This window comes from Oenanthe melanoleuca, chromosome 1, assembly GCF_029582105.1.
Source record: "Oenanthe melanoleuca isolate GR-GAL-2019-014 chromosome 1, OMel1.0, whole genome shotgun sequence".
Lineage (NCBI taxonomy): Eukaryota > Metazoa > Chordata > Aves > Passeriformes > Muscicapidae > Oenanthe > Oenanthe melanoleuca.
Genome location: NC_079333.1, coordinates 45,797,565 through 45,853,179, shown reverse-complemented (window position 1 = coordinate 45,853,179; position 55,615 = coordinate 45,797,565). Strand labels below are relative to the sequence as shown.

General features: G+C 45.3%; 2 protein-coding genes across 2 annotated transcripts; both read left to right on the top strand.

The window, feature by feature from the left end:
• Window positions 1–609: 609 nt before the first annotated feature.
• FLT3 (fms related receptor tyrosine kinase 3) lies at window positions 610–41,820 on the top strand. The gene is made up of 24 exons (XM_056497652.1): window positions 610–1,335; window positions 13,235–13,359; window positions 14,465–14,667; window positions 15,447–15,562; window positions 17,747–17,864; window positions 19,736–19,872; window positions 20,474–20,613; window positions 20,690–20,843; window positions 24,230–24,395; window positions 28,249–28,355; window positions 29,537–29,648; window positions 31,214–31,392; window positions 32,644–32,756; window positions 32,855–32,987; window positions 33,077–33,181; window positions 34,764–34,874; window positions 35,609–35,762; window positions 36,099–36,229; window positions 36,607–36,728; window positions 37,085–37,207; window positions 37,845–37,956; window positions 38,040–38,139; window positions 39,467–39,572; window positions 40,243–41,820. Exons 1-24 carry the CDS (start codon window positions 1,281–1,283, stop codon window positions 40,375–40,377), a joined length of 3,057 nt encoding a protein of 1,018 aa, XP_056353627.1. The 5' UTR covers window positions 610–1,280; the 3' UTR covers window positions 40,378–41,820.
• A 7,663-nt stretch (window positions 41,821–49,483) lies between these two features.
• On the top strand, window positions 49,484–53,264 carry CDX2 (caudal type homeobox 2). The gene is made up of 3 exons (XM_056497666.1): window positions 49,484–50,253; window positions 52,397–52,542; window positions 52,739–53,264. Exons 1-3 carry the CDS (start codon window positions 49,755–49,757, stop codon window positions 52,904–52,906), a joined length of 813 nt encoding a protein of 270 aa, XP_056353641.1. The 5' UTR covers window positions 49,484–49,754; the 3' UTR covers window positions 52,907–53,264.
• Window positions 53,265–55,615: the final 2,351 nt, after the last annotated feature.

Here is a 55,615-nt window from a genome sequence, read left to right as displayed (position 1 = left end):
AAATAATCTAGATATCTCTGAGATGTTTCTGAGAATACTGTGCCAACACTGAGTTTATTTGCTTTGGGATTCCTTTTATCCAGGTTCTGAACAATTGCAGAATGGATTGCAGAATGAACTAGACTTCAGCAAGTAAAAATAACTGAATGAATAATAAAATAAAACTTTATATATAAAAGGCAACAGCCAAGCAAATAATACAAATCCCCTGGTCTATCCTGGGGGATCATAGGGGAGATGCTCCAGCTTAATCCTTGGAACTGGATCCGCTTTCTGCCCAGTGACTGTGATGCATAGCTGTGCAAGGCAGGGAGATCTGTCTGCCCCTCTGCAATGTCCTGTTCTAGTTCACATCAGTGGGGCTTGCTGGCACTAGCAAGTAGAGCTACACGTGGGCCACTTCCACCTCTTACACACCAGCAGCCTGGAGCCGATGAGGAGGCAGCTCCTGAAGCACTGTGCTCCAAGGAAGGTGGCAAGCAGGGGCAGGCTGGGGGCAGAGGGGTCTGCCTCTACAGGCTCACATCTGAGCCTGGAGGCCTTTGTTTTTATCCTCTAGACAAGTAATCTGTGCAGCAACCTCAGAGCAGCTGTAGCTCACTTTGAACCTTCCTGCAAGCAGTGCTAGTTCCCTGTTCTCCCTGCTATAAGCACAGCCACATACCACAAGCCCACTCTGTGCCCGGGTGGCAGCCCAGGATCTCGGAGTGACCGCAGCAGGTCCTCTGTCACCAGCAGAGCAAGTGCTCACCAAGCACAGGAAACCTCCCTTGGCCCACCACAACAGATGTGGCTGGGTATTCCCATGGTGTCACACAAACTTCATTTGGATTTTTTTTTTTTTTTTTTGAGCTCCTTAGCTTGGCAAACACTTGCTCTTCCCCTCATCAGGACTTGTAGAAATTATGCTTTCTGCCAGCGCATGAAAGCAGAAATTGTAACTGCTTCAAAAATAAGTTGAAGTGAGACAGCAAAAAGTCTTCTGCACCAAATTTACATGAGAAAACATATGTTTGTGTAAGCAAAGGACTCGAGACTGAGCAGCTGAAGTGGAGGCAGCTGCTCAGTTTGGTGGAGGCACCCTCTGATGGAAGATGCTCCCTGACCCCCAGAGAGGCCCCTCTTCTCCACGTCCCACAGCCGTTTCCTTGCGGCTCAGGTCTCGAGCCTCTCTTTTGAAGAAGTGGTTTCACTGTGGGCAGTGACATGCACCCTTAAGGCAACCACCTGCAGGCTCAGTTTCACTTGTGGGACCAGGGGGCTGCAGGGCACCACCAGCCATGACAGCAAGCTGGCCCCATGGCTGCTCCACTGGAGCTCCATTTCAGCTCACAGGTGAGCTCTTATCACACTCCTCACCCCCTTTCCTCTCCATTTCCCACTCTCTCTGCATTCCTTCACATCTTTCTTTCTCCTTTGATTTCTTTTTCTCTTGAATCTTTTATTTTGTCTCACCTTTCTTCTCTCTTCTGGAGATGCTCTTCTTCCTCCCATCACCCTAGTCTCTCCCAGCCCAACCTGGCTTTGCTCTTACTGCATCTGACACATTTTATGCTCAAGGCGAGAAGTATTTAAATTACTGATTCTTTTTGTTCTCTTTCTTCTGGTGAAAAAGTATTTCCTGCTGTTAATGCTAGCTTGACCTGAACACTTTAAATAATATACCTGCAAGTTCCCACATAAATAATCTGTTAATCAGATACCTTAGTAGAGCAAAATATAATGATGTACCATCTTATCAGGTTTTGTTGTTGTTGTTGTTTAATGATCTAAACAAAAGAAGGCACGATATTAATATACAGAAAGTACCTTTGTTTGCTGTTAGAGTGAAGAGTTTTGGAATTTAAAGCTTGATTTCCTCTACTGAAAATCAGCCTAGCAATTAACTGTTAAGAAAAAAGGAAATAGCATTTGCTTCCATCTCAAATGCCTGAAACTGTTTTTCTATAAAATTAATGGCTCATTCCTATCAAAAATGATCTTGCTGATTCAAAATCCAGGACTGAGTGCATGTTTTTCTCCTGATTGATCCTTCTCTCTGGTGCATACCTGTGATAGTTTTTTAACAACCTGTGGTCCATTTTCAGCTCCATATACAGAGATAATAATATCTACTTCAAAGAGCAATTGTTAGATATTATTCATTCATGGTTGAAAGTCTACGTGAGCTATTTGAATAGAAGGTGGAGTAAAAATGAAAATGAATATTTTATGATCTCATGCTTTGCATGACTGCTGATACAAACCCTGTCAAAGAGAGATTTCTGTGTTTTCTTTTTGACTGAGCCTTGCTACTTTTGCAGGCTGCATTACAAAATAAATACAAATTATTAGTATCTCTGATGTGATGGTGCCCAAAGACCCCTGTCACTGTGGCTAAGAGACAGTTCTTCAGAGAGAGCAAAAGGTGTGAGAGGCCCAAGATGTGATTATCCTCTAGGAGGACTGGTGTTCTTTCTGTTAGGATATTATTTAGTCAAGGCAAGGTGTACAGGGAGGCAGTGTTCCTTCTCATAAGGCTGACTATTATAGGGGAAAAAAAATGCAAATGCTTTTGGACATACAAAACAGCTAGGATCTGAAGCATCAGACACAGAGCTGACAGCAAAAATCCTGAGAACTGCGAATTCCATAAGTGTCTGTAACAGATCACTCTTAAATACAATTTTTTAATGTAAATAATGTTAAGCATTTAATGAATCATATATACTTTCTTAAAAATGCCTGTGTTCCCTTTAAGAATCTGTTGTCTAGAGATAAGACTGAGTAATAAATTGTGCAGACAACAGATGGTATTGGTATGATGAACCAGTGTCATCAGAAATGGCAGCACTTAACCAGCAAAGGAAAGCTCAAGTGTAATAACACCTGGAGGAAAATCTCCACAATATCTTTGGATTTAAGGCAGCAGGTCAGTCTTAAAATTACAGGCTCAGAACTAGAAAAGTTTAAAGTAAGAAAAAGCATCTTACCTGTGTTATTTGCTGGAAAGAAATGCTCCCCAGCAGCAAGAAATTTAATCCCAAGAACTTCAGAAAACAATATATACAGTACAATATATATGTAAATACAGCTACATACATTAAAACACTATTCCAGTTTCTCATCTTACATTCTTCTGGTCATCCCAAACAAGAGTTTGTGGCTAAAATATTATCTAGTATAAAATTAGCCTTGTATTAGTGGAGGAGGTAGGAGCATGGATGGGGCCTGGGAGCAGAGGCAGTAGTAGTTTCATGTTTTACAAACTGGAGAATTTTGTAAAAAGAAACTTTCAGTGACCTTTCTCATCAGAGGAAGTTTTCCACTGACAACCACTCCTGCTCCCTTTTTTTAAATTTCACCCCTTTCTTACTGAGACATGCTCATGAAACCCAGTTTCAGGGCACTTGAGAGAAATGAAGATGTGAGAAGCTGCCTAAGATCTCCCTGTGGCTGGCAAATGAAAGGAAATTGTACATGAGCAAGGACTGCAAACTCAGATCTCAACAAAATCCAGGTTAGATGGTGTGTCTGACTGCACAAAAATTGTAAGGCAATACTGTTGAAAATTCCCTCACAGAACATACAAGTTTCCATTACATTCCTATGGCAGAGATCCTGGAAAATATGAGATGGGCCAGCACACTTCTTTTGAAGGAGACCCAGAAATGTGTGTGACCTAGCCACCTGCAGGATCTGTTCAACTCCCAGCAATACACTGATTTCTCTCCAACAAAACAGCTGATAAACATTCCAGAGCAAGTTCAGGCACTGAGCCCTGCTGCTGGCAGTAAGGTGAAATCAATGAGCACCCCAGGGGGAATCAAGTTTCATCTTGTCTCTTTCCCAAAACATGCAAAAACTTGGGTGCAAGCTGGATGTGAATGTTGGATAGGGCCAGTACATGGTCTGCTCACTCAGGGAAACTGTTGGGCCCAGCAGACCACATATTCATGGTCATCCATCACCATATATTTCACAGATCAGAGGATAAGGTATCACTTCTGAAGGTTTCTGATGGTGAAAGGACTGTGCAGGAAAATGGTTCTTTTCCAATGGAAGTAAATGCAACTTAAAACTATGGGTGTTTTGTTTCTTTTGAGGTTTGGAGCCATTTGCTTTTCCCATTATTTTCTCCAGAAAATTCCTCTGGTTATGTATATTCCAAGCTGCTGAGAAGCAGGAGGATGCCCAGAGTGCAGCCCGACTTCCAGGGCTGCCCCACATCTCTGCCGGTGTTGGGTGGGTGCTGCTGCTGTGGCAGCTCAGCAGAGGCAGGTTTGTCAGCAGAGCAGAGCTGTGGGCATCCTGTCCTGCTGCAGCATCCACTTCAGGAGCCCCTCCTATAATGACCTCCAAAATAATACAGCATGGAGCACCTCTTGCTAACAGGCTTCTGAAAACTTATCTCTCAAAATACCTGAAACTTCATGAAACTCACATTTCAGCTGAGAAGCTGGTTTAGATCACTGGGTTGATTTAGATTTTCTGAAACTCTTCCTTTAAAACTGCTAAAAAAAATGAGCAGGGCAAACAGACAGAAAAGATAGCTTATTGCCTGGATATTTAGCTCTGTTACTGTTGTAAAAGTAAGACAGTATTTACTCCTTTGGCCATAGATAAGATTTCTAGTGTGTGAGATACAAGGGCTAGTTTGAAATGTGATTTATTGTTACAACATGCTCTATAAGGAATATGTTGGATTTTACATTTGTATAACTTCTTTGGAATTGCAATTATTTTTAATCCTAACCTCCTAATGAGACAAATAAGAATAACTAGTATTTATTTTGATTTTTTTTACCATATTTAGTTCCAGATAGCAACTATGATTTTTTTTATACCTTAGATTTATTTTTGTCTTTTCTTATACTGCAGCAAAATTATTCTCTCACACCCTTTCTGTACATTCTTCCTCCACACACGTCTCAGGCCTTCTGTGTTCCCTTCTCATTCCATCTTCCAGGAAAGTAAGGACAATATAATCTGTTCAGTTATAGAAACTGGTTTTATTTAAAAGGGAAGTTTTACCATACTGGGATGGCAAGGAGTATCAGTTCTTTATCTGCCATCTCCTGTTTTCATTTCTGTTTCAGGCAGATCTTTTTCTTCTCCTTGGATATGTGTGAGGACTCTTACACCTTTACCTTTAGATACTTAAGTTAAAGTAGCTTTTGCTTGCAAGAAGTTAATAATTCCACTAATGTCAGTAGAAGTGCTAGAGTGTGTCAGGTAATGAGACTGCAGTACTTAAATACAGAGCAGTTAAAAAAAAAAAAAAGAGAAGAGTTAAAGCAAACTTACTTATGTCATTAGATGAGATGGATCTGTTTACCTTCTTCAGGGCTGTCTATCCAGCTTCTTAATAGCACAAACATGCCATTCCCATGAGCAAACATCCTCTAGAGAACAGTCAAGGATAAGGACAGCCCAATGCCACTTTCTGATTTGTGGGAGGCCTCTGTGGTGGCATCACATCAGTGCTTCTTTGCCCACAAATTTGTGCAGTTGTTCACACAATCATAGCAGGGTTGAGGAAGGGATCCCTGGAGGTCATTTGGCCCAACCCCACTGCTCAAGCAGAGCCACCTAAAACCAGCTGCTTAGGATCCTTCCCCAGTAGCATTTCTACCTCTGAGGGTAGAGATCACCACTCCTCTGGGCAATGTGTGTCCATGTTTGGTCACCCACATGATGGAAACGTCTGTGCTCATTGCCTCTGTGTCACTGGACACAACCAAGAAGAGCCTGGCTCCATCCTCTTTGCACCTTCAGGTGTTTGTACTCGGAGCCTTCTCTTCCCTGTGCTGAACAGCCCCAGTTCTCTCAGCCTTTCTTCATGGGAGGGATGTTCCTGTCCCATTATCATCTTTGTGGCACTCCACAGCACTGTCTCCTGTATGCCCATGTCTCTCTGACACTGAGGAACCCACACCTTGGCACAGGACTCCAGGAGTGTCCTTGACAGTGCTGAGTAGAGGCAAAGGACCTCTGTCTGCTGGCAAAACACCTCCTAGCATGGCTCACTGTCCACCATACTTAGTGGGGTGGAAAGGTAATGTGGGAGCCGAGAAGAAGCTCCCTTGAGAGGACGGAAGATGTGGACAAGAAGCAGAAGAAGAACCAGCCACAACGTAGGCTCTTCCTCCGAGAGGTTGCCATGGTAGCTGAGGTTCACTGTATTTTCAGCCACTTTTCAGCCACTTCCCAAAAAGGGTGTTCTCAGCACTCCCAGTTATTGTTTGCAAAGTGGATCACAAGTGGCTGGAATGGCCCAAAACATGGCTAAAGCAGTAGGGATTTCAGGGAGTCCCTGTGAGCACCAGTCTGAGCAGTCAAACTTGGTTCTTATTCTTCCTGACTTAATGAATGCTGAAATCACAATGCTTATCACTAGGCATCACTGGAAATGGTTTACTCACTGTGACAAGTTCTAGTTTAATATCTATTCTCGAGAAATACTTTTGAGACCACTATAATAAACAGGGGCACAACCTACATGAAGGTGTTCTTCTAAAAAAGTTTTTACTGTATGAGCTGTTCTTAGGAAAAGAAAACCCAAACTTGCTTCTATTTTTTTTTCCAAAATCAGAGAGCCATAGAATCACTTAAGTTGTAAGATCATCAAGTTCAAGAATTAATCCAGCATTGCCAAGTCCACCACTAAATCATGTACCAAAGTGCCACATCTGCACATCTTTTAAATAACTCCAAGGATAGTGACTCAACCACTTCCCTGGACAGCCTGTTCCAATGCATGACTAATCCTTTCTTGAAGAAAATTTTTCCTGATATCCAATCTAAACTTCCCTTGACGTAATTTGAGTCCATTTCCTCTCATCCTCTGATTTGTTACCTAGAAGTGGAGGATTCCCAGCTCACCACACTTTCTTTAAGGTAGTTGTAAAGAGTGATAATGTCCCCCATGAGCCTTCTTTCCTCCCGGCTAAACTCCTCAGCTGCTCCTCATCACACCTGTGTTCCAGATATTTCCCTAACTTTTTGAAGTATTTTTAAGCTTTCTGCCTTTCAATTAAAAAAAAAAAAACAAAAAAAAAAAAACACCACCACCACCAACAACAACAAAAAAACCAACAGAAAATATCTGCTGGAGACTCCATGGAAAAAAAAGTAAGAAAATAAAATCAGTCATCAGCGATTTAACTAATGCATGAGGAACATCTATGTCACATTTCGTTCTGTAAGAATATAAAAAAGCAGGGCACCTCCTGTACAATCATACAGGAGCCAGGATTAGGCGAGTTAGGGGTCGGTGCCGTGCCTGCATCCCGGCGGCAGTCCCGCAGGAGTAGGGATGTGCGGAAGTGTGCGTGATGCGCGGGATGCGCGGGATGTGCGGGATGTGCGGGATGCGCGGGATGCTCTGGATGCGCGGGATGCGCGGGGTGCGCGGGATGCTCGGGAAGCGCGGGAAGCGCGGGAAGCGCGGGATGCTCTGGATGCTCTGGATGCTCTGGATGCTCGAGATGCTCGGGATGCTCGGGATACGCGGGGTGCGCGGGATGCGCGGGGTGCGCGGGATGCTCTGGATGCTCTGGATGCTCGGGATGCGCGGGATGCGCGGGATGCGCGGGGTGCGCTGGGTGCGCGGGATGCTCTGGATGCTCGGGATGCTGGATTTGCTCGGGATGCTCGGGATGCGCGGGATGCTCGGGATACGCGGGGTGCGCGGGATGCCCGGGCCCGCAGCGCCCCCTGCCGCCCGCCCGCCCCGCCGCTGCTGCGCGCCCGCGGCCCCGCGCGGTGCCCGCACGGACACTGTCCCGGGACACGCTGCGCGGAGTGGCCGAAATTGGAGAGGAGCTGGGGGAGCGGGGGTGGGAGTGGTGGCTGATGCAGGTGGGAAAATAATCCTCGCAACGGGCTGGAGGCCATGGCAAACAACAGGCAGGTGAGGGTAGCATGCCAGGATGTTGTGTAGTATCAGTGTAGGACACCACTAATAGTTTTTGACTCGGTTCACAGACCTGAATTGAGCTCTTTCTGAAACCACACTACCTCCTCTGCTCCGGTCCTCTCTGCTGTCTTGCTCAGTCATTGAGGTTTTGTCCCTTCCCTCTAATCCCTCCCCACAGTGCCTTCCCATTCTACAGGCTTCTTCCCACCTCAAATCTCAATCTTGCTTGAACACCACCGTGAATAATTAAATCAATTCACGTGACATTTATTGCCATTAGCTGGTAAGACCAGATAAATGACTGCTCCTGACCCAGACATACCCCAGCCAGCATTACAACAGCTGGTCATAATTAGCATGAGCTGCAGCAGAGCCATCTTGTCACCCACCTTGCTTGTTAAACTTTCTTCTAACATGGTTATTACTCCAAAACATGGAGCAACACCTTTGGCCCTATCATCACATGAGAACGAACTCACAAAGTGCATATTTTTCTGAGCTGGGAGTTACTTAAGCTGAAAGGGTGAAGATGCTGAGGAAGGAAGCTGTGCAAAGAGATGAGGAAGGACAAAAGTTAAGTTTGATGGCAGAGAAATGAGATATGGTTAAATGGTAAGAATTAATTTAAGGTCAGTTCTTTTTGCCTGTCCTGCCTCCCTCTGATTTTTAGCACATTTGTATTGGGTACAATTGTCACTTCAGGATCCACCACTCTGTGGGTGATTTGAGAAAAAGGCTACCACATGCAAAAGTGGGGGTTTTAAAGAGTTCATGAATGAATATTGAGCTCATCCATGCCACTGCTTTGAAGTTTTTTTCCTGGCAAGTCATGACAAACACAACAACAGTTTTCCTGGTCCATCTACCTCCCCCAGTCATGAAGAAAATTTTGGAAAGTTGATCCAGAGAATCACAACCAGAGGACACAGAGAGAAGTCAAATAAGTGCCAAATCATAGTTTTGTTTATGTAAATCTTCTGAACTGTAAAGCAGAGTGGAAGGTTGTTCTATATCTAGAAAAGGCCTGACTGCCATGTAAAATATTAAACACCCAAGCTGAACACAAACACAAGATGCATCCCTTGGTATGAAGAGAAAGGTTTTCATCTTTCACAGTTCTCCAGTTCCCAAGCTATTGTCTTGCTGGTTAACTCAGACTTTCAGCATACTTTGGAGTGATTTTCCCAGTTTTCCACAAGTTAATTTTGTCACCTCCCATTTGAAAATTAAATTTTAGAAGCAACTGCATTCATCACATAGATGAACTAGCTTAAACAGAGCTTCTTGGTTTGTTATCTCTCCAGTAGATTCAGGACTTTCTTGTCGGCACCATAACACAGAAGCTCCTTTTTTGCCTTTTACAGGCATTTCCCCAAGTATGTGCCAACACATCTTGATGAAACCTTGGCTCTGTCTATGGCAACTAGATATTTGTCTGACTGCAGTGAGAACAGGATTTCTCCTAGTGCCTTTATTTATGTATTACCTATAAAAAGATAATGAAGATGGAAAGCAGGCATAAACAAACATTGTTCAGAGGCAGCAATTTATTTTCATTTCAGCTTCACTCTAGTCCAGCAATAGACAATATGATTATGCATGCTACATATTTGATATTCTTTACCCAGTGCTTTCAGTCCCTGCAGTTCCTAATTTGGAGGATGACTGATGTGCAGACTGTAACAGCAGTCCTTGAGCAGGCCAGGTAGAAGCTGAAAGATCAAGAGGATGAATCAGAGCATTACCATTTTCCCAATATTTCTTTTATTGATTTTACTTTTTCTGAAAGGCTCATTCATGCTCTGGTTTTCTATCTTTTCCTCAAGGCCTGCACAAATTTAGGCTACTCAGTATCATGTAAATACTTCTTACTATCATATTACTCATTTGTTTCTCACAGTAAAGCATCTGGAATCAATCATGTCAGGTTCAAGACATCCTTCCTTACCCTAAAAGCCTTCACAGGAGTAAAGGTACACCACAGCAGTGGCAAGCTGCTGCAGTTTACATGAAAAGGAGTCCCATTTTCACTTACACATGAGGGTATCAGGGTGCTCACTACTTCCAGCATAGTCCCACATAAGGTCCTTTACAGATGCAGTTCCAGCTCGTCAGACACTTTGCATGTCTCACTCACAGTCTGGTTGCTACAGCTGTCTAACTTTAGCTGCAAATCTCCTCCCTGTTGGTGTTTAAATACACCCTTCCCTTTTCTGCTGTGGCCTTAGGATTCCCTCTAACAAGGCAGCATGAGCAAAGTGGGGTAATGCCATGTTGGGGTACACTGACTTAGCTTGTACAATCAGAAGTTAAAATTATTCACAAATCAGAAACCTAAAGCAAAGGAATGCTCAGGAAGCCAGAGGAGTTGAGCTTGTGAGGTCATATTTTCAGCTGGTTTCTGCTGGTGTGTTTTAGAAATCAGAGGACAGGTATGTTCCCACCAGCTAAATCCCTGGCCTTGAGCCAGGTGAATGGTCTCTGCTTTGAAAACGTCAAAAGCAGAATCAGCCAACAAACCGACAGAAGTGGAGAAAGCTGAGCAGAGAAGGACTTGGTGAAGGGCCAGGGAGGGAGCTAGAAACCTGAATTGCACTGAGGAAAGGAATTCAGCATGCTTGGTGTAGATACCTGACACATACCTGCCTTTCAGCTGCCCTCTGGCACTCCCTGTGTTGAGAAGTGCCATTATTATTTCTGTAGTCGATGGATGGAGATACATGTCTCCACAAAGAAATCACATTCATCTTTCAGAGGGATGACACCCAGGGTTTTACTCAGACATCTGCAAAAGCAGTCCATTGCCTGTGCATGCTATGGAAAGTGGCACCAAAATGAAGTGTATGTTGGGTGCCTGAATGAGAAAGACAACCTTGATACACTTTGGCAAGAAGATGAGTTTGTCAAAATGTTGCCAGCTCAGACAGTTCTGGAAGATACAAATGGCAAGGAGGAGATGGCAACAACCCTTATCCATTTCTTCCTACTTCCAGTTTTGCTCCTTCATTTCCTGCAGAAAGAGACACATCACATTCATCCTTCAAGTACTTTGTGATGTATTTACCTTTTTTCCTTCTTTTAACTCTGCACCATAAAGCTTTATGTGCAACCATCTCAGGAGCAGAGGGGGGAAAGAAAAGAAAACAAAGCAAAGAGCCAAGGCCTGAGGGCAGAAATATTTCAGGTTGCCAGAAGAAAGATGTTATTTTATGATTCACTGCTTATTTGTGTTGCAGACTGGCTTTAGGGAATTAAGGGAAATCAGACACCTTTCACCCAGCCAGTTGTACAGCCTTACTTCTGTTTGGTGTAGTGGTGGGTACATGGTTACTGTAGCTCCTTCAAGGATAAAAGCTGACTTTTTCAACTGCAGTCCCAGCAGAAAGGCTTATAGGAATCCTTCTGGAGGGATGATGCCTTTGGGGAGTCAGAAGCTTTTCCACTCTGCTCTTTAGGCATAAGGATAAAGGAGTTTTGCTGCATGGGGAATCTGCAACTTCTCTGGGCAGCCTCATCCAGTGCCTCAACACCCTCCCAGTGAGGAGTTTCTTCCCAATATTTAATCTAAACCTGCCCTCTTTCAGTTTAAACATTCTCCCTTGTGCTATCACTACTTGCCCTAGTGAAACATTTCCCTCCAGCTCTCTTCCAGCCCCTTCAGGTGCCTGTAAGGTGCTGAAAGGCTTTCCCAGAGCCTTCTCTCCTCCAGGCCAAACAGCCTCAAATCTCTCAGCCTGTCTCCATAGGAGAAGTCATCCTGACCTCTGATAATCTTTGCTGCCTTCCTCTGGACATGTTCCAATGGCTCCATCCCCTTCTGTATGGCAGAGCTGAACACAGCAGTGCAGGTGGGGTCTCAGCAGAGCAGAGCAGAGCAGAGCAGAGCAGAGCAGAGGGGCAGAATCCCCTCCCCTGACCCTGCCCACGCTGCTTTGGATGCAGCCCAGGATGAAGCTGGCTCTCTGTGCTGGATGTGTACACTGCCAGCTCATGCTGGGCTTCTCATCCACCAACACTCCTGAGTCCTTCTGCCCAGGGCTGCTCTCAATCCATGCTCCACTCAACCTGTGTTTGTGCTGGGGATTGCTCTGACCCAGGTGCAGCACCCTGCACTTGGCCTTGTCCAACATCACAAGGTTCCCACAGGCTCACCCCTCAAGCCAACCCAGGTCCCTCTGGATGGAATCTCTTCTCTCCAGTGTCCTGACTGCAGCACACAGCTCGGTGCTGTCAGCAAACTTGCTGAGAGTGTGCTTGATCCCACTGTCCATGTCATTGACAAAGCTGTTAAACCATATTGGTCCCTATCTGACCCTCAGGAATACCACTCATCACTACTCTCTGCTTGGACATCAAGCCATTGCCCATCCAGCCAACTCCTTATCCACTGATTGATCCCTCTGTTAAATCCATGTCTCTCCAGTTCAGACACTAAGTTTCATGCAGGACAGTGTCCAATTCTTTGCACAAGTCCAGGTGAATTCTGTCAGTCGCTGTTCCTCACACACTAAAGCTGTAACCCCATCACAGAAGGCCACCAGATTTGCCAGGTGCATTTGCCCTTAGTGAAGTCATGCTGGCTGTCACCAGCCACCTCCTTATTTTTCACATAACTTCTTGTTGTTTCCAGGAGGCTCTGCTCCATAACCTTGACAGTCACCAAGTCACTACTGCCTGTAGTGTAGTTCCCCAGGTCTTTTTTCTTCCCCTTTAGAAAGGGGACTTATATTTTCTCATTTCCTATCAGTGGGAATTTCACAGGACTGACAGAGCTTCTCAAATACTCACTTCCTCCTCCTCTCCAGGTCCCATAGACTTGTTCACCTTCAGGTTCCTTAGGTATTTCCAAACCTGTTCTCCTACAACATGCAGTTCTCCATTTTCCCAGTCCTTGCCTTTGCCTTCTGTGGGAAGGAGGGTGCATGACCATCCTCCATCTCACAGTGGGCAAACACTGACCTGCACTGCAGGGTTTGGTGCTTTCCAACACAAGGATGCAAAAGGGAAGTACAAGAGAGCATCTGTGTTTGGTAATCTTGGAGCCTCTGTAACACAGAGCCTTTAGTCTTTAGATTTTCTCTGCAGTATTATGGGACTTAATTGTGAAGTGTGATGTGCCTGTGCTCTTGAAAAGTTCTCCAAATAGAGTTTACACTCAGCTTCAATATATAAATACAGAGTTAGCAAATTCATATGGTTTGTCTGCATATTCAGTTTGGCCTTTTTTTTTTTAAAGATGTAATCTTTCTACTGTTTTGTTTTAATTTAACTGAAATTACTGTCCCATAGCAGATCTAGACTTTATTGCATATGTTTTCTATTTCTGTCTTGCAGTTTTTGTTATGACAGCAGTTGCTTTCACTTCAACAATGACTCAAAATACATCTGAGATCACGTGTGGATTTATCAGCCAGAAGGGTGAAGGTTCAGGAGCACCAGAGACATCAGCATCACCTAAGGTGATATAATAGAGAACAAGTTGCTTATAAAATGTTCCTGTCCATTCCAGAAATACGTTTCCAGGAACTTACAACACCCTAATCCTTTAGAATGTGAGGGCATCACAGTCAAAATCACCAGGGGTATGCCAAATATGACTACAGAAGGTTAGAGGGATATAAATATCTGAAAATTCATACTTTGTGTATAATTAAGTATCAGTTTTCTCTAAAACTGGCTTTTTAATTAACATCTTGATGTTGCCTTTTATCAGCATGCCTGAATATTGCTGGATATTCTGACAAGGCAGAAAATGACTGTTATTTCTAGGTACTTCTCAGGCCAAGAGAAAGGAAAAAGGAGAGAGGCATGAGAAGAATCAACCAAACAATCAAAATGGGGATGCAATGAACTCTGTCCTTTCATAAACTTGCACTGGATAAAATTCACCCTACAAAGCAATGGAGACATGTAGGGCTCCTCTTCAGATGGAGCTACTCACTTGCCACCTTTTGCTGCAGCTAGTCTTAGAGGCTCTTTAATCTCTTGGTGGCTTTCAGAATGACTGTGGAAGATTCTGGTTCTGTTTGCAATTCTCCTTTAGCTGTACACAGGGGTGAGGAAATGAAACATGTGACAGCATCCAGCCCAAATGTTCCTTACCCAGTAAAGCTCCCAAGGAGTTGAAGAGCAGTCTAACCAGATGATGCAGTGATAAGCAGTGAAATGATAAAATAAACCAAACATTCTGACCCTGCCTTTATATTCAAGTTGCAAACAGAAAGGTTTTATTTTAGTTCTGTGTCTCCCTATGATTCTAAATAAAAGGGAACAAAATCAAGTGTAAAGAATAACCTGTATCACTGACTGAAATTATCATGGCTCTGGCTGAGATTGGTCTGTGGTCTGTGCCTGTCTAGAGAACAAAATTGACTGATTCAACAGGAACCCTATAGAGTTGCTTCATGCAGTAGGATTCAACATATTTATTAATAGGCTGGATGGTAGAAATGAAAAGAAAGAACATCCTTTAAAAGCATTTGAATGCAAAAAAAAAAAAAAAAAAAAAAGCAAATAAAGCTAACTGCTAATAAATACCTAACAGTCTGTCCTCCTGTATTGCAGGTTTCTGATATTTTGGAAGATCTTGGGTGTTACTTGAATTCTCAAGGAAAAGAGAACATCTACCAAACAATTAGAAATGTGGAAGTCAAATTATTTGAAGATATTGAATTAAGAATAACAATGAGCATTTCTAATATAATTTCATGCTTTTGGTTCTTTAAAAAGAGCAAAGTCTGCAAACTTTCTTTCGACTCAGAGAATAGGTAAGTCAAGGGATGTTCTAGATCAAAGATCCTTTAAGAGATCTTTTCTTTTAGAATGCAAATGGAATGTTTTCTGTGACTGTGCCTGTGTTTGATTTCATGTTATACACTCTCTTTTTCAATTGCTTAATCCTTAACTGTTGTCACCCAGCAGCACATTGCCAATTGTCATTTAGACCAATGTACATATATGAATCTTAAAACCAAGAACATTTTAAAATAAGCTTGTTCTTTTAATTTGTATAGCATCATGAATGAGAGTCTCCAGGCACTCTCTGACATTGATGAATTTGAGCTTTGCCATGCTCATGTGAGAAAAAATTGTGACTTTGTTGTCAAAGAAACAGAGGCATGAAGAGTTATATGACTTTTAGGATCACAGTGCAGATCAAGAACAACAGCAGCAGCATCCTAACTCTCACAGCCAAACCTGGACTGAAATCTGAGACTGCATAATTGCCTCCTCATGCAAAAAGGAAGCATGTAGGCAGAAGCATTTGGCTGTGGAGCTCCTGAACTGCCTCAAGCTCAGGAAGGCCATCCTTCCCAATGCTCAGCATCAAGCATGTGATACTGTGGCTGTAAGCTCCTATGTGCTGCCTGTGTAGGAAAGCACATGAAGGAGTTATTTCAGGTTGAAGGGCACTATGAAAATAATGGATACCAGTGTCTTTGAAGGGTTTTTGCAAGCACTAAAGAGCTGGCATTTAATTGTGTGTGCTGCACATTACCTTCTTCATGCTAGTGTGACAAATACCACTTTACTTTCTGTTTTATAGATATATTACATCTTTGGCTCTTTCCCAAATAAAAGAAAGACAAGCTGGAAAATACACCCTCTTGGTCAGGAGTGAAACTGGCAATTACACAGTAGTTGTGCCTGTTCTCATCCAAAGTAAGTATGTCTACATGAAAGGGTTGTTCCATCCATGTTTTCAAGGGCAGAGGCTCAAGTTCAGCCAAAGCAATGAAGCTTTCATGTTCTGCACTCCAAGCTTCTTCCCAGATTAGCATAGCACTTGCAGCTCTTCAGAGGCTGAAGTCAGAATCACAAACTATGTGAGAGTCAGCTTTCCCTAGTCAGTAAACCATGCAAATGAACAAATAAAGATGTAAATGTGCAGAAACGTTCTTCTCCCCTGTGAGAAATTCCCCTCTGTGTCAAAAGGGAGAAACTGATGGTGGCTTTTTGTGCTTTCAAGGCTCAAAATGTGTGCTAGATTTGTTTGCTTTCATTTTAACCTGTTTATTCTTGGTGTTGCTGGCTGGGTTATAATCTGGACCAGCTCAGGATGTCCCTTTCATATTCTGGTCACAATTTGACCCACTGCCACTTTTCCACTTGTGCCTACTGCTGGGTGTCACTACTCTCACTGCTTTTCCTTTTACAGTTCTGTGGGTAGCAAGAGGTACCCTGAGGAAAGGGGAGAAAAAAGGTCCCTCTTCTCAGTGCCAGCTTTGGCTTGTTCATTGTCTTTCAAAGCAAAACTCATCAGTTCTGCAGCTGCTCAACACAAGCCAGCCCAAGAAACTGAGGTTTTAGCTGCTGTTAAATGCTCATGAGAGAGCACCTGGGAGGTGCAACTTTCTGAAAGGCTCCCAGTGGGAGGGGATTTGATTGAGTTTTCTCAAGGCTCACACAAGAGACATCTCTAACAGCTGCAACAAAGTGCAAGCTTCTGTTTCTAACTAGGGGTGTCCAAAAACATCTCAAAAAAAAAACCCATAAAGACATGATTTTTTTAACAGCATAGAAAGATTAAATTATTTTGTCTGGAAAGGGACAAATTTAAAGACAAAATTTAAAATTACAAGAAGAAATTTCAAAGGCAAAACCTCAATCCAAACAGCTAAAAGAGTAGGAAACCTTCCAGGTTTAACAAGTGCCATTAGTTGCTTTGATTTTAATAAACTGTGACTAATCAACATTTGTTTTTCCCTCTTTATTTGTTTTTTAATTATTTCTTCCGTTTAACTTTTTTCTCTCTCTCCAGTGTCAGAAAAGTCACCTCTAATCTCTCCTTGTTTAATTTGAAAGCTTACTGCATGCCTCAATTATAATTTTAAGAGCTTCATTGTGGGGAAAAGGTTTCATTAAGAATTGCCATCTCTTTATCAATTAGGCTTTAGAGGTAAAAAGTGTTATTACATGTGCAAGCAAGAATAGTTTGAAGCAATGTCGATAAAGGTCTTTTCCATATCAACTGCTTGGATTGCTTTCTCTTTGCTCCTGTGAATTTAATGTCATAATTGCATCTCTTACAAAAGCCTTCAGGCTAGATGTGAATCCTTCAACTTGGATGTGAATCTCTGTAGCTAAAAAATATTTTTTAGGCCTATCCTATAAGACATAAATGAGTAAAAATTATAAAGCCATGAGTATTACTTTCACCTTGCCCACAATGGAAGCATGTCTGAGGAAAATATCACTTTTGCATGTGGCGGCTGTAACTTCTTTGAGAGATGACTTAAAACTGGACTCAGTGCTTTACATTTTGAGTCAAACCTTTAGCAGTTTTAATACATTAAATTTTTTGTTCCTGGTCCAGGTCTGTGTCTGAGAGGTTCAGGGTGCTGGGAATTGTCTAGGAATCATTTCCCTCTGGGTTACAGAGGCAGGGTAGAGAAGTTTGCTGGTTACCAGATGTCATTATCACCCCTTCTGTCTTCATCATGTGTCTGATCTGACTGAGCAAACCCCATTTTGTGTACAGAATTTGTAGTCTCAACAGATTCTCCACCCAAGGAAGGGCTTAGGATGTGATTTCAAAATCACAGGTGCTGCTGCCCAGTGAAATGAATAGCAACCACAGCAAATTAACACCTTTCAGTATCAGTCTCAGGATTATCTCCTGGCACATAGAGGCAGGCCTTTGGTAAGGGAAGCTGTGCATTTTGCAATCAAGGCTGAAAAGCTCATGAGACCAACCCACAATATGCCTAGTGCTAAATAATTTTCTGTTCCCTCAGAAACTCCTGAAACAAATCACAGCTCTGTAACTTTTTGTACTACAAAATGAGCAAAACACTGTTTCAAAATTATTTCAGCTTTCTTAAACATTTGCATGATTTTTATCAGAAAAACCAGCCAAACCCTATTTCAGGAAAAGGGAAAACTCAGATTCTATCAAGTGCATATCTGAGAGCTACCCCCAGGCCTCTGTGGAATGGATATTCTGCAAAACACCTGAAAAGAGGTATGTGTGTGTTTGTATACATATTGAATCTCTAGACTAAAAGCTTGCCATCTTCTGAAGAAAAAGCAGCAAGGTGAGAAGAAATGACCTCAAGATGTGCTAGGGGAGATTTAGATTGTATATTAAGAAACATTTCTTCACTTAAAGGGTTGGTAAGCACTGGAACAGGCTGCCAAAGGAAGCAGTTGAATCCCCATCTCTGGAAGTGTTCAAAAAACATGCAACATGGCACTTGAAGACCTGGTTTAGTGGTGAACATGGCAGAGTTGGACTCAATAATCTTAGAGGTCCTCTCCAACCTTAATGATTCTATGATTCTACACTTCTTAGTGTGCCTATTGAGCTGGGGAATATTGATTCAGATTTTGATTGATTCAGAATTTTTGGGAGTGGGCTCTGCTGGTTAGCACACCCATGTGCTGGTTGAAAACCTATGTCCATGATCCACTTTTGGAGTGCTGCAATATATTTTTCTTAGAAATTTTGACTGTTGTGCTGTTTTGGAAATCGTCATGTCTTGGCTTTAGAAATGTTATTCCAGATTCACATTTTGATGTCACAAGAGCAAATCAAAGGCATCTTGTTTCTCTCTAGTTTTTCACATTGTTTTTAAATTTGAATATTAAAATCCTAGAACACTTTGGACTGTAAAGGACCTTTAAAGCTCATCTTTAAGTGCACTGCAATATGCAGGTACACCTTCAATGAGATCAGGCTCCTCAGAGCCTTGACTTGAGTGTTTCCAAGCATGGGGCATTTGCCACCTCTCTGACAACCTGTGTCAGTGTTTCTCCATCCTCATAATAAAAAACAAAAGACGACATATTCCTAATGTCTAATCTATATTTATCTTCTTGTAGTTTAGAACCATTACCCCTTGTCCTATTGTGACAGACCCTGATAAAAATTTTATCCTGATCTCACTGATAAGCCCTCTTTAACTCCTGGGAGGCAGAGATAAGGTCTTCCCAGAGCCTTCATTTCTCCAGGATGACCAGTCCCAGCTATCTCCATGGGAGAGCTGCTCCAGCCCTCTGAACCTCTTTGTGGCCTCCTCTGGACTCTCTGCAACACGGTCACAGCTTTCTTATGTTGAAGGTCCCAGAACTGGATGCAATCATCCTCATGAGAGTGGAGTAAGGGGGCAGAATCCTCTCCCTTCACCTGCTGGCCACACTTCTGTTGATGCAGCTCAGAATGCAATTGTTTTTTGGGCTGCAAGTCAATAGCTGAACCATGTCCAGCTTTTCATCTGCCAGCTCTCCCAAACCCTTCTCAGCAGGGCTGCCCAAGGTCTGTTTATCCCCCAGCCTGGATTGATACCAGGGATTGCCCTGACACAGGTGCAGCACCTTGTGCTTGGCTTTGTTGGACCTCAGGAGTTTCCCATAGGCACACCTCCTGAGCTTTTCCAGGTCCCCCTGGATGCCATCCCATCCCCATTATATTTATATTAATATATAATGTTTATTCTATTAACAGAGGCAATAATGCCTTTCTCTGCAGCATGGCAGTTTGGGGTCTGGATCTCCTAAAGGCTGCTGGATTTGCAGCACCTCCCACCACCAGGAAATCAGAGATGTGATGTGGAAGCTCAGCCCATATGATTTTGCTCTTGCCTGGATTTTAATCACATCATTACCTGTCTAAGAACCAGTCTGAGTATATTCAGATCATTTCAGCCACATTTCTGCCTAGACTGTGACATTTTTATTTTCTTATCTTCACCTTTCTTAGTTCCTTTTTATTCAATATGTGAGATCCAGTTTTCCCACTATTGTTTGCATATTCTCATGGTTTGGAAATTTATCAGATTTACTTGCTTGAGGTTAACCAAATGAGCCAATGAATTATTATGCTTGTAATTGCAGCTGCCCTTTCAAAAGGCATGAAGAAAGTGGAGAAATAGATGGCATACAGATGGTGCAACATGAATTATTTCAAACTTACATATGGTGCTGTGCAGTTAATGTCCTGGGCAGAGAGTGCACCAGCCTCTTTACAATAGGTAACTTCCCTCTAAGGTTTACTTGCATGTGAGCTCACTCCTGCTGCTGAAGTTAGTTGCATTACCCATCTGAGCATGATTTCTGGTCTAAGCTACTTGTTTGTAATCACTGGAATAAAGCTAACAGTGAATATGATTGCTCTGTCAAGTGTTTAAAACCTAATTCCAATAGCTCTTTGTGGTCTCCGTAAAAAGCTTCTTGCCTTTCTACATTTGCTATATTTGTACCTGAACTTTTTGTTCATGCTTTTAGGACTGTGTGCATGGAAAAGCTCTCCAAAGTGTTCTCAAACACATATATTTATGTATAATTATTAATAAATCCACTCAGGTTTACTTGCCTGTTTTTTTTAAATAAACCCAACCTGAGATAAGCTCTATGCTGCATGGTGCCCTAGAGCTGTAGGTGTCTTGTGAATCACGACAAAATTTGTTTTGAGACATCTAAATCCATGAAGGTCATTAATTCCATTATTATGGTAATTATCATTACAATATAAAAATTAATATCTATACAGCATTAGAAGAAAAAATGTTGATGTAACTGCACATTTTCCAGGCAAAGTGATGTTGTTTCAGTGTCTCTGTTTTGGTTTTGTAGATTTAAATGAAAGACAAGCAGACCCTTTACCTGAACTCGTACTTAAGGTCGGGGAGCCATTGCTGATCAGATGCAGAGCTGTTCACCATAATTATAAATTCAGAATACAGCTATCTTTTGAAAACAGAGAAGCTGAGCAGGTAAAAAGACAGGGCATATTTAAAAACAGGTTGTATTGGGCACTATCAACTGATGTGGATCTCTGTTGAAAACCAGGGTCGCTACTTTGAAGGATTAGAATATCAAGCAAACTTCTCAGCAATTCGGATCCAGCATGTGTTTGTTCCAGCAGCAGCAAGAAGTGACAGTGGACATTACACCTGTTCTTCCACTGCTCATCCAAATCAAACTGCTTTGGTCACGGTTTTAGGTAATTCCAATCCCTGCTGTTAATTTTGTCTCTCGAATGTTTTGCTTTGTTTTCCATGTGTCTGTTCTTCACTTGCAGATATGCAATGTATATTTAAAGTTCCCTTGCTAAGGAAAAAGTCTGTTTGCTCTTACAAGCAGGCCAGGAGAGCCAACAGATTAATCTGAACTGAGTCATTCTGGTACCTGAATACAATTAACCTTTCCTTCATACTGCTTTTTAAATAATTCCCTTTAAAAGACAGTGCTTTTAGAAGTGAAATGAAATACTGCTGTTTAGAGATGCAGTCTGTGATTGTTTCAATGGGATCTCCTAGAAACATAGGCTGGGATTCATCTCATATGGTGGTGACTCTCAGCCAGTGTGCCACAGAGCCATAATTTTAAAAAGGAAATCCCATTCTACTTAGCAACACTCTGATTTGAAAGTCAGCAGTGTTGAATTTAGTTGAGAGCAGCCTCAACTGCAAACTTTATTTCTCAGATGGGAACAATATACAAATAGGCCTAGGTCTGGAAATAAGGCATAAAAACAAAAGCTGTAGGTAGGACCACACTTCTGGAGTAGGCACAGGGTGTAATTTGGTGACTGGTGTGCCTGGAGCTGGAGGCTCTAGCCCTGAGAACAAGGCTGTCTGAAGCAGTCACCATGCTTGACCTTAGATGTAGTTGCTCTCACATTTTACCATCCCTAGGCTAGGAATGATAGGAAGTGAGAATACTTAACCCAGTCTCCTCAGAAATGACTTTCCAGTGCAATATCCTCTTTTCAGCTTCTGCCCACCGAGTGGGAAGTTCTCTTGTCATTTACAATAAGTGAGTATGATACCTGTGAGTTTTTTCTACACACATCTCCTCAGTAAACAGGAACATAGAGGTGAGGGTGTACTGCAGAGATAGGTCAAGATCCTCTTTTTTATCAGCAGCAGTGCAAAGGTCAGAAATAGTGGCTTGTTTGATCTAGCAGGTGTGAGCATGGGTGACAGTCAGAGAATATTTGAGTGGCTGTCCCTGGAAGGCTGTATTTCTGAGCAAGGCACTTTTTTCACTGCAATGCACCAACCTACCTTCATTGTCTGTGCCCTCTTTAATACCCCTCAAGCCAACAAAACTTCTAAGGGTTCGTTGTCTTTGGTGATGAAAAAATCTATCTGCCTACTTACATGGTGGATTAAAGTGGGTGGTGTTGTCATACCAAGCTAACAGCTCTGCTTCTCTCTACAAGGTTCTACAGGAATATCCTGTGCTTCTGATCCATCCCAGCACTTAGCCTAATGTGTTAATGACAATTACTGTGGGTGTCATGTCATGCTAACAATGCAGATTCCATTTCAGCAGTGGTACAGACACAGATTTCACCCAGGTCTTAGAGTAGCAGTTTCTGAGACAATCAGAGTCCCACATTTAAACCATTACTGTGCATGGTTCAATATCTGTAGCTTCACTGGGAATCATCATGGTGTAACTTATCCAAGAGAAAAGTGATTTGGTTGGCACACTCTCCATTGCCTGGGGAGTCTGGCTGCCATAGCTATATGGGTGGGTGTTCTTTGAATCTCTAATAATGCCTTGCAGCCAGACAGCTTTGATTTGCTCTTTGGTAATTGATACCTCACCAATTTATCCCATTTTGTGTGACTGTCAGGTCAGGCAGGGTGGTTAGGCCACTTCAAAACACAGCAGAGATCATGCCAACAACTGCAGCTGCAAGGCTCTTTGTTTTTGCAGGTCTTACATTCAGTTTCCACCAGTGTTAAATAAAGAATTTTTAGCACTACTGAATCTTACTTTAGGAATATGTAAGTTGTTTTGCAGCACATTTTATTAAAAGCAACAAATGGACAAATATGAGAAATGTGGAGACTTGTTTGGTCTTGAGAGTTTCATCTCACCTCTGTGTCATTGCTAAGTGTAAATAGTCAGAAATACACTTAAGTCTGTCAAAAATTACAAACCAAGCAATAATGTCCCATGTTCTCTCTCCTCCAATAAAGAAACTACTTTTTTTTCTGAGGTGTTTTGCAAAGAGATGGGGTACACTGCTCCAAGGTTCTTATATGTGCTCTGGAGAAAGCCTTTATTCTTGGCTGGTCATGCTGTTAACAGTAAATTCAGAGATGATATTCTGCCTGAAAGGGTGAGAACCAAAAGATGAAAGCTCCATGTATAAAATCTATAAGCCTTTAATATCAAAAAATAGGAGAGTACTCATGAAAGCAATAGCTTCTTGTTTTGAAATGTTTGTGGTTTTTATGGAGTTTCCAGATAGTAAGTAGGCTAAGACAGAAGAAACATACAAAGCAGAATATAGGGTTACAATCAGAAGGAAAACATTCAAAAGGGAAAAACAGGCCCAGCAATATATTGATGGGTAGTTTTTCACCATGTAGCTGATTAAACACCACCACAAGTTTTCAGAGGTTGTACAGTCCTTGGGGATACCCAAACCAAACTGGACATGGCTCTGAGCAACCTCATCTAGCTGGACCAGCTCTGGGCAGGAGTTTGACTACATATCTCTTCCAATGTGTATGATTCAGTGCTCTGTACAGAGTTGATCCTTGCACCACTGGTGTCTTTAGGACAGCCTTCCCACACACATCTCTGCTGTTCAGACTCCTTGGGTAGAATTCGTTCCAAGCCTTGAGACATCTGGCCCCAGCAATGACTTTGGTTCCTTCATCAGTCAGTGCCAAGAAACAGTATTTCCAGAAGCAATCCATCTGAATTAGTCTTGTTCATTCCACTGAGTTTATCAGGGGTCCAAACAAGTAGCTTAGGTAGACCACAGAACTTTTGACATCACCACTAGGTGAAATGAATCCCACCCCAGCAGGGCAAATTCCAGCAGCTCATGGTTCATGGACCTCTTCAAAATACTTTTCCATGTTGCTGTCATCTTGCATTAATTTAGATGGAGAAATACAGGAGCAGCTACCAGACTCATTTGCAAAATCTTCAGCTGATTTCAGGGAGGGAGAAAGAATACTGATTATAATGGTGATGCCACCTGGTTTGGTTCCTGCAGAAAGAAAACCAGGAATTGCAGCTGTTAACACCTGGAATACACACCCAAACCAAACCAACAATTGACATTGTTGGCCCTGTGACTCTGTAGGTTAGACTGAAGAGAAATGTCAGACTATTTGGAGTGCTCTGGTCTGACCAAATATGCAACTTCATTGGGCTCAAATCATTTTTCTGCAACTGAGCACACTGACATTTCAATACTATTTTGAAGCATTATCTTATTTTGATCAACAGGATACTTTTTGTGATGCAATATGTTTTTTGCTTGTAATAACCAAAAAGAAAAGCATGCAGATGTTAAAACGTTTTCATTAAAGTCCAGCCTTTCTAATACATCTTTCTTTTTTTTTTCTCCAGAAAAGGGATTTATAAATATAACTGACTCTAAAGAAGATTTTGAAATTGGTGAGGAAGAGTTTTGCTTTGAAGTTAACTTCACAGCATATCCTCCAGTTAGATGCATGTGGCTATTTTCCAGAAAAGCATTTCCATGTATACAAAGTTACAGTATGGATGGACGCAGGTACTCGAGTAGTTTGTAATAATTTAATATTATGATGTTTCATCTTTGTATCTCATTTGGACAGCTTATTGTCCTTGTTTTGTACTCTCTTGGTATTTTTAAAACATGAATGGGCCACATGGTGAGATTGTGTTAACAAAAGGCACTCAAATATAATTTTGGTTTTCAACAACAGTTCACACAGATAACTTGCAGAATCACTTTATTCTCTGTTTATAATAAACCCTTTGCTAAGTTATGCATCCAGCACCCTTTAGTTTATATGCATTTTGCCATTCCCCTGCTCTCTAACATGATTTCTGAGTCACAGATCTGTTGCAGTTTTCATTCTGGATCACAAGTTCTGCATGTTCCCATTTTGTCATCCTGTTGTTGATGATGTTCCCAGTGTCTTTCTAACAGCTCAGACCAAGTCCAGGGTGCTGTGGTTCCCAGGCCTCTGCTGGGTCTGCTGGCCTGTGTCACAGAAACACAGAAACATGCTGTTCTGCTCGTTACCCAGGTCATGGATTCTTCCACTGCTGCAGCAAAACATGTTTTGAATCAACCTGTTAGTTATCTACCTTTTCTGTTATTTCCTACAATGGACTTCTGGCATGAATCCTGTTTAAGGCTAATGTTTTCTCCATTCCCTAGGCTCTCTAATTTCTTGATAACTTTATCTAATTTCCTTCAGGGTTTCTTTCAGAGTAGTCCCATGGCTTTGCAGGTAACAGCTTTTACTCACCTCAATGAAAGCAAAGCCAAGCTGCTCCTTTCAAGTTTTTACATTAAAAGTGAGCAGGCTGCAGGCAGGAGCTAATGCACTGCTCTGATTTCTTCTCATAGTCTTAAAACCTCTGTCATTATCTGCATAGAGCTGTGCAAAAGCCTTGATTACACTTTTGATGATTTATTTCCATAGTATCTTGGTACCTTTGATTTTATCCACAAGCTCGTCCAGTTATCTTTGCAATAGACTGGCCTTTTCATCTGCATCAGATGCTGTATTGGAGTCAGACCTCAGGGAGGTTCAGAGACAGCTCAGTTCAGGTTAGCAAATTGTCATCTCCTGGCACTGGCCACAGGAACTCTGTCCCTGCTGATAAAGTGAGGGCTGTCAGCACACTCTGATAGCACTGGGTGGGTGTTGGTGACTAATCTGCAGTGCCTGACATGGGCCTGGCAGAACTGCACTTTGTGACAAAACTGACTTTGGAAATGAGGTCTCAGGGGACAGCCATGAGCATTTGCTCATCCTTGTCCAATAGGTACCTCCCTCCAGCTGATAACACAGAGTTGATTTGCTTTGCAGCTGGTGCAGACCTCTCCTCACTGCTTGTACCAGCAGGACTCAGCTTTGCTTGGAATATTGACAATGGGTGTAAATTCAATCCAGATAAGAATGAGGTGCCACAGACTGTGCCAACAATAATAATATTGAGAACTTTTGAAATAGTTTGGGCAGCTGTCATTAGTCAGTAGGGTGCAACTGCTGGCCTGGGATTTATGAGTCACTTCAGAGGCATCAGAGGAGAGGCAGCAGTTGCTGAGTGCTGATCACCACCTGCAGGATGGGAGAAAGGCCAGCTCATGTCCCTGGAGCTGAGTGTCCAGGCTGGCTCAGCCACAGCCACCAAGCACTGCTGGGGCTGCTTCAAACAGATAACTCTGCTGTCTGTGTGACAGTGATGGTGGGCAAACAGGATTTTGTATGTTTATTTTGGGTAGTTGTTCTATGCATTTATTTGCATCCTATTTATTTTATGGAAAAATGAAATAGAGATAAAAACACTTGATTTTGCTGATTATTTCATCTGACAAGTACATTCTTTTGTACAGACATCCCTCACAGTGATCCAGCTTTGGCTGAGCACAAGCACTGGATAGACATGTCTCACCTGAGGACAAAGAGCAGGGGTACATATCTCATTCAGTTTGAAGCACCAGAAGCAGCAAGGGGTAGGGAGGTCAGGAGATTCTGCCTGCAGGCTGCAGCCTTGCAGATTTCAATGTGATTTTAAAGCAGAAAGTTTCTCAAAGCAGCACAGAAAAGGTCATCACATATCTAAATACATCGTGAGTCTCACTTTGTGTATTTTAGTTGATTTCTGTATAATCCTGTCTCCCAGGACTTCTACTTTTTTTCCTTTCATATCCTTTTTCATTTCCTGTTTTTAATTTTTTTAAATTTCTGCCAGTTTCTTGTAAAATTATTCCTTCAGATAAAAATAATATTAAATTTTAATAATGAACTGTGTACTTTTCTTTAGCTTTTCATTTCAAAACCCAGCAATCCATCTCTCCTGTCACTACACTTACAGTGTATTTTCAGACATTCCTTCAGAATTTCTGTTTTCTATTTTGCTTTTGTGGGCTCTCTGTTTCAGTACACTGCTGATTTTCACTTCCCCCAAAGAGCTAGTGACTTTTCATACACACAATGTCCTCTGTTAAATTTATAATACTTAGCTTACCTCCCCTTATATTTTCAGGTATTGAAGATACTGTTTTAATTTTTTTTTCCCAGGATATAATCCTTCCAACCTGGAATTTCAAAAGCAACTCATTATTTTTTGTTTCATCTACGTTTTCTTTCCTTCAATGTCTTTTTTGAGGCAGCTTAAAAGGGTTCTGACTTTAAAAAATCCATGAGCTCAGAGACATAGTTAAGGCCATTTCAGATGAAGACATTCAGAAGTCAATAACTGCATGAAAATGTGGCCTTAGTCAAAAGACAAAATTGCCAGTGGCTTCAAGGGGAGTTTTCCTGGTTTAGAATTTCAAGGTGATACTTGGTGCCTTTGTATGTGCCTTGCTTAAGGAGAAATATCTCGATTTTAGTTCTCTAGACTGATCTCATTACTGCTTTCTCTCACTTTGCATATTGCTGATATAGGATTTTCTTTTCTTCTCTCTTCAAATTCGCTGATGTTCCTGCCTGCCTTTATCACTAAAACAAGAGTTGGAGACCTACAATATGACTACCATTGAGTTGATAGCAAAGACATCTCTCCCCAAATTGTCAGCAGCTACACCTGAGAGAGATTTTCTTAGGTTGCTCTTCCAGTGCTGATGAACTGCATTATCTACTGTTCAAAGCTGACAATTGTCCTGACAGCAATAACCCAGTTGAAAACACAAAAATGATACCATCACTATAAAACAGCATATTTCCTTTTCCCTGCCTCATCTTGTATCCCACAAACCAGTGACTCAACAGGACAGTCAAGCATGAATCTTTAAATCTCTGCAGCCCTCTGTTGTCAGTTTCTGCCCAGAGCCTTGTGAGAGCCCTCTGGCCATCTCCATTGTCACAAGCTGTCTCCTGCATGGTTTGGGTCTTGGTTTTCTGCCATCCACTGGCTCAAAGGCCATAGGGATTAGTAGAAGGCTGATCTTCCTCCTGCAGCTTATGATGGTGATCTCATTCCTGAGTCTATGTGAGATCTTTCCATCTGGAGATGTTTCTTATGCTCATTGTTGTTTCCTAACACAATCTTATCACATCAGCTAGAAACTCCCATCAAAGTTCCTCGGAGAGAAGAAAGTTTGATCTTTTGCTGGTCTTAGCAGATGTACCTGGGTGTGTAGTGTATGAATTAGTAACAAAATCACAGCTTGACAGCCTGCATGCACTCCAGGAACAGTGAGAGAAAAAAGGAAGAATTCAATCAATACTGCAGGGGAAAAATATCTTTTCTCCAACATAGTTAGATTCTGGGATTTATATTCTCTAAGCAAAAATAATTTCCTTTGTATTCCTCTTGAGAAGATGCAGAATTATTTCAAACATATATTAGTCTTGACTGCATTTGAAATGTTTTTCAAATCAATATTTTGTCCTTTTCCCTTTTTTGACTTTGTTCCACAGCATTTCATCGAAGTTCTGCAACCATCAGCACCAGTCTGGGATATATACTTTTTATGCTGAAAATGATGATACAGTTGTAACAAAAAATTTCACTCTGTATGTGAGAAGTAAGTAGCAAAACTATTGCTGAAGATTTGGCAAAATCTGGGATTTTGTCACTGATATAAATAGAGCTGTTATGGTTTTCTCATTGGTATTCCCTATTTCATTTACACAGATTTATTGTTAAAAGTGGAGGATCAAAAAGCAAAAGCATGATTCTCTTCACACTACATCACTCAGCTGAAATCCAAGCACTGGGCCAAAGAAAGACACTGGCTGCTTGTGGGTTGTATTTGTTGTGTCAGTTAAGGATGGAGAACAGAGAAAGGAGGAGAAAGTTACTAATTTTTTTATTCCCTTTAGTCTTCCATAAACAGAATATGAGGAATCAGTTGCATGCTGAGAAAATCAATGCTTCTTAATAAAATTAAAAGCCTAGGAACTCAGTAAAATACAGTAACTTCATTCTATCTCTACAAAGCTGGAACATACGTGACTGGTGCAGAAACCACATAAGATAAAGAGTTGGGAACAAATACTTGTCCCCATTAGGAATTATGTATAATTAAATGTCCTAATGGCATTTATGAGTTAATGTAGTTAGTGTGGAGACCCTCTGGTGAGTAACTTGTATTGTTTGGGCTGCAGTGCCTCATACACCTCTGCCCACAGCTCACACACATGCAGTCTTGACCAATGTTCTCATTTTTTTCAGTTCTGCCACAACTGCAGCATCTCACCCTTGCCCCAGGGCTGGGGGCTTTATTTGTGATATGAAATTTACACAAGGATCTTCTGTGCACATTTTGTAGGAGTTGGACACCCAGAACCTCAGTGCCAGGGCCAGCTGCTTAGTCTGAGTCAGAAAAGCAGAAGTCAAGACTTCTAATTTTGGCTCTGCCATTGTTTTGGTCTGGCTGTGCCCATACAGAGAAGTGGCTGCTCCCCTTGCCTTGCCACACTGCCATCCACAAACCAAGGAAGGAGGAGGACTGTGAGCTACACCCAGCTCTCACTGTGACTGCTCTTAACTTTGAAAACAGAAGCAGACCTTGGTCTCAGCAGATACAGCATTGCCACAGAAGTGTACAGGGTTCTGTCACTTGAAGTGCTGACAGAAATTGTCTTACAGAGTCATGGAATTGATTTGGCTGAAAAAAAACTTTGAGATCATAGAATCCAACCATTAACCCAGCACTCCCAAATGTACCACTGAGTCCTTCAGCCTTGTGTTGTCTTGTTGCAGGAAAGCCTGAGATAAGGATGCAGCTGTTGTTCAAGCAGATCTCGTGTGTTGCTGAAGGTTACCCTGCCTCATCCTGGGTTTGGAGGAACTGTCTTGAACTGAACTCATCCAAGTAAATAGCTTTCTTTCCTTTTATTCATTGCAAAGACTATCTGAGCTATTCCTGATTAAATGAGGACCAGTCTGTAACAAACCTAATGCAAAATGCACACTTAACTGTGTGCATTTAACTGGTTGCCCTACTCCAGGGAACCAGATCACCAAAATTAGGGGAAGTTTTCCTTTTATCTATTGCCATCACATGAAGTCTATAAAGATGTGTATCTCGGGCTCTCTGCACCAAAATAAACCCCACTAAGTTTATATCAATAATTAGGTGGTAGCAAAGTCCAAAACATGTTTTTCTCTTGTCCTACCAAAGTTATAGGGATTTAGGGAATGCATTGGTTAATACAGGCTTAATTAATTGGTTAAGCTTTGGTTAAAAGACCTGCTATGGTGACCTGTTACCAAAGCTACTAAAGTCAGTGAGAGTGGTTCCAGTAAAGTTAGTGAGAGTATTTCCAGTAAAGTTAGTAAGAGTATCTCCATTTCCTCTATTTATTTAGGGCAATGAGTCAGGCTCTAAAATTTAAAAAAATGCTGAAACAGCTTTGACCTGATTTGTGAAATCTGCAGTTTTTATTTTAGATATGGCAAGAGACTAATAGTCCCATGGTGCAGAAGAATACTAAGTCAAATTTTCCTTTGTAAGATTATGGATAAGCTTTAAGTATTTGTTTTAGCTAGACATTAAAAAAAAAAAAAAACCTAGACAATTTTCTTATCCATACCTCTTAAAAGGCTTCCTTATATCAATCTGTTTGTGCAGAAATGGAAGAGGAAAAAAAACACATGCAGCTAGTGGGTTTAAAATGCTCCTTAAATCATCTTTCTTGAAAGAAAATGCCATGACATATCTTTTTCTGAGGAACTTCCAAGTGTAGAAGCTAGTGCTATGAGTAAAGCTGAATAAATTTAATTTATTTCTTATCTCCTCATTTATTTATGTGGAGAGTAAATTAGACAGTAAGTTGATGAATGATAGAAAAGCTGTAAGTCAAAATTATCTATGTGAACCTCCTTTCTCTCAAGTGTAAAGTTCCTTCTTTCTACATGTCAGGCCTTAAATAAGTCATTCATTCTCTCCATCTGGATGGATGGAGGCTCTCCATCATGAGTGAGAGAAATGTCATGGAAAGGAGTTAGAACTTTTACTCTGGTTTCATACTGTATTTATGGTTTTAGCAGTGGCTCATTTGCAGCTGCTCAGTGGTTTGAATTTTTGAGACAAATATTAAACCAGTGGGAATAGAAGAAGTACAGGGTGATTGTGTCAGTTGTGAAATCGGTGGAGGTTCCAGAGTTGAGGGGGTGCAAGTACCCTGCCAAGGCAGTGGTGAGAGTGGGAGTGAGCCCAGTGTGGGAGGTAGCTCAGTCCCTGCTAAACCTGCTGTGTCCATCACCAAAAATGAATTGCTAGGTGGCCAGAGGTCTCACTCTGTCACTGACAAAAGCCAAGCCCCTTCCCTTCTTCTCTTCCAACACAGACATAAGATGTGTTTTGAAATTTCCCACCTCTCCCCTGGCAAATGTCACTGTGAGCTAAAAACCAAACTGGTCTGCTTCCTTTTCCAGCTGCACAGAGGAAATCACAGAGGGGATTCAGAACTTCTTGCCAGAGAGGAGATCCCTGGGGTCGTGGATTTCAAGCAGTACTTTATATGTAAAGGAGACAGCAACAACCTTCTCAGTGGAGTGCTGTGCAAACAATTCTGCTGGTTCAGCTTGTGAAAAGAGTTTCATTAACCTGTCAGGTACCACAAGCCAGTGCTTTAGCACAGGTTTTCTCAACTAAAGCTGGCATGGCAGAACCTACAATACTTTTTTTATCTGGCTAAATGGCTGACCATGCAATGGCATTGCAGGTAAAACATGAGCTCTGTGTGTACACAATATCAGAAATGGTGGGTGAATGGGAGAAAATTCTCTTTTCTCTAGACCCAAAGCAGAGGCCTCCCTCATTAAGAAAAAACCCAGAAACTAATAGGAAGTGCAGGATGGAGCCATGGCAACATTTGAGGCTGTTTTCTTATTTTACCTTGGTTATCCTTGCATGAAATCTGAAGGAATCATCTTTAACAAAGGCACTTTGGTAGCTGGTGCCATGTACTATCTCTTGCTACTTTCCCATAGGTCCCTGTGGTGCTGCCAGAAATGCCCATGGGGCATCTCCTCACCCCATGGAGGTCATTGCACACCCAAACAAGATCATGGCTGAGCCAACAAACCCCCTGAAGGGTCAATCCCTGTCTGGAAAGCAGGAGTACTGGGGAAGAGACCTTCTTGACCTGCTGTAGGCAGGTGATGGAAGGTTATGTCCTGGTTAAGTAGTCTTTCCTCTTGTCAGGAGAATGACAGGTTATTTCCTTGTTGAACTAGAAAATCAGTATGATTATTTGCACTTTGTGCTTGTAATGTATTCCATAAAGCAAAATATTGCAGTCAGAGGGAACATGCTGTAGCACCAGGGATTATTTTGAAACACCCAGGTATTTGCAGTACTGGGATTTCCTTTGTCAGGATGAACAAGCAGTTTTGTGCTTTTGACTACAGTGGACAGAAGCTGTGATCACTGTCAAAGTTTGAGCATTCATGCTGAAATTAGAATAGAAAATAATCACAACACTTATGGTTTTAGAAACAACCAAAATATGAGGGTAGGTCTCATATACATGCTCATCTACCAATCAACACTTTATTCATGTTTATGCTCACAAAGCTCAATCCAAGGATCACAGCAACACCTCAGTGCACTTAGGTTTATTAACAGATGTAGCTCTTTTAAAATTTTTTTTTTAATGAAAACAGATGTCAGAATTACCCAGACCTTAATGCCTAGTGCCCATCTTTCTTTGCATATGGCTGCATCTCACTCCCCATGCAGAGGAGGCTCAGGTGTGAGAGGGCTGCAGGCTGCCAGAACTGACTGTGGGCTCTCCTTGCATTTTTGGCTGTGCACACAAACTCTGATGCAGTGGGTAGTAACTAATATGTGTCTTTTAAAGTTGCAGGAGCTGTTTCTTCCCCCCTGGACAATGCTGCACTCTATGCCTTCACTGGATTTTTTCTCCTCTTGATCACTTTTGTGTTTGCATTTATTTATCTTAAATACAAAAAGGTAAAAGCAAACATAAATACCTGACCATCTTTCTTTTGTTCCTACCAGGCTGTTTCTTCTCTAAGACTGGTTTCATTGTGTGTTTTTTACTTCCAAAGCAATTCAAATATGAAAGCCAGTGGCGAATGATACAGATGATAGGGCCATCAGATAATGAATACATCTACATCGACTTCAGGGAATTTGAGTATGATATAAAATGGGAATTTCCCAGGGAAAATCTGGAATTTGGTGAGCAATCCATAAGGTAAATCTCAATACTGGAGCAGTAATCTGGGCTGTACCAGCAGAGAATAATACTGGCATTTTGTGTCTTGCAGGACAGGTCCTTGGTTGTGGAGCCTTTGGGAAAGTAGTGAATGCAACAGCTTATGGAATTAACAAAGCAGGAGATTCAGTCCAGGTCGCAGTCAAAATGCTAAAAGGTATGACAAACTCTGGTGCCATCCACAAGCAGTGATGTATTCTAGTATCTCCAAAGCAGAAGAGGCATTAGAAATCCCCATTATATAGAAAACTTTCAGCAGTTACACCTCACAAATGCTTGGCTTCAAAATCCTTTCAAAGTGCTTTCAAAACCCTGTTTCATTTTGGAAACAAAAGGTCTTGCTGAAGTGCCTTCATCCCCCAGCACGTTGCATTTTGCCCTGCATACTACAGAAGGTCTGTGTGGGGAAGTATGGAGCTTCAAATGAGGAGAAATGCAAATCCCAGTATTGGTGACTATGATCTTTGGTGTAAGGCCCCTTTTTCTTGCAGTGCTGTCTAGCTGTGGCAAGCCCCTTGCCTGTTGTGTCTGAGCTAGCTTGTTTCCAAAGCTTCCAGCACAATTTCCTGTAGTCCTTTTTCTTGATGATGACACAAAACAGTTTCTTTTCATCCCTCCTTATGAATAAGGCTACTAAACTTCAAATTCTCCTTTCTGCTATGGTCTGGCCTCTCTCCAAGCTGTCTTGACTCCTCATAAAAGCAGTGTCCAGGAGCAAGCCTCCCTGGCAGCAAGCAGAGGAGGGCTGCCTCTACTGTGTCCCAGTTAATCACAACCCTGTTCACAGAATGTTGTAGTAGTTTACACTGGAAAAGATCTCTAGGATCACTGAGTCCAACTGTTAACCATCACTGTCATTCCACCTTGTCCCTGTGACACATCTACATGTCTTATAAATACATTCAGGGCTGGTGACTCCACCACTCCCCTGGGCAGCCTGTTCCAGTGCTTGACAACCCTTAAGGTGAAGACATTTCATTCCAAATAGTCAGTCTAACCCTCCCCTGGCACAAACTGAAGTTGTTTCCTCTCATCCTTTGACTTGTTACATGGGAAAAGAGACCAGTATCCACTTCACCCATCTTTTGATATTTATTGGACTGAGCACACTGACATCAGCACCCTGCCCACCTGTGCCCACACAGCCCCTTCCTGCCAGCACTGCCATCCAGGTTGTCATCCCCCATTTCCACATATGCATCAGCTTTGGGCTTCCTTGGTCCACTCCTTTGTGATTGGCTTTGTGGAAGCTCATCATTTTGGTTCACAGGCCCAATTCACTGAAATTGTGAGCACCAAATGCTCCCTGAGAAACAAGACTAAAGCTGTTACTGGAGCACAGGGTGGCCTCCTCAGCTCTTGCATTGCAGCTGGTTGTGTGCCATATGGCTGCCATTTTTTTCTCCTAACATTTCTCTGCAATGGCTTGATTGCCATTTTTTCTGTTCTTGGGAACACTTCAATATATTGCTGTCATTCCTTGCCAGCCCAAGGATGACAAATGTTGACATTTAATGACTGCTCTCCCAAGCTTTCATGATCCGCACTCACACACAAATTTAGTTTCCACCTTTGACTGAAACTTTTTATACTTTGGAAAGGATTTTTTTAGGATGTTCCCAAATGTACTGCCAGTCAATGAATTTGAAATGAAGATTTACATGTGACAAAGCATCACAACCATTTAAATTTTCATTTCTTTGCCGGAGATTTCCAAATCTGTGTTACTACTTTTACAGAAAAACCTGATGCTTCAGAAAAAGATGCTCTAATGTCTGAGCTGAAAATGATGACTCACATTGGAAGCCATGAAAATATTGTGAACCTACTAGGAGCTTGTACTCTGTCAGGTAAATTGGAATTGTGGAAAAGTACCAATTAAAACCACCAGAATAACAAGAACTAATTTTGCTGTTCTGTACCAGCCCAAAATTAGATGCAGATGAACTGAAAGCAAATTTAAGGCCATACATGTGTACAGAAAAGGGTCATTTCTGATTATGCTGGCAGGAAGTGATACAATAGTCCTTCTGTAGAACAGGATTTCCTGTCATGGTGGTGATGGCACTGGTACGAGCCAGTTTATTAAGTGAAAACGAAAATTTACCTTGTGTCAGGGACTTTTGTATACATGATTATGTTCACATAGGTAATTATAATTTTATTTTTTTTATTCATATGTTTCACCAATAAATGGATAAAAAAGACACCATCCAGAGAATTAGCATGTTCAATCTTTTGCTTGAACCCTGCATGGTTTAGAAAATATGTTGCATCTTTGTAGCCTGTACTGTTCTCCTCATTGCCATTGGGATGGACAAGGATTTTTGTGTTTGTGTAGGAATTTTCAATACAGTTTGAGAGATGCTCCAAAAGGACAAAGTCACACAGACTCCAAGGGACATTATAGTCAGTAAACAAATTCTCATTATGTGCCCATTGGTACAGCTTATCTACCTGGGGATGGAAGATGCTTGGGATGCTTTAATACAGATTAATCCTGAGAGAAAATGAAGCAGCATCAGTGCTTTAATGGGGAAGGTGCTATAAATAGCAGCAGGATTTACATTTCCAACTATTTCAGGACCAATCTACTTGATATTTGAATACTGTTGCTATGGTGACCTTCTGAACTACTTAAGGAACAAAAGAGAAAAGTTTCACTGGACACTGACAGATATTTTTAAACAGCAAAACTTCAGCTTTTACCACAATATCCACCAGGACCAAAACTCTAGGTAAATAATTTAGTAACAGTTTGATGCTTTTTAAAACTGCTATTGCTCTTTAAGCTGCATTCTCACCTGTTCTGTACACTGGTGAAATTATTGAATTCTTGAGAATATGCCTTCACATACTTTAATAAGCAATGCCTTGGGAAGAACTAAGATCTGGATTTTCCTTATGGAGTCTACAGAAGACAAACAATCTCTTGTTTCTCATTCCAGTTTTGAGAAGAGTCATGTCTTTGTCCAGATTTTTAGCAGTAGTAACTGTGCATGTTTTTCACTGCAAAAGAGATTATGTGTAGAAGATTATGTGATAAAACTTTGAAAATGTGTCACCCGCTCCAGGATGGGGACTCACATGCAGTACAGTGTGAACACAACTCTATGCAGAGAGGATGAATTTGAAACCATGCAAAGAAGTCAGAACATGAATGTGACGCTGGGATTAAATGGGATTGAGCTGTTTTCTGAGGAAGGTAAGAGATCAATTGATTATAACATCAGTAATGCTGTTATTATTGTTTTTATTGTATTATTGATATGGCTAGACTAGATTCCATGACAAAAGAGGACTCTTTATATCATGTTTCACTATAGTCCTGGCAGGAATTTTGCTGGAGGAGGATTCAACATTTAAGATCAGAGGCTTACATTTCTGCTCATGCTACACATAGTATTTGAATATGAAAATACTCACCTTTATTTTGTATCTAAGTGAAGGGTAAAAAAGATGGACACTCTCTGTGATGTTACTCTTAGTAGGAGCATGTGAAAGTCCTTACAACAGGCAATGGAATTAACCAGAGAGTGAGGAAGCCCATGGAAAACTCATACTTTTGATTGTTTTTTACAGATAAAATTAAGGTTGCCAGCACACAGGATGAAGAAGAGGATTTTAATGTGCTCACTTTTGAAGACCTTCTTTGCTTCTCTTATCAAGTTGCCAAAGGAATGGAATTTCTTGAGTCCAAATCGGTATGGTGAAGGGTAGCAAATTTTTCAGATAGAAAAGATGCTAAAAGTAGGTCAGTTTATAAAAGGCAGGTTGAAGAACAGAGCCACTCAGTGGCAAGCTTGAACTATACCTCCTTCCCTGGCTTAACAGGGAAGGCTGGATTGCAGTTTTAGGCAGCACCCTGGGTAAGAAGCAGCTGCACAGCACATTTGTGCCTGCTCTGGCCCTGTCCCCTTGCCACCAGCAGCCAGGGACTGTCCAGCTTGGCCATTCACCCAACTGCTTTAGTGGAAGGAGTTGCCAGCTCAGAGAGCAGGGAATTGTCCAGCTCTGACAGCAAGTGCTGCAGAGCATCAATCCTTGCTCTCCCTCTAAGTGCATCCACAGAGACCTCGCTGCCCGGAACATACTGGTGACCCGCGGGAAAGTGGTGAAAATATGTGACTTTGGCCTTGCCAGAGATGTAATGAACGACTCCAACTACATCATCAGGGGCAATGTAAGTTCATGAGGGCTCGGTGGTTTTCATACCTTTGTAAGAATTACAAGGAACTAAGAAAGAAAAGTTTAAATTTTTAATTCCTTGTTGGCTTTGTACATATCTGTATGGGCAGTGCAGAAATCACTGTTTTTCCTTCCCTTGGCAAAAACAAATTCTTTGATTATAATTAAACTAATCAAGCTGATTCTGTAAATGAGATGGTAGCCATTCTCTTTCTGAAGCACCCATTGATGGAAGCACAGGAAGTTGTTTACTGTTGTGGGCAATAATAGTGTAGGACAAGAGCATTTGTGTAGGGGTGTGCCAGATCCTCTGGCTTTATGAAGAAGTACAGTGTGGACATCTCCAACTGGGCCACTATATGCTTGAAGTCAGAGGAAGGAAGATGGCTTTCCCAAAACTGAGCTCATCTCTTCCTTAAATAGCCATCTAAAAGGGATGGGATGCATTGGGCCTATAGAAGTGTCTATTTCTCTCTGCAATGGGAATGTCCAGGGACTGCTGGCAGAGACAGGGCTTTGCACACAGCAAGCATGAATCCATCAGGCAGTGAGCAGCACAGTGAGTCACCCTGAAGGCCAGTGTCACAGCCAGTGTCACAGCATGACCTGGCCTCATCCCCCTGTCTGCACAGGCTCGACTGCCAGTGAAGTGGATGGCTCCTGAGAGCTTATTCGAGAGGACATACACCATGAAGAGTGATGTCTGGTCGTATGGAATACTGCTCTGGGAAATATTCTCTTTGGGTATGTTCTACAGTGGGACTAAAGAGCCCTGCTTGGTTTTGGCAGCTTCTGAATTAACACATATTCTTTGATAATTTCCACAGGTGTAAATCCTTACCCTGGCATTCAGGTTGACACAAATTTCTACAAATTAATACAAAGTGGATTCAAAATGGACCAACCATATTATGCTACAAAAGATGTGTAAGTGTAATCCCAAGTGATGCACAGCCTGACAATCTATACTTATGAGGTCACTCTTTGAATGACCTTTTATTTGTTGTACACTGTATCTTACCCAAAATTAGTTTCAAAATATAAGATCTTCCTCTAAATCTAATAAAGGCTGCCGGATCCTGCAGATTTTGTTCTAAAACAGAAGTGATCAACTCTAAATGTTATGTGTATTTGACAGGACTAATTTATTATATTTATTTAGTTGTGACTTCTTTCCCCAGGGAACTTGTTATTCCCAGACCACAGATTTTTTTTCCTCCTTTTTTCTTCTTCTGCTTTTTCTTTTTTTTCTTTTCTTTCCTTTTATTTTTCTCCCCAGAAGTTATGTTTTTCCATATTGACTAAATTTTTGGTGGGTTCTATCCTAAACTTTATTTTTAAGTCGAGCTTTACCAGGTTTGTTTCAGTTCTGGGTGGCTAGGGACCCTTTTAAATAAAAACCCTGCTAAGGAAGAGTTGGGGGGAAGCTAATTCTGTGCTCTCAGCACATTATTTTCAGCCTGTGCCTCTGTTTGGACTCTGCCTAGAGGTGGGCCTCAGGGAACAAGAGAAGAGAAGGTGACAAAGAACTGTGGAACATGGAGGAAAGGGAAGAGCTTTGGGTTGGCTGAGCTCTTCTGGCAAGCATTTCATAGAGCTCTAGGGACAGAGTGCCTTGCTATGGCACTGAACTGTTCTTATCCTGGCCATAGAAAGGCTCTAGAAATAAATGCACCATATAAATGAAATTACATTAAAAGTATGGGTGAATCTGGCAGATTGACCCACCAAAGATTGCTGGGGGGTGGAGTTTAAATACCAAGGATCCTATTGCCCCAGTAACTTGGAAAGGAATTGAGCAGTCAGGTGCTGCACTGATGCCTGGTGAAGCTGCAGTATTTCCAAGGTGGTGTTTAAATTTCAGAAAGATTTTTGTGACATCAAATTACATTATAAGACTACCTGTTAAAAGTGTACTTAAGACTACATAGTCCACAAGGAGCAGGTTCAGCCCCAAGGACAGCCATTGTCTTCCTAATATTTTCTCTATGGAAGCTAGAAAACAAACATCATGCCATTATGTACCTTACCATCATGATGATTTAACTAAGTACTCTGATTAAGTCACTGTAAGATCATTTCACCCTCTATCCTTATCTTTCTGCTTTTTTTCCTTTGATGCAAGACTGTAATTCTTTATATAAAATCATTCTGGTCCCCACAGTTCCCCATTCAAGTCCTGCAACTCCATGTAGCCACTTACAGAGACTCCAAGAGCTAACATGCTGTCTGTGCCATGTCTTTCCTTCTGCAGCTATTGCATGATGCAGTCCTGTTGGGCTCTTGACTCCAGGAAAAGACCCTCTTTTTCTTGCCTGGTTTCCTCTCTGGCCTCCCAGCTGGCTGAGGCAGAAGGAGCAGTAAGTAAACACAGTAAGATGAACATGTGAACCATGTCTGGGTTTGGGTTTGGGTTTTTGTGGGATTTATGTAGCTCCACAGATCACAATGAGCTGAGGAATAATCTCCTGCTTTCTACTGGAGTACACATCTCTGTTATGGATACATTGCCCATGGATCCATATAAGAGCTTGAGGCACATTTTTCTGCCATCGGAAAGAGTCCTGACCTTCCTGATAAGGATTTTCTTCCTGCCACTGCCTGCACTGGGACTCTGGAAAGCTGAAGTCTCTCAGGCTGTGCTGAGGGAATGGGCTTCCCTTGTGCAGCAGCCAGTGCAGTCAGCTTTGGTGATGCTGATAGCTCCATGGGAGGGGAGCTGAGCATGGGCCAGGGGGTCTCATGAGGGATCACCATGCCATGTCCTCACTGACACAATGTTGTATGTCATTCTCAGAGGTCAAAATCATAAAGGTGATCTGAGAAAGTCTTATTCTATCCATATCAGATGTTTACCTCCTCTTCATGGAGGATAAACAGTTCCTTTCCAAACTACCAATTCCTACTTGGGTATCCACTGTGGAGTAGAGACACTATTTCTCAGTGCCTGCTTCATGGGGAGAAGAGCAGTTTTCCAAGTACAATAAATAATAAGAGAAGATGTCTTTTATTTCCTCTTCCCAATTCTAGGTTTACCATACTATGAAGAAAAACGTTGCCACACACCATTCCAGTATCAAAACTAAGCCTCGTGTAAGCAGGGATGAGGAATCTTTGGTGTCCCCAGTTGTGCTCCAGCATGAAGACCCTCAGGTTGAAAAATAATCTGGGTTGTGGATTTGGTCTCAGTGTTGTCATAAACTCTGTGTAAGGTATTTTTTATCAGCTCAAAGAAAGGAAACTGTTACCAACTGCTGCACTGTTTGCATTTCTTGTGGGCCAGTGTGTATTTATGTGAGTTTTTGAGAAGAAGGTGTAATTCATTTGTTTGAATTCAGCAAACATATCTATAGCAAGACAGGGTTTTTTCCTGCCTCTATCCAACTGAATATCTCTTTTCCTGGTGTTATGTAAATAGTTGCCTAATCAACATATTGAATTCATACTGTTCTTGCCACATTGCTGGCAAACATGAGAGAATCCACATTTTTTTAGTCAATGTTTACAAGAATCGACTCTGCAGCTGAAGAGAGCTGGTGTGATTCCAGAAGTGCTATTCATATCTTCATCTGCAGATGTCAGTGAGGGTTGGGGAAAAAAACCCCACTGGATTCACCAATTTTAGATGCCCATAATTTACAGTTCCATCAGTCTTGTTTCGTAAGGAACTCTTAATTTGATGGAGTGTAACTGTCTTATTCTGGACGTCTTGATGGCTGTGAAGTAGCTGATGGGTGTTCAGTTCAGGTGAGTTCATTTTGTCAAGATTTACTTACTCATGTGGCCTCTACTCAGCCAGGCCACATTCTGCAACTGCTGATGAGAGATAGGCACTTACAGGAAGGATCTCTTTCTACTTAAAATAAGCATCTAAAGTAACCAGGAGGAGTGATATTTGGAGATAACCTTCTACCTCCCTCGTTTGGAAAATCCATGTGGTAATCTCCAGCTGGAAATCTCACTTCAGATGAATTACAGCTAATTCCATTCATGGGGCTTTGTGTATTTTAATAGCAAGTAAAAGATGTTTCATTTTGAAGAAATTATGTTCTGTAATTTAGGAGTGTACTGTCATCACTCCATATTCACAGAATTCAGCCAGAGTGTATGAGCACTGCTGCACTAAAATGAAAGTATGTCTCTTTAACTTTCTCACAGACTCCCAGGACAATACCCAGAGGCTTGATGTATTTTCAATACACTTAAAAAGACAGTTATTTTCTTTATGAGGTTTAGGAATTCCTAAATGCAACTTTCATCATTACTAATAGGACACATTAGTCTTCACCACATGGGATCAAGATGAGAATATATTGTTTAATAGTTTTTTTCCTCTTTTACATTTTACAAGGTGCTAAGTACAGTTAGGATTTTTCAGTGGCATGTCTTATAAAGGAATAACTATTTGGATAGAATATGCTATCACAGAAATTGAGCTGCTCTTTACTAACACTGTCTGAAAACAAGGTTGTAATACAATGATTATGACTTGTATATTTTTGTTTATGTTGTTAATAATTACTGGTGAATCATCATTTTTTAAATCAGATACAGACTGCTGAAGAACAATTTGGAGATACTTAGACAGAAATAAATTTTAACATAGGATTCTCTGGAAACGTTTATTATTTCTAACATACCCATAACAGTTTGAAAGCACTCATCTGCAAGATGTCACTGTTCAGCACTGTTAGCACACAGCCTGCAGTGGCTGGACAGTGGGACTTGAGTGTCTTGTGCAGACAGGAGTTTTCAGCCTCCAAATTTAGAGTGACCTAATGCTGAACTGGTCACTTCCAAGCGTGGCTGGCCCTAGAAACTAAGCTGATGTCAACTTGGCTCTAAGAGGAGCAGGTGGGAATCCCATGTACTTAAAAGCATGTCAGGGAATTGTGTCACACATTTATCCACAAGACTTGAACTGGGCATAGATCATCACCACTGAGCTGAGATTTGGGAATGTAAAGGCAAATAGAGAACCTTGGAGCAAGTACAACTTCTTCTCATGATTCACACCTGAAAAGCAGCTCAGGCAGCACAGCACTCCATGAGGAAGAGCAATCAGGGGAAAACCCTCCTGTAAGGGCTGAACATGTGGGAAGTTGGGAATCTGCTTCTCCACACAGAAGAGATGGATGAAACAAAGCCAAAGGAGGTACTGAGTGAAAAATAATTTCTTTTAGGACATTTTCTTTTCAGGGTGCTTCCAACACAACGTAGCAAAGTGGTGGTCCACTCCTGAGGCTTGTGCAGAGCCACAGACGGTGCTGTTTAGGGATCAGTGTCGTGAGTCTTGAAGGGAAATGCCCATATTTCTCTCATTAGGATCAGACCCCTAATCCGTGCCGCCAGAAGCGCGTTGTCCGGAGAAAGTGACGAATTCCCCCTGTAGTGAATGGAGAGTTAAGCTTGTTTGAAGACCTCCAGCAGAGAAGCCTTTAGTCTGAGGTGGATGCCTGAAGTTAGGCGCGGGCTGACAAAGACTGAGCAATCATGAATCCGGCGCTAGGTGGAGCTCCGCGACCGCGGCAAGGGACGGGGACAGCAGCAGGGCTGGCGCTGGCACTGCGCCGTGGGCCGGCCGGGGCTGGGACAGGGTACAGGGCACCCGGACTAGGGCTGGGAATGAGGGTGTCAGAAGGACTCCCCGGCCAAAACCTCGTAGCACGGATGCGACAAACCCGGTACCAGCACAAACCACTCCACCCCGCACCGCCCCCCAGCGTTTTCCCGAGCAGCCCTGAGTGGCAGCAGCAGGGACCAAAAAGGTAAGAGACCCTCCTCTGCTTCTCCACCTCATGCTTGTGGGTTTGGGATACCTGGGATGGGCTCTGTGGGGTCCCTCTGAGAAAAGCTGGGACTAACTATATGTTAAACCAGAAGAGAAAGGCAGAAGTGACCCCATCATGCTCGCTGGCAGTGGCCTTCAGTCCACATGTTCATGGAGGGCACTGTGAAACACGGTGAAGGAAGCCAGGGTCATAGCTGCTCCTGAGCTATTTGCAGACAGTCCAAATTTCTGCTGGAAATTATTTCAGGGACAAAAAAAATCAAAGTATACCGAAGATGAGTGGATCACATGGAGCTGGATACACCAAATCTCAGCTCCCTTCTCCCAGACACAGAATTAGATTAGGCTCAGGACTCAGGCTTCCCATTCTGCCACCTTCCCTCCTGCATCAATGGCTACTTAATAAGACCATGCAAATAAAAACAGCTTTAAAAAAAAAAAAAAAAAAAAAAAAAAGGCACAGAAAGATCCACCCAGGTCTGTGGTTGAGAAGGTCTCAAATGGTTTCAAAAAGAGCTGGAATCTGAGCCCAGCTCCTTTTCACCCTTGGTGAGCATCCCAGCACTATGGAATGATCCAGCAGGAGTCCTTCCAAACAGGTAGTCTGAGACCTGGGCTCGATTCATGCTTCCTGAAATGCTTTGTAATGAGATAAATAGTGTAGCTGCTTAGGGCAAGGATCCTGCCTTATAGGTCACTGACTGATTAAAATTTATGTGTTTAAGGCTGTGCCAGGAAACTGATAGAGTAACACTCCTAGAAGAATTGTGGGTACCCTGGGCTGCCCAGAGAAGCCTCTTTCCAGGTGCCCTAGGATTCCTCTCCCTTCATGCTCTATGCATCTTCTGGCTGAAGAAAACATAGAAGTTACCCCCAATGACAGCACTCCAGTCCCACCAATGCCAGGACTGCCCCACCTTCAAAGAAGGCTTGGAGGCTTCAGATCATCAAAAGAAAGAGGTGCCTAGCTCTAGTTTCCGACAAATTCATCTTGGAGAAGTAACTACGTGATGTGTACTGGGTTCTCCTTTGGAGAAGCCTCCTGTGATGTAGAGCTGCCCTGGGTGAGGAGGGGCTGTGAAGCTAAACTGAGGCAGGGCTGGGCTGGTCCCTGGGAGCTGAGTCATGGAGGAGAGCCTGGGGGAGGGGAGTGTGGGCCACAGCTGGGAACTGGCTCTGGGTCTGCCTGGCCCTACCTTCAGCTCCTTTTGGGGCTTCTTTTCAGACCAGAAGTAAAATGTAATGAGAGTCCTTTTCCCTGTCAGGAACAAGAATAAAATAGCTGTTAGCAAATGTGAGATGTTGGAGAACAGTCAGGTACCAATTTCTCCTTGGAGCCAGAAGGACTAAGGTTTTGGGTTGGGGGTAAAGGTTTGTCTGGGGAGAAAAATGAGTCTTCTGCCTTCCTACAGCCTCATCATTAGGAAAGGTCCCATGTGGGAGCCTTGTCCTGCTCCCTGCCAGGTTCAAGAAGTGCTTGGCACTTCTCTGCTTTGGACTCCTACATTTGCTAGAACGAAATATTATCCACAAAGCACCATGGCCCTTCAAGGATGTGTACAATTATGGTCTTGCAAACCATCTGCGTGGGTCAGCAACACCCTGTGCCTCTGCTCAGTGAAGAAGTTTGTAGGGCTGGGCTTACCACAGAACACGAGGCTGAGGGAGACACTGGTATGGGGCAACCACCCCATAGCATCTTGCCATGGAAGGGCCTGGAGCAGAGGGAATGGCAGGGAAAGATCGGCAAGACTAGCATGTGCTGTGGAGATGGGAACAACACACCCAAAGGGTCGCATCAGCTCCCTGCTAAGGTTTCAGAGCTGGGAAATGTAGAAAACTAACCCGTGAGGAAAGCAGTGAGGGCGTCACCCTTCAGATTGCCCTTGGGAGGGTGAGACAGCTCGGGGGCAGACACACTGGTGGCAAATGTGTGCAAACCATTTAACAGCTCAAATTCGGTGTCTTGCTTGGCACGGGAGACGACACTCGTGCAAGTGGCTCCATCCCAGCAGCCGGGCCGGGGCTTGAGGAGAACGACGTGGCTCTGGGCGAGGACTGGGAGGCATCCTCTGCCTCGTCCCCGGTGCCGGCCGTGGCTCTCCGCAAAGGCGAGAAGTGAGGCTGCGGATCGCCGCGCATCCCGTGCCGGGCGCTGCCGGGCCCGGGGAGGATGGCAGCGGCTCTGCGTGCTGCCAGGAGCGACCCTGGGTGGGCGGGGTGTCCTTGGGCGGCAGGGGCCACAACAGCAGAGCCCTGGGCTGTCCCCCTGTGGGAGGGACCGCCCCGCTCCCTCCTGGCCGCGCTGCCGGGGGACTCACGGCTCCCGGGACCGGAGCGGGTCCCCAGGCGGGACATGCCAGCAGGGACCGGGCACAAGCGCTCTGCAGGCAGCCGGGGCTCCCTGCTGCGGCCTTCTTCCTCTGTGACATTTTAAAAAGATAACGCAGTAAGGTAAAGTCAAGTAAAGTAATAAAACAAAATCCAGCCAAGGCTCTTTCCTTGGTCAGCACAGGTGTGCCAGCCACTGGATTTGGGAGGCTGGGGACATCCTGCAGAAGCCTCTGGGGTATCATGCGACTTTTTTTCCTTCTTCTCTGTTTACGTTCCTGTTTCCTGAGGGGGAGCAGGGCCATGTGAACTCAGGCCTGGCAGCACCTGTGCAAAGCGGCAGGGCTGGCCGGGCCGCAGGGCTGGCCGGGGCCGCAGGGCCGGCCCGTGTGTGCTGGTGCAGGGCGGCTGAGCCCCGGCCAGGCACCAGGTGCCTCCGTCCTTCCCCGAATGCTTTCTTCCCAGCAACGCGAATCCGCTCGGGAGCGAGCGTTCAGCATCTAACCCCCTCCCAGAGGCATGTGCTTAAACAAGACGAGTATCAACCCCACGATAAAAGTATTGGGTTATTCTGCAAGGTAATCTACATCAAAGCCTCGGGGGCTGCCGGCTTGAAAAGATCCAAGATGTTTTCTAAGTCCTTATCATGTCTGTGCTTAGGGGGAGTCATAAATTCCACAGGTCGGACTAACTAACACACGATTCCTCCTTCCCTTCTTTCTCCATGGCCGCCAAAGGGCTTTCAAGCTGGCTTTTTTTTTTTTTTTTTCTTTACCTTGCAAACAGGGTTCCCGGTTCCGTGTCGTTAAGGTGCAGGGAGACGGGAAGATCCCCCGCTCCCACCCCACCCCGAGATTCCCCCAAATCACAGAAAAAAAAAGAATTATTTTAAACCACAAAACGAGTAGAAATAAAGACGGCGAATCCGTATCCCCACAGTCCTGACGAGTGGCAGCAGTCTATGGTGGAGGGATCGCGGGTGCTGCACTCGGCCCTTCTCGGGACGTCTCTGACTCGGGACGGGCGTCCTCGGGCTGTGCTGCTCGACCCATTATCCCTCAGCTCGCCCCAACCCCGTGGGCCAAGGGCCGAAGCGAGGTGTCCGCTCGGGATCCGAGCACCGCCTGCCCGGCTCCGAGGGCAGCAGCGCCCTGCCCCCGGCACCTCCCCGCAGCCGTCGGAAATTATTTTTCCAGATCAAGTAGTAAGGCTGAGGCTGAAGGAGGAAGCCGGGAGCCCAGCGTCTGCCCAGGAGGCAGCCCCGGGTGAAACAGCCTAAGGGGAAAATATCGAGTTCAGCGTGGAGGGCGGGGGAAGATATTTCACTGCGAACGGTGTCCCCCATCGGGCACTTTGGGTCGCAGTTCCCCGCTCAGGATCAAACGAGACAGGAAAAAAAAGCGGAGGAAGCAAAAAGGGAGAGATCAGGTCTTCGCCCATACTCTGGTGTGGGGTTCTGGTCCCAGGATCCCTGCTCCTCTCCCGGACCTGCAGCACTGGGCCGGAGCCGGCGGGAAAACCCGAGACTAAAGTGGAGAGGGAGCGGGCAGAACGGAGGGGAGAAAAGGGGTGAAACCCGGCCGAGAGATATATCCTCCCCCCACAGCCTCTTTGAGAAACCCCGATAGCTGGATAGGGCCGGAGGGGGACAAATCCTGTGCCAGTCATAACGAAAAGAAGCCCGAAGGGCGCAAAGGCATATACGAGTGGATCGGGATCCCTCTTATGTTAAGACAAGTGTCCCGGGGCAGCGTGTCCCCATCCCCAGCAGCTGCCATGGGTCGCGTCCGGGGAGACGCTGCGCAGCGGCGGAGGATACTTCGAAGAGAGACTTGCCCCATTTCGTCTCCAACCCCGGTTAGGCTAGGACTGGTGGGACCCGGTCTTCCCAAGTCCTCCCCGTTCTTGAGGGGCAACTGGGATCAGCGTGAGAATGGCAAAGTAGGGAACAGCGCTCTGGCTGCCATTCCAGGTAGTCGCGGAGTTGCCTCGAAGCCTTATCCTGTTCCTCACCAGAGTCCCGAGACTCTCATCCGATCCCGCGGCCGACGGCCCCCAGCCCTGCCAGCTAGGGCTGGCATCGGGTCTCACCTCAAAAAGCTGCCACCTGGCTGCCAGGGAGTCACTGATGGAGCCATAGACACTGAATCGGGCTTTTTCGGGGTTGATCAGGGTTATAGTGCGTTTTATTGCAATATGTTCAGAGTTTTGTCGTTTTAATGGTCCCCTTTCTCCGTTTATGGCATCATCAAATTCACATCTGCATAGATCGGCTCTGTCGGTGCTTATCGGGAGAGGCGATTACATTGAAGGGACACAGCATTTCCTTTCCAGAGTGACATTTCAGCCTCCTGCTCAGACAGCCCTCCAAGCCCCGCTCCCCTCTCCTCGTTACCCCACCGTCGGGGCGGGGGGAAGGTGTCGCGGTGGGGATAGGCAACAGAGAGAGAAATTCCCTCCAGAGAAAGCGTCTGGCAGGCATCTCTGCATCCCTGCTGTTGTGCTGCTGTTACCGTAGGGTCGCAACCGCTGCCACCTGGAACAGCCTGCCAACAAGTGACGGTGTGGGCACAAGCATTCCCGGCTATGTGCAGGGTGGGGATACCCCGCTACTCGCATCCACATCGACTCCGAGGGGGCCTCTTTCAGAGGAGTCGAGCTCCATCCTTTCCTACCTGAGCGTCCTGGTTTCCCAGGGCCACTGACACTGGATCCCTTGGGACATTTTGAGAGATGCAACTGAATTACCCACACTGGCGTTAAAGCATGGCTCCGCATCAGCCCCACGCTCTGCGCCAAAGGAACGACAGAATGGGGGGAAGAAGAGGGAGATTTTCAGAGACTGGGTTCGAGCTATCTGCCTTTGCAGAGCTGAAATCCGCCCTCAGCTGCAAGACACCCCGTCCCGATGACACTCCTCGGTGTGCAGAACAGCCACCCATACGGAAAGAAAAGCACCCTTGGGACACGAGGGTCCGGGACAGCGCGGGGCCCGTCGGGGGAGCCCCGGCAGGACCGAGCCGCAGCCGCCCCAAGGGACCGGGAAAGCCGGTGAGAACAGCTGAGACTGCTGCGCTGCACCGGCCAAAAGTGCTGGGAAAACGGGGGGACTATCCCGTCCCCATCCATTTTTTTCTCGGCGGGTGAAAGGTTTCCTCGCTGTGTCATGGGAAAAGATGCGAATATGCAAACGTCGTCTCGCATTGTCCCCGCTCAGGGTGAAAAGTTAAAGCATGAAAGCGGCGGGGGGAAGCTGAGCGGGGGTCGCCTCTTCAAAGGGGACTGGCTGGGCTGGGGGAGCCGGCTGCCGCTTGCCTGGGAGCCGCCCTTCCAGAGCCAGCATTTCCAGAGGGTTTCCAGGGAGCTGGGGAGGGAAGAAGTGAGTGTGCCTGGAGGGACAAGCCGTCGGGTTACCCGCGGGCTCGGCCGCGCTACAGCGAGGGAATGACCCAGTGAGGTGACAGGCTCCGGGAGGAGGTTGGTGGGTCCCTCCTTGAGGAGAACCATCTCCTGCCTCCGTCCCAAGGCCTCCCAGGGCGGTGGGATTATCCGGCCTCGCTCCAGCGGGCAGAGGGTGTTTTAGACGAAGACACCCCCAGTCCCCGTCCTTTCCCGGACCTGCTGGGCGCGCCCGACCTCGAAGCTCTGCAGGCACACGCGGAGGAAGGAGACAGCGCCCTTGGAGGGGTGGAATTTCTTCTCTTACCTCGCCTTCATCGCCTATGACCGAGCGGGAGCGGGTGGGAAGCGTTTTACAAAAAGCAGTAGGCCGTCGCGATGGGGTTTGTTGCTCAAAACAACCACGACAAAAACGGCTTTGTGGATTTTTAATCAAAACTCCCTCCTCTTCCGCCCCTTCCCCCCCCACCCCCCAATCCCAAAGCGCAGAGAAGAGCTGGCTAAAGGGCTGCCTACAGATCGGCCGTGATACACGGCTCCCATATTCCCACCCTCGCCCTTAGATCTCCCTCCCTGTCTTTTGCAAGTCTCTTGATTTCATCCTTTGAACCTGTGATTGGAGGTTAAAGTGCACCAGGTTGCAATGGAAGGAGGAAGCTCTTAAACAATAAAGGCTTGAATATTTAGCTGTGATCAGGTCGCTGCCCTCTCCTTATCTTTTTAAATGCAAATCGTCTTTTAGGGGTAGTAGCTATATACCCAGCGCCTCTCCACGTCACCTGCCTTTGGTGTGTCTGGGCCATTACTAATAGAGCCTTGTAAACAATCGTTAATCATGTAAGGACTGCCGGCCATTGGATTCGGACCGGGAGCGCGGAGGAGCGCGGAGCGCAGCGCGGGGCCGCGGCCCCTCCGCCTGCCCCCTCCCCGCCCCGGGCAGCCCGGCCCCAGGCAGCAGCAGGCGCGCCGCGGAGAGAGCCCCGAGCAGCATGCGGAGAGCCGCCGCCGGGGCCCCGCCAGCATGTACGTGAGCTACCTCCTGGAGAAGGACGGGCCCATGTACCCCGGCCCGGTGCGGCACTCGGGGGGGCTCAACCTGGCGGCGCAGAACTTCGTGGGTGCCCCGCAGTACGCGGACTACGGCGGCTACCATGTGAACCTCGACGGCGCCCAGTCCCCCGGGCCGGCCTGGCCCGCGCCCTACGCCGCCCCGCTCCGCGACGACTGGGGCACCTACGGCCAAGGGGCGCCGCCGGCCGCCGGCGCCGTGCACGGCCTCAACGGGGGCTCCCCCGCCGCCCCCATGGCCTACAGCCCCGCCGACTACCACCACCACCACCACCCGCACGCCCACCACCACGCCGGCCCCGCGCCGCACTGCTCCGCCGGGGTCATGCAGCCCCTCGGCGCCGCCAGCGCCGCCGCCAGCGCCGCCCCCGAGCCGCTCTCCCCCGGCGGGCAGCGCCGCGGCCTCTGCGAGTGGATGAGGAAGCCGGCGCAGCCCCCGCTCAGCAGCCAGGGTAAGTGCGGGCCGGGCCCGGCGGGCGGGGGCTGCCCTCCGACGGCTCCCCGGTACGCCGGGCAGCCCGGCAAAGCCTCTTATCGGGGGGAGTCCCCCGGAACGAGCCCGCCGAGGGTCAGTCCTCGGGAGAACAGGGCTGCCGGGCTCTGCCGACACCCCGTCCGCGCTCCGTCCGCCGGGGAGCGGCCGCTGCCGCCCCGGGGCTCGGTGCCCGCGGTGCGCTCCGGCGGAGCGGGCTGGAATGGCCCGCATCCCGAGGAAACGCTCGCTCTTCCTCCCACCGCTCCGCTCTCCTGCTTATAGCCACTTAGAAGATTTTTATAACCAATTATAGTCATATAAATCATCGGCCGGTGTCGCTCCGCATTTGTTTCTGAGTCACTGGGCGCCTGCCCTTTATTAAGGTCTCCGTGCGGCCAGGCCTCCCGAGCGACAGCGGCGGCCACTTGCCAGCCCGGTGCCGATCCCTGCGGTCCGGACCGTGCCGTGCCGGGCCGTGCCGGGCCGTGCGAGGGCGTGCCCTCCCTGGCCAGGCCGTAGCCGGCGCCGCTCTCCCTTGTGATGTTAATCCCCTCGCAGACCCTCTCTTTTATTCCCACCGTGCATCTGCCAGGGGACATGCGTGTCCCGCGCTTTGATATACACCTTCCATGGCTGCTAACTCCTCTTTCCCTTTTTTTTTTTTTTTTTTTTTCATTTTTTAAAATTTAATTTTTAAGACACTTTTATATAATGGCCGGAAAAAAAAGAAAAAAAAAAAAAAAAAAAAAAAAAAAAAAAAAAAAAAAAAAGACGACTTTCGCAGTAAATAATGACTTATGGCATTCCCATCTCATCCCCTGCCTTGCGTGACCGACGGCAGGGCCGGCGGGGATACCCCGGTCGGAGCGGAGCTGGAATCCCGGCTCAGCCTGTGGCCGCCGCACCCCGGGGAAAAGCCCCGGTGCCCCGATGCCCGCCGCTGGCGCAGCCACGGCCAGGCTGCCGGTGGCTGCGGAACTCTTACAGGCCCACCGCTCTTCCCACAGCAGCCCGTGGTGTTCCCACAGTTTGGGCTTGTGCGGTGGTGGCCGGTCCCTTGTCTCCATTCAAATTCTGCCTTTGGAGCCAGTGTTTATGTTAATGTGCAGAGCTGGGGGATGAAAGCGCCTGCCGCCATTTGTTCAGTAGTGGTAATTCAAACAGAATGTGGCTGTCATTAAGGCTTTGAGAAGGGTTTTTCTTTGATAAGATCTCCTTGTCCTGCATTGTTTGGGATTGTGTTCCCTATTCACTGGCTCTGGGGAGTTTTCTCTGATCAGGCTTGTATCTTTACAGGGTGCTTTTGTTGTGGTTTGCAGAGAGTTTACCTGAACAAAGTCAGCCTGCCAGCCATTAAGCACCTTGGGGGCAGAGACTCCCCGCCTCGGCTCCCTGGGGAACGGGAGGGCCGGGGACATAACCAGTTAAACAAGAAACCCTCGGGAAAAAGCAGGTCACCGGCTGCGGCGATGCACTCTCGCCGGCTGCTCGCTGGCATTCGCCTTCGGATTCCCTTGGGTTCTCGGTGTTTGGTTTGGTTTGGGGTTTTTTTGTTTGTTTGTTGGCTTGAGGTGGGTTTTTTTGAGCTCTGAAGTTGCACGTCACACTTCCAAGCTTTCCAATAAATCCCTTTAGCCTCCATGCCGTTACAGGAAAGTGGGAGCTGGGTCGCTTCACGAGTGGTTCCCCGAGGCCGATCCCGATTCTCCGCCCTTAGATGGCTGTTTCTCGTTTAGAAACGAAATCATCGTGCCCTGAACGGGCCTTTTCTTTCTTTCCCTTTTCTCTATAAAAAGTTTGCTGTCTCTAGGGAAGGCAAAACAAAACCAGAAGCCAACAAGTGCACAATAAAGGTGTCCCCGTGCAAGGCAGGTGTGTGCGGTGGGGCCAGGGCTGGCTGGCAGTCGGGGCTGGCATTGATGTCCCATGTCCCCAGGGAACTGAGGAACGTCCCCTCTCCTCTGCTGCGCTCACCAGAACCCAGGGCAGGGGGAGGCGAGCAGCCAGCCCGGGAGGGGGGGATAGGACTTCTCCTGTTCTCTCTGCACCGCAGAGAGGATGGCAGCGCTCAGCTCTGCCCTTTGCCTTTGACTTTCTCAACCCCGGATTTTGCTCCGCAGTTAAAACCAGAACGAAAGACAAGTACCGCGTCGTGTACACCGACCACCAGCGGCTGGAGCTGGAGAAGGAGTTTCACTACAGCCGCTACATCACCATCAGGAGAAAAGCGGAGCTGGCCTCCAACCTGGGGCTGTCGGAGAGGCAGGTCTGTCCCACAAGTGGCGCTCCACGTGTGGCCGGGCGGCGCGGGGACAGGGACGCGCGGGGACAGGGATGCGCAGGGCAGGGATGCGCAGGGATGGAACTCGCGGGGTAGGGATGCGCGCTCGGTGAAAGCCCCTGAGAGAGGGATACATCCCCGGCGAGCTGTCCCCCTCACTCCCCTGTCCACCTCCCGGCAGGTGAAAATCTGGTTCCAGAACAGGCGGGCGAAGGAGAGGAAGATCAACAAGAAGAAGCTGCAGCAGGCGCAGCCCGGCGGCGCGGAGCCCCTCAGCCCCAGCGCCTCCTTGCAGGGCCCCGCGGCGGGGGCGGCCGCCGGCGGGCTGGGCCCCGCCGCCCCGCAGTGACAGCGGCCGGGGACAGCGCGCAGGGACTGCAGGAGGACGCGGAGGGTCGGGCCGGGCCGGGGGGCGCGGAGGGAGCGGCCCCCGATGCACTGCACCGCCCCGCGGGGCCGGCCGTGTGTACAGGTGTACAGTGTATGTGTCTCGTCGTCCGGGGGAAGCGTGTCCATCGCTTTATTAATATTATTATTATTATGTTCGGGTGCTTTTTTACCCTGGAATTTGTTAGATAAAGTGGGGGCGCTGCCTGCCAGTCAACCCCCGGTATATCTCAGGGATCGGTCCAAAAGACCTTTGCAATGTTGTTGGGCTAACGATGAATTTTAGCAGGAAAAAAAAAATTAAAGCACATGTTTTTTTATTTTATTTTATATTTTATTTTATTCTCTTCTTGCAACTACGAATATGCAAAATGCTCATTCTGCCCCGAGGGTCAGAGCAGACAAGATAAGGCACTGTTTAAACGTTCAGAAGTGAATTGCTTAATGTTAGACACTTGTAAAAGAGCCCATAAATCCAGTGCAGATAGTCATCCATCCAGATTTATTAGCTGCAGTGCAGAGAAATTGAAAGAATTTCGTCTCTTCTGAAAAAGGTGTCCTGTCATGCTGAAGTGAGAAGCCTTGCTTGCATGTGCAATGCCCCTTTGGTTAAACTATGTGCTGTTTCTCACATCCTTACAATTTCTATCTTGTTGGGGGGAGGGGCTGTTTCAGTTGATTTTCCAAAGTTCCCTTGATTTTATCAGCTTTATGTAGGCTTCATCACAGCTCTACCAGAAGCAGAAAACCTCGGAACAGCCCTGTACTACATCAGAGCCTGCTTTGAACATGCTGGCTACATGGAGGGGACCAGGGTAGAAAGGCCAAGGACTAACTTAGACAGAGATGAAAACAAGAAAAGTCCAGCTGATTTGGCCAAATCACCCTGCCATATGTACTTCTTACTTAGGGATGGAGAATTCCAGCTGCGAAGTGAGGCCAGGCAGGAGAGCCACTCTGCAGCCAGTGCCCTTGGCTGGGTGTGGAGCCAGCTCAGGTGGCCCTGGGGCCAGCAGGGATGGATGGGAGCACTGTCCAGCCCCAAACACGTCATGTGGATTATTGGCTTCCCCAGGATTTAGCCCCATAGTGTTCAGTTTTGGTCATCAAATTTATTTAAGTTATTCCATTTGCCTTCTTTGGGGCACTTTGGTTTTTTCCTTGTTGAAGCTTTTCTTATATTTTTGCTAAAAGACAAAGCAAATGCTAGCAGCATCTACAGAACTGCACGGGGAGAATGGTCTGGTCAGGGACTGACCCTACTGACAAGGCAACTCTCTCTGCCAAAGGGAAAATGGAAAGCAGCAGCCTCAAAGCTTCTGCACTGCGTTTTGTCTGCATGCAGCATGAGGCTGGCAGTCCAAGAGCAGATATTTAACTGTGCAAACCTGATCCAGGGCTCCTATGCCTGGGAGAAGACCGGGGTGGGAGGCAGCTGCTCCAGTGCAAGGAACCTGCTCGATTTTCTGCTGCATACATGGTCTCTGAAGTGGGGCTGGCCAGGAAACACGGGTGCAGCCCCAAAGCAGCAATGCTCCTCGCACATGGGGTTGACACAGAGCACGCCCTGCTGGGTCCAACGTCCATGGTTTGTTCCTGATCAGAGGGAGGCAGGAGCCAGACTCATCCTCCTGTGACTCTAAAGGGTCCTTGGATCGTTCTGGAGGAGCCGCTGGGAACAACCAGAGCTGAGCAGCACCCAAACCCAGAGTCTTGGCTCTGCAGCAGCAGCCCCAAAACCAGGGCTCTGGGAGCCGGCAGGGCTTTGCAGGCAGCACGGCTCGCTCCTCCCGTGCGCTGTCCCCGGGCACAGGGCTCTCGGCGGGGCCGTCCCTTGGAGGATGTCCTCTGGCTCCCGGGGCCACCCCCGCAGCATTGATCCCAGCCCGGCTGCTGCCGGAGCTGCTGCGCGTTGCTGCGATACGCCTGTCAATAAACCCTGTTTGGATTGTGGAGCAGAGCGCAAGGTTTGTTTGTTTAGTGGTTAGAGGTTCAAAAGTCGGCATTGTCCCACTGCAAATGAGCGCAAGTTTTTTCTCCCTAAGGAAAAGCTGGCTGCGCTGAGTGGGAGGGAGAGATATCGGTGGGCCCTTTTATTTGCTTCCAGGAATAATTAATGGCAGTGAGAAAAAAAGATGACCACGGAGTTATGAAAAACCATCAATAAGTAAATTAGTCACAAGGGATCTGAGGGTTTAAGAGGTGCTGCTTGCTGCAGTTTTGTTGGCATTTGCCCATGCCCGTGGGGCTGGGGTGACACGGGACTGGCAGAATCCAGGACTCCTTACTGCAGTGGTGCCCCTGGCACCAACCAGGCATGGCAATATTTGGGACAGTCCCTGTAATATTTCAGTAGTGTGCTTCTTGGGTTGAGTTTTCTGAGGCTGAAAGTGTGGAAAAAATTTTTCTTGCCTATAAGACTTTTGAGAAAGGCAATTGCCCTCATTGGGGTGAACTGTTTGATGTCCACGGAAGATTTTTTCTCCATAAAGTTCATTAGAGATAAGCAAACCTGACACATTTTAAACATCCCCATTCCAGACATCTTGGTCTCTGTTAGCAAGCATTCATTTTCTGAGCTCTCCTCAAATTCTTGACTCTGGAAACTCAGAACTCAGATTTCTGAGTGTAAGAAGCAAGTAACCAAGCAAATCATACCCACTCCAATTTC

Bases quoted from the DNA above. Each gene is read 5' to 3' on its own strand.
- FLT3 (XM_056497652.1), top strand. From the start codon at position 1,281: ATGACAGCAAGCTGGCCCCATGGCTGCTCCACTGGAGCTCCATTTCAG. The intron at 34,875-35,608 runs GTAAATTGGAAT...CAACTATTTCAG, and splicing joins AGGAGCTTGTACTCTGTCAG to GACCAATCTACTTGATATTT. The intron at 36,729-37,084 runs GTATGGTGAAGG...TCTCCCTCTAAG, and splicing joins AATTTCTTGAGTCCAAATCG to TGCATCCACAGAGACCTCGC.
- CDX2 (XM_056497666.1), top strand. From the start codon at position 49,755: ATGTACGTGAGCTACCTCCTGGAGAAGGACGGGCCCATGTACCCCGGC. The intron at 50,254-52,396 runs GTAAGTGCGGGC...TTTGCTCCGCAG, and splicing joins GCCCCCGCTCAGCAGCCAGG to TTAAAACCAGAACGAAAGAC. The intron at 52,543-52,738 runs GTCTGTCCCACA...ACCTCCCGGCAG, and splicing joins TGGGGCTGTCGGAGAGGCAG to GTGAAAATCTGGTTCCAGAA.